The 72089-nt window shown below is 38.7% G+C and overlaps 1 protein-coding gene across 1 annotated transcript; it reads right to left on the reverse strand.

The window, feature by feature from the left end:
• Positions 1–9476: 9476 nt before the first annotated feature.
• On the reverse strand, positions 9477–60373 carry LOC131687569 (uncharacterized). The gene is made up of 2 exons (XM_058971658.1): positions 56408–60373; positions 9477–9716 (listed from the first exon to the last, which is right to left on the reverse strand). The coding sequence occupies exons 1-2, from the start codon at positions 60371–60373 to the stop codon at positions 9477–9479; spliced, it is 4206 nt and encodes a 1401-aa protein (XP_058827641.1).
• Between the last annotated feature and the right edge of the window lie 11716 nt (positions 60374–72089).

The following is a 72089-nucleotide window of genomic DNA, read 5'->3' on the forward strand; positions in this document are numbered from 1 at the left end:
AATGTCTGTGTGTGTGTGTATGTATGTGTGTATGTATGTATGTGTGTGTGTATGTGTGTGTGTATGTGACCAAAAATGTCACTCATTTTTCTCAGAGATGGCTGAACCGATTTTGACAAACTTAGTCTCAAATGAAAGGTGCAACGTTCCCATAGGCTGCTTTTGAATTTCTAATGGATCCGACTTCCGGTTCCGGAATTACAGGGTGATAAGTACGAACACGCAGAAAATGTCGATTTTAATAAATTCTGCAATGAATGTATAAAGGTGAAAAATTTTCCAAAATATGTCCACTACTGCTTCGATTTGTAGTATTAGGTCACTAACATCCATTCAAAGTCTATTTGGCCACATTGGCCACCATCCTCGGTTCCGGAAGCCCCGGCGGAAGTATCTAAATTCAGAATAACAGTCACATCGGTTTCTCGGAGATGGCTAGACCGATTCGACTAAACTTGGCCTCAAATGAAAGGTACTGCGTCCCCGTAAATGGCTATTTAATTTCATCCCGATCCGACTTCCGGTTCCGGAGTTACAGGTTGTGGCGTGCGATCACATAGCAAATTGTGATTCAAACCGATACTCCGATGAAAGCAAAAAAGGTAAAAATTTCGCTAAAATGTCTCTCAAACAACTTAAATTTGCTGTTCTAGGTCACCGACGGCCAACCAAACTTTCGTTGACTACATTGACCACCATAGACGGTTCCGGAAGTGCCCGGGAAAAGCGGCCATCTTTCAAAATTTACGAACTCGCATCAGTTTCCCGGAAATGGTTAGGCCGATTTTCACAAACTTAGTCCCAAATGATAGCTATAATATCCCCACAGATGTCTATAAAATTTCGTACGGATCGCTTATATGGGTCTGGAAATATAGACTAAATCGTCCGGTCACATATGAAATTCCCATATAAGCCGGAACTCAAATTTTTTTTCAAAGGGGGGACCTCATGAAATTTCAGAAATCGAATTCGTATTTTTGATGGCAAACATCTTTAAAATGCATGAAACGTCGAGATTTTATGTTATCTCGAAAATTTTTTTTTTATAAAAATCGACTTTTTGGGACTTTGCCGATTTTGCACCTTTTTGCCTTTCTCAATAGAAAGGTATTGCAATTGCTCTGAAAACCGACTTTTTAACGGAGGCCCGGAGGGCCGAGTGACATATACCATTCGATTCAGTTCGTCGAGTTCGGCAAATGTCTGTGTGTGTATGTATGTGTGTATGTATGTATGTGTGTGTGTATGTGTGTGTGTATGTGACCAAAAATGTCACTCATTTTTCTCAGAGATGGCTGAACCGATTTTGACAAACTTAGTCTCAAATGAAAGATGCAACGTTCCCATAGGCTGCTATTGAATTTCTAATGGATCCGACTTCCGGTTCCGGAATTACAGGGTGATAAGTACGAACACGCAGAAAATGTCGATTTTAATAAATTCTGCAATGAATGTATAAAGGTGAAAAATTTTCCAAAATATGTCCACTACTGCTTCGATTTGTAGTATTAGGTCACTAACATCCATTCAAAGTCTATTTGGCCACATTGGCCACCATCCTCGGTTCCGGAAGCCCCGGCGGAAGTATCTAAATTCAGAATAACAGTCACATCGGTTTCTCGGAGATGGCTAGACCGATTCGACTAAACTTGGCCTCAAATGAAAGGTATTGCGTCCCCGTAAATGGCTATTTAATTTCATCCCGATCCGACTTCCGGTTCCGGAGTTACAGGTTGTGGCGTGCGATCACATAGCAAATTGTGATTCAAACCGATACTCCGATGAAAGCAAAAAAGGTAAAAATTTCGCTAAAATGTCTCTCAAACAACTTAAATTTGCTGTTCTAGGTCACCGACGGCCAACCAAACTTTCGTTGACTACATTAACCACCATAGACGGTTCCGGAAGTGCCCGGGAAAAGCGGCCATCTTTCAAAATTTACGAACTCACATCAGTTTTCCGGAAATGGCTGGGCCAATTTTCACAAACTTAGTCCCAAATGATAGCTATAATATCCCCATAGATATCTATAAAATTTCGTACGGATCGCTTATATGGTTCCGGAAATATAGACTAAACCGTCCGGTCACATATGAAATTCCCATATAAGCCGGAACTCAATTTTTTTTTTCAAAGGGGGGACCCCATGAAATTTCAGAAATCGAATTCGTATTTTTGATGCCAAACATCTTTAAAATGCATGAAACGTCGAGATTTTATGTTATCTCGAAAAATTTTTTTTTATAAAAATCGACTTTTTGGGACTTTGCCGATTTTGCACCTTTTTGCCTTTCTCAATAGAAAGGTATTGCAATTGCTCTGAAAACCGACTTTTTAACGGAGGCCCGGAGGGCCGAGTGACATATACCATTCGATTCAGTTCGTCGAGTTCGGCAAATGTCTGTGTGTGTGTATGTATGTGTGTATGTATGTATGTGTGTGTGTATGTGTGTGTGTATGTGACCAAAAATGTCACTCATTTTTCTCAGAGATGGCTGAACCGATTTTGACAAACTTAGTCTCAAATGAAAGATGCAACGTTCCCATAGGCTGCTATTGAATTTCTAATGGATCCGACTTCCGGTTCCGGAATTACAGGGTGATAAGTACGAACACGCAGAAAATGTTGATTTTAATAAATTCTGCAATGAATGTATAAAGGTGAAAAATTTTCCAAAATATGTCCACTACTGCTTCGATTTGTAGTATTAGGTCACTAACATCCATTCAAAGTCTATTTGGCCACATTGGCCACCATCCTCGGTTCCGGAAGCCCCGGCGGAAGTATCTAAATTCAGAATAACAGTCACATCGGTTTCTCGGAGATGGCTAGACCGATTCGACTAAACTTGGCCTCAAATGAAAGGTATTGCGTCCCCGTAAATGGCTATTTAATTTCATCCCGATCCGACTTCCGGTTCCGGAGTTACAGGTTGTGGCGTGCGATCACATAGCAAATTGTGATTCAAACCGATACTCCGATGAAAGCAAAAAAGGTAAAAATTTCGCTAAAATGTCTCTCAAACAACTTAAATTTGCTGTTCTAGGTCACCGACGGCCAACCAAACTTTCGTTGACTACATTAACCACCATAGACGGTTCCGGAAGTGCCCGGGAAAAGCGGCCATCTTTCAAAATTTACGAACTCACATCAGTTTTCCGGAAATGGCTGGGCCAATTTTCACAAACTTAGTCCCAAATGATAGCTATAATATCCCCATAGATATCTATAAAATTTCGTACGGATCGCTTATATGGTTCCGGAAATATAGACTAAACCGTCCGGTCACATATGAAATTCCCATATAAGCCGGAACTCAATTTTTTTTTCAAGGGGGGGACCCCATGAAATTTCAGAAATCGAATTCGTATTTTTGATGCCAAACATCTTGAAAAGATCATTCTTTTCATTTCTTTTTATCTGGGACTGTTGTGATATATCATACTTATATCACACGGAGGTTCGCTCTAGAATGAATTTTATTTTCCTTAAACCTAAGCTATGGGCTGGATTGCTCCAGTGGCTACGTGACCTTTTTTGCTTTCCTAAGCAATATGCGTTCACCGCCCGGGTGGAGTGCTCGCGCATATTGCTGATCCTATGTTTTTCTAAACGATATGCATTCGTCGCCGGAGTGGCGTGATGGCGCATATCGCTGATCTTTCACTTTACGGTTTATATTACCGTCTATGCTCCTATTTTGGGTCCGTTGCCACTACACGCCCTTTCTTATTGAATTTTAAAAATTAATCTACAGTTTTAATTTTTAAAATTATAATTGAAATGTTCTTTTTTTTATAACTTTTACATTTTAGTTAACTTTGAAAAAATAACACTTTATAATAATGAATATTGAAAAATATATTTTTTTTTTGAAAAAAGTAAAATCATTTGTTTCTTTTTAAAATAATAGCTTGATTCTTTTTCATTATGTACTTCGTACGTCTCACTTTACAGGTGCATAGGTGTGTTGAAAATTAAACTATATTGTGGTGAATTAATAATACCTTATAAAAATGTAACTAAAAATTTCGTATTGTATGTTTTTAATGTCATTCCATTCCTCTTTATCTCTCTCTCTCTCTCTCTCTCTCTTTTTTTTTTTTTTAGGTAATATACTCTTTAATTCTACTCTTGTGTACCGTACTAGTGGTACCTTCAATATTTTCTTCATTAAGGTTATCAATTATTTTCACATTTGGCCCTAGGTCTTCTAAGACTCTGTAGGGACCTTCGAATTTTTGTTCCAATTTGGAACCTTCTTCTTTCCTTACTAGAACCAGTTGCCCTTGTTCAAAATTTTTCGCCTCTATATTACTATTATATTTTAATACTCTGTCTTGCTTTCCTTTAAGTAATTTGGCTCTCGCCTCTTTTTGTGAAATTTGAAGTTTGTATTTCAGAATGCTGGCATAATCGTCTATATTGTAGACCGGATCTGCCTTATCGCTTTGCCTTAAACTTGTTGGAAGTGTGCAAATTCTTCCGAAAACCAATTCAAATGGCGTCATGTTTGTTGCACTATGTACTGTCGTATTATAAGCAAATTTATAATACGGTACCCAAGCAGACCAGTTACCATATGAATTATTTGTTTGGATACGCAGAAAGTTCCCCAAACTTTTGTGGGAGTTTTCTAGTGCTCCAATAGTTTGGTGGTGGTAAGCTGTTGAATTCAGCTTTTCCACCTGCAGTAAATTACAAATATCTTTGAATAGGGTGGACATGAATTCTGTTCCTCTATCCGTTAAAATTTGTTGCGGTACACCATAATTCAGTATAACATTTTCAACGAATGCTTTGGCCACAGTATTCGTTGCTTTGTCCCTGATAGGTGTAGCAGTTACAAATTTCGTGAGATCACATTGGGTCGTCAGTATATACTGGTTTCCCACTGCATCTGGTAATAATGGTCCAACCAGATCTAGGAAAATTTTTTCGAATGCATGACTAGCAGTAGTAGTCAGCTGCATCGGTTGTTTTGTATTATAACTTTTGTTCCTCTGGCATTTTGGACATTTCTTAATAAAATTGATGATATCACGGTCCATTGTCTTCCAGTGATATCTTTGTTTGATTGAATTACTTGTGCGTTTGATTCCCGCATGCCCTGCAGTTGGCAATACGTGGAAATCATTTAGAATTAATTTCTTTTCTTTTTCATCTTCAACGACTTTTATCCTTTTACCTATTACAACAATAGGCGGCATGCCTTTCATATTAAATTCCTCTATTTTGCTTTTTAGTTTTCTATAATTGGTTGTGTTTTCCACAACAAGGCCTTTTATTTTATGGACTTTCGCGTATTCCACTAACTGTTTCAGTACTCCCCGTAGGCGAGTCAATGTCATGTTAGGGTCCACGAAAACCATAGCATTTTTCTCATTGATTATTTCGTCGTTATTTTCCAATTTTATCGTCATGTAATCAATATTCGAATTTTCTGCGCGCTTATGTTCATTCGCTCCGCTTTCTTTGTTACTTCTACTTTGTGCTCTTGTACACACGAAACTTTCTCGTGGTGTCAAGGCTTTTAGATCAGCAATCGAAATACGTGATAACGCGTCCGCCACCACATTTTCCGATCCCTTTTTATATATGACATCAAATTTATACTCCTCTAGAGCCAGACGAAACTTTGTCAACCGGCTCGAGGGATCTGTTAAAGTAAATAGGTAGACTAAAGGACGGTGGTCTGTGAACACCTCGAACCTTCTACCATATAAATACGGCCGAAAATGTCGAATTGCCCACACCAGACCTAATAGCTCCTTCTCAATAGTACTATAATTTGATTCAGCACTGTTCAATGCCTTACTTGCGAATGCAATGGGTCTGGCATTTTGGTTGCTTAATACAGCTCCCAACGCTTTTCCTGATGCATCCGTATGTAAGGTAAAAATATTATCTTTTGAAAAATCGGGATAGTCAAGGACTGGTGGATTCATGAAACATTTTTTCAGATACTGAAAAGAATGTTCGCACTTATCCGTCCAATTGAATTCCACATTTTTCCTTGTTAACCTATTCAGTGGACTGCATAGCTTTGCAAAGTCTCTTATGTGCTTTCTATAGTAGTTCGCAAACGCGACAAATCTTTTCACTTCGTCAGCTGTTTGTGGACTACTCCACTTTTTAATAATTTCCAATTTAGAAGGGTCAGGTTTAACACCTTCGATTGACACTAAGTGTCCCAAGTATAACAACCCGGTTTTGAGAAAATTGCATTTCTGCGGATTCAACTTCAAATTTGTTTTCCGTAATCGTTCAAAAATTTGTGCAAGATTTCTGTTATGCTCATCTAATGTTTTACCGAATACGATAATATCATCTAAATAAACGAGACATGTCTCCATGTTAAGACCTGACATTGCTACGGTCATTAACCTTGAAAATGTAGACGGGCTTACTTTTAATCCCATAGGGAGACGTGTCATTTGGTATTGTCCCCTATTGGTACTAAAAGCAGTTATATGCCTATCTTCTTTCCTTAATTCACATTGGTAATATCCTTGAGAAAGGTCCAAATGTGAAAAGTATTTAGCTCCTGCCAATGACTCAATCACTTCCTCAATATTTGGAAGTGGAAATTTGTCATCTTGGAGGGCATTGTTCAATTTGCGATAGTCGATTACTAATCGCCATTTCTTTGTATCATCTGCCGACTTCTTAGGAACTAATAGCAAAGGGCTATTCCATTCAGATACGGCATTTTCGATGACATTTTCCTTGATCATTTTATCTACTTGCTTCTGGACTTCCTCCTTCTGAGCATGTGGTAATTTGTACGGCCTGGTATACACTGGATGTGTATCAGGTTTAATAGTAAGCGAGGGTTGATAAATCCTCGTTACTGTCAACTTATCATTTTTTAAACAAAAAATATCGTTGTACTTCATGCACAACTTTTCAATGGTTGGTCGGTCTTCCTCATTGATTCCGGCTAAATTCAATTCTGATAGAACTTCCTGTGCTCTGCTAGAATTATATCTGCATGCACTCTGGATTTCAATAATATCGTAATTTTCTAAAGGTTTCGTCTGTGGTTTCAAGGTCTTGATTTTAACATTTTTATTTTTTATATTTAGCAATCTAACAGGAACCTTTCCATTTCTTGGTTCTACAATCGCTCCTGCAATAAAGACTTTTGATTGTAATTCTTGATTTAGTATTACCATCGGTCTACTGCAATCAACTTCTACAAAAGTGATTACTTCTGTCCGTGGGGGGATTATAAAATTTTCTTCAAATAACGGTTTTCTAAGTGATAATGTGGACGTTTCGAAATTAATCTGCGCCCCAAATTTTTTCAAAAAGTTTGTTCCAATCAAACCTGTTATGTTTGACGGTAATTTCTCTATAACATGGAAAGTAATGGGATATTCATATCCATTGTATTCTATAAAAGTACTCACAGTACCCAGGGTGGTGGTGATTCCACTTACACCACGCACATGTATAGTCTGTGATACATTGAGACAAGCGTATAATTTTTCCGTTAGGTGGCGTCTGTCTAATATACAGCACGACGCACCACTATCAACTACTAAATTAAAACTTTTACCATCTATTATGAAATTTGTTCGTAGCGCTCGTTCGCTATTTAAATTAGTCACGAAAAAATTCGCCAACATTCGCTTCCTCTTGCGGGGCTGCTGCTCTTTGCTGCTCCTCCGCTACATTTGCGATTCGCCTTTGGCCATTTTGAATACGATTGTTATCATTATTGTTATGATTATTATCTCGCTGGTTCTGGCCATTGCTATAATACTGCCTGTTTGGGACATTGTTATGGTAACCTCTACCGTTACCTCGCTGAGAATTTCCTCGATTTCCAGAGAAACCTGGCGGATTATTTCTGCCTCTATTTCTTTGGGAATATTGTGTATAATGGTGGCTACTAGACTGATAACCACCCCTGCCAGGGTAATATCCACGGCCTCCACGCCCACGGAAATTACCTTGGTATTGATACCCTTGCGTCCACAAGGCAGTTTCTGTCGAGGCCTGGGGCTGTACCTCCAGTGCATCGGAAATCGCCTTGTTCAGCGTAGTCGGGTTCCTTGCTTTCAGAAAGAAAACGGTTTGTGGATTTTTCAATCCTTCTATAAATGCCTGTACAGCTATTGGCTGTACAATATTGGCTGCGGCAGCTTCTGTGCAGAATGTCTTGTTAGACACATGCGCTGCTGCTAGTTTTGTGCTGAGCTTCTCGATTTCAGCTCCAAATTCGCTGATTGTTTTGTTTTGCTGTTTAATGCTCCTTATCTCGTTCTCAACCGCTCGAGGGGTGAGACGGACCATAAATTTAAGTTGCAATACTTCTTTAAGCTGCTGTAAATTTCCAACCTCATCAATGGAACCATGTGCGGCTCCTACCAATCTTGTTTTGATAAACTTTATAATTGCTGCTTCAGGAACATTCGGAGAATATTCCTTCAGCAGTTCTACGGTTTCTAAGAACAGAGGTAACCCTGCGGGTTCCCCATCATATTTTTCAATCATTTTCATCGCTAGTGCGATGTCAAGGGTAGCCATGGTGGCTTCCTCTTCTTCCTCACCTGTTTCGTCTATCTGAGGAAGGCTTTCAATAGAAATGTCACCCACTGGGGGTGTTCCCCTAAGCAGTACAACAGCTTCGTAAATATTATCTCTCAATTTAAGGTATCGCTTACTTAGTGAACATCTGACACTTTCACTAAGTGTGTCATTTTGTAATAACTTTTTCAAATCCTCTTTTAGTTTTAGTAATTTAGCAATTTTTTCATTCCTTGTCTTGCTTTTAAAGGTACTAAATTTTCTTATGTTGGAGTATAGTTTATTTAACTCGTCCTCTAATTCGAAAAATGTATCCATAACCAATTTAGGAATGCCATTTATATATACACTTTTTATTATCTAACATAGACTCTTATCCTGCATGCGAAAATAATCCTATCACTGCTACTTACGATTTTTTTTCTTTTTCCTTACACTTTTTGTTTTATTCTTCGCATTGCCTTCGTCGGTTGAAATATTTTATGTTTATCCTCTGCATGTTCTGTGCATCGCTTTCTATAATATATTCTGTGATACCTAAAATAATATTTGGTGCCAATAGTTTTTCGCTAATTCAAAATATTGTTAATATACTTCCCCTTTTATCCTTTCCTTTTTTGAGGGTTTCTCGTATTATGTTGCTCCTATTGTGTTCCATGTTAGTAATTCTTCGATCTCTTCCATCAATGCAACGCCTTCAGCTACCATTCTGCCATCCATATTCTGCTTCACGGCCGCTGCACTAGACATTCCAAACAGCATCTCCGCTATTTCTTTGTAAGCTTCCGCCTGTGCACTTGAAAAAAGACGGTTTGACCGTTCCTGTATCTCCTCGTGCATCTCTTTTAGTTTAATAATGCACATTGAGTACACTAAGTAGTCCTTTACGCAATACTCCATTGTATATTGCCTTTTTCTGGTTGTTATTTAATTTTCACACATCCAACTTTGCTACTGAAAGAGCTGCCTTCATGGCACGTTTCTTCGTTGATCTCTGGTGTTCTCTATAAATGATCACGAAGAGTTGCGCTAACACCGCAACAAGAATGATCCACAGCTTCAGTTCATGTGCATCATGTGCATCGGTGTGGCTGTCCAACGTATTCACTACATTTACCTGGGCGTTTTCTGCGTTTTGCACACCTCTTGACTGCGTTTTCCCCATATTTTTACACTGTTTTTAAGTTACTCAATTCAATTCCCATTCAATTTTCCAGGCTTACCCTGCACCAACACAAGTTTGCTCCGTCCATTCGGTATTATTTTCCCGTTTTGTGGTTGCTAATATTCTTCACACTTCAACTCAAAAAATCAACTCGCACCGGCCCGTGGTTTCGTTTTGTTCGCACTGAGGCACTTTTAATGTTCACACTTTTCGACGTAACTTTTCACTCATTTTTAAAGCGTTTTTTACTGGTATTTCAGCAGTATTTTACTGGTATATCTGCTGTATTTCACTGGTAGTTTCTTCTCGTACTGGCGAGGATCGCCATGAAAAGATCATTCTTTTCATTTCTTTTTATCTGGGACTGTTGTGATATATCATACTTATATCACACGGAGGTTCGCTCTAGAATGAATTTTATTTTCCTTAAACCTAAGCTATGGGCTGGATTGCTCCAGTGGCTACGTGACCTTTTTTGCTTTCCTAAGCAATATGCGTTCACCGCCCGGGTGGAGTGCTCGCGCATATTGCTGATCCTATGTTTTTCTAAACGATATGCATTCGTCGCCGGAGTGGCGTGATGGCGCATATCGCTGATCTTTCACTTTACGGTTTATATTACCGTCTATGCTCCTATTTTGGGTCCGTTGCCACTACAATCTTTAAAATGCATGAAACGTCGAGATTTTATGTTATCTCGAAAAAATTTTTTTTATAAAAATCGACTTTTTGGGACTTTGCCGATTTTGCACCTTTTTGCCTTTCTCAATAGAAAGGTATTGCAATTGCTCTGAAAACCGACTTTTTAACGGAGGCCCGGAGGGCCGAGTGACATATACCATTCGATTCAGTTCGTCGAGTTCGGCAAATGTCTGTGTGTGTGTATGTATGTGTGTATGTATGTATGTGTGTGTGTATGTGTGTGTGTATGTGACCAAAAATGTCACTCATTTTTCTCAGAGATGGCTGAACCGATTTTGACAAACTTAGTCTCAAATGAAAGATGCAACGTTCCCATAGGCTGCTATTGAATTTCTAATGGATCCGACTTCCGGTTCCGGAATTACAGGGTGATAAGTACGAACACGCAGAAAATGTCGATTTTAATAAATTCTGCAATGAATGTATAAAGGTGAAAAATTTTCCAAAATATGACCACTACTGCTTCGATTTGTATTATTAGGTCACTAACATCCATTCAAAGTCTATTTGGCCACATTGGCCACCATCCTCGGTTCCGGAAGCCCCGGCGGAAGTATCTAAATTCAGAATAACAGTCACATCGGTTTCTCGGAGATGGCTAGACCGATTCGACTAAACTTGGCCTCAAATGAAAGGTATTGCGTCCCCGTAAATGGCTATTTAATTTCATCCCGATCCGACTTCCGGTTCCGGAGTTACAGGTTGTGGCGTGCGATCACATAGCAAATTGTGATTCAAACCGATACTCCGATGAAAGCAAAAAAGGTAAAAATTTCGCTAAAATGTCTCTCAAACAACTTAAATTTGCTGTTCTAGGTCACCGACGGCCAACCAAACTTTCGTTGACTACATTGACCACCATAGACGGTTCCGGAAGTGCCCGGGAAAAGCGGCCATCTTTCAAAATTTACGAACTCGCATCAGTTTCCCGGAAATGGTTAGGCCGATTTTCACAAACTTAGTCCCAAATGATAGCTATAATATCCCCATAGATATCTATAAAATTTCGTACGGATCGCTTATATGGTTCCGGAAATATAGACTAAACCGTCCGGTCACATATGAAATTCCCATATAAGCCGGAACTCAATTTTTTTTTCAAAGGGGGGACCCCATGAAATTTCAGAAATCGAATTCGTATTTTTGATGCCAAACATCTTTAAAATGCATGAAACGTCGAGATTTTATGTTATCTCGAAAAATTTTTTTTTTATAAAAATCGACTTTTTGAGACTTTGCCGATTTTGCACCTTTTTGCCTTTCTCAATAGAAAGGTATTGCAATTGCTCTGAAAACCGACTTTTTAACGGAGGCCCGGAGGGCCGAGTGACATATACCATTCGATTCAGTTCGTCGAGTTCGGCAAATGTCTGTGTGTGTGTATGTATGTATGTATGTATGTATGTGTGTGTGTATGTGTGTGTGTATGTGACCAAAAATGTCACTCATTTTTCTCAGAGATGGCTGAACCGATTTTGACAAACTTAGTCTCAAATGAAAGATGCAACGTTCCCATAGGCTGCTATTGAATTTCTAATGGATCCGACTTCCGGTTCCGGAATTACAGGGTGATAAGTACGAACACGCAGAAAATGTCGATTTTAATAAATTCTGCAATGAATGTATAAAGGTGAAAAATTTTCCAAAATATGTCCACTACTGCTTCGATTTGTAGTATTAGGTCACTAACATCCATTCAAAGTCTATTTGGCCACATTGGCCACCATCCTCGGTTCCGGAAGCCCCGGCGGAAGTATCTAAATTCAGAATAACAGTCACATCGGTTTCTCGGAGATGGCTAGACCGATTCGACTAAACTTGGCCTCAAATGAAAGGTATTGCGTCCCCGTAAATGGCTATTTAATTTCATCCCGATCCGACTTCCGGTTCCGGAGTTACAGGTTGTGGCGTGCGATCACATAGCAAATTGTGATTCAAACCGATACTCCGATGAAAGCAAAAAAGGTAAAAATTTCGCTAAAATGTCTCTCAAACAACTTAAATTTGCTGTTCTAGGTCACCGACGGCCAACCAAACTTTCGTTGACTACATTGACCACCATAGACGGTTCCGGAAGTGCCCGGGAAAAGCGGCCATCTTTCAAAATTTACGAACTCGCATCAGTTTCCCGGAAATGGTTAGGCCGATTTTCACAAACTTAGTCCCAAATGATAGCTATAATATCCCCACAGATGTCTATAAAATTTCGTACGGATCGCTTATATGGGTCTGGAAATATAGACTAAATCGTCCGGTCACATATGAAATTCCCATATAAGCCGGAACTCAAATTTTTTTTCAAAGGGGGGACCTCATGAAATTTCAGAAATCGAATTCGTATTTTTGATGCCAAACATCTTTAAAATGCATGAAACGTCGAGATTTTATGTTATCTCGAAAATTTTTTTTTTATAAAAATCGACTTTTTGGGACTGCCGATTTTGCACCTTTTTGCCTTTCTCAATAGAAAGGTATTGCAATTGCTCTGAAAACCGACTTTTTAACGGAGGCCCGGAGGGCCGAGTGACATATACCATTCGATTCAGTTCGTCGAGTTCGGCAAATGTCTGTGTGTGTGTATGTATGTGTGTATGTATGTATGTGTGTGTGTATGTGTGTGTGTATGTGACCAAAAATGTCACTCATTTTTCTCAGAGATGGCTGAACCGATTTTGACAAACTTAGTCTCAAATGAAAGATGCAACGTTCCCATAGGCTGCTATTGAATTTCTAATGGATCCGACTTCCGGTTCCGGAATTACAGGGTGATAAGTACGAACACGCAGAAAATGTCGATTTTAATAAATTCTGCAATGAATGTATAAAGGTGAAAAATTTTCCAAAATATGTCCACTACTGCTTCGATTTGTAGTATTAGGTCACTAACATCCATTCAAAGTCTATTTGGCCACATTGGCCACCATCCTCGGTTCCGGAAGCCCCGGCGGAAGTATCTAAATTCAGAATAACAGTCACATCGGTTTCTCGGAGATGGCTAGACCGATTCGACTAAACTTGGCCTCAAATGAAAGGTATTGCGTCCCCGTAAATGGCTATTTAATTTCATCCCGATCCGACTTCCGGTTCCGGAGTTACAGGTTGTGGCGTGCGATCACATAGCAAATTGTGATTCAAACCGATACTCCGATGAAAGCAAAAAAGGTAAAAATTTCGCTAAAATGTCTCTCAAACAACTTAAATTTGCTGTTCTAGGTCACCGACGGCCAACCAAACTTTCGTTGACTACATTAACCACCATAGACGGTTCCGGAAGTGCCCGGGAAAAGCGGCCATCTTTCAAAATTTACGAACTCACATCAGTTTTCCGGAAATGGCTGGGCCAATTTTCACAAACTTAGTCCCAAATGATAGCTATAATATCCCCATAGATATCTATAAAATTTCGTACGGATCGATTGTATGGTTCCGGAAATATAGACTAAACCGTCCGGTCACATATGAAATTCCCATATAAGCCGGAACTCAATTTTTTTTTTTCAAAGGGGGGACCCCATGAAATTTCAGAAATCGAATTCGTATTTTTGATGCCAAACATCTTTAAAATGCATGAAACGTCGAGATTTTATGTTATCTCGAAAAATTTTTTTTTATAAAAATCGACTTTTTGGGACTTTGCCGATTTTGCACCTTTTTGCCTTTCAATAGAAAAGTATTGCAATTGCTCTGAAAACCGACTTTTTAACGGAGGCCCGGAGGGCCGAGTGACATATACCATTCGATTCAGTTCGTCGAGTTCGGCAAATGTCTGTGTGTGTGTATGTATGTGTGTATGTATGTATGTGTGTGTGTATGTGTGTGTGTATGTGACCAAAAATGTCACTCATTTTTCTCAGAGATGGCTGAACCGATTTTGACAAACTTAGTCTCAAATGAAAGGTGCAACGTTCCCATAGGCTGCTATTGAATTTCTAATGGATCCGACTTCCGGTTCCGGAATTACAGGGTGATAAGTACGAACACGCAGAAAATGTCGATTTTAATAAATTCTGCAATGAATGTATAAAGGTGAAAAATTTTCCAAAATATGTCCACTACTGCTTCGATTTGTAGTATTAGGTCACTAGCATCCATTCAAAGTCTATTTGGCCACATTGGCCACCATCCTCGGTTCCGGAAGCCCCGGCGGAAGTATCTAAATTCAGAATAACAGTCACATCGGTTTCTCGGAGATGGCTAGACCGATTCGACTAAACTTGGCCTCAAATGAAAGGTATTGCGTCCCCGTAAATGGCTATTTAATTTCATCCCGATCCGACTTCCGGTTCCGGAGTTACAGGTTGTGGCGTGCGATCACATAGCAAATTGTGATTCAAACCGATACTCCGATGAAAGCAAAAAAGGTAAAAATTTCGCTAAAATGTCTCTCAAACAACTTAAATTTGCTGTTCTAGGTCACCGACGGCCAACCAAACTTTCGTTGACTACATTAACCACCATAGACGGTTCCGGAAGTGCCCGGGAAAAGCGGCCATCTTTCAAAATTTACGAACTCACATCAGTTTTCCGGAAATGGCTGGGCCAATTTTCACAAACTTAGTCCCAAATGATAGCTATAATATCCCCATAGATATCTATAAAATTTCGTACGGATCGCTTATATGGTTCCGGAAATATAGACTAAACCGTCCGGTCACATATGAAATTCCCATATAAGCCAGAACTCAATTTTTTTTTTCAAAGGGGGGACCCCATGAAATTTCAGAAATCGAATTCGTATTTTTGATGCCAAACATCTTTAAAATGCATGAAACGTCGAGATTTTATGTTATCTCGAAAAATTTTTTTTTATAAAAATCGACTTTTTGGGACTGCCGATTTTGCACCTTTTTGCCTTTCTCAATAGAAAGGTATTGCAATTGCTCTGAAAACCGACTTTTTAACGGAGGCCCGGAGGGCCGAGTGACATATACCATTCGATTCAGTTCGTCGAGTTCGGCAAATGTCTGTGTGTGTGTGTATGTATGTGTGTATGTATGTATGTGTGTGTGTATGTGTGTGTGTATGTGACCAAAAATGTCACTCATTTTTCTCAGAGATGGCTGAACCGATTTTGACAAACTTAGTCTCAAATGAAAGATGCAACGTTCCCATAGGCTGCTATTGAATTTCTAATGGATCCGACTTCCGGTTCCGGAATTACAGGGTGATAAGTACGAACACGCAGAAAATGTCGATTTTAATAAATTCTGCAATGAATGTATAAAGGTGAAAATTTTTCCAAAATATGTTCACTACTGCTTCGATTTGTAGTATTAGGTCACTAACATCCATTCAAAGTCTATTTGGCCACATTGGCCACCATCCTCGGTTCCGGAAGCCCCGGCGGAAGTATCTAAATTCAGAATAACAGTCACATCGGTTTCTCGGAGATGGCTAGACCGATTCGACTAAACTTGGCCTCAAATGAAAGGTATTGCGTCCCCGTAAATGGCTATTTAATTTCATCCCGATCCGACTTCCGGTTCCGGAGTTACAGGTTGTGGCGTGCGATCACATAGCAAATTGTGATTCAAACCGATACTCCGATGAAAGCAAAAAAGGTAAAAATTTCGCTAAAATGTCTCTCAAACAACTTAAATTTGCTGTTCTAGGTCACCGACGGCCAACCAAACTTTCGTTGACTACATTAACCACCATAGACGGTTCCGGAAGTGCCCGGGAAAAGCGGCCATCTTTCAAAATTTACGAACTCACATCAGTTTTCCGGAAATGGCTGGGCCAATTTTCACAAACTTAGTCCCAAATGATAGCTATAATATCCCCATAGATATCTATAAAATTTCGTACGGATCGCTTATATGGGTCCGGAAATATAGACTAAATCGTCCGGTCACATATGAAATTCCCATATAAGCCGGAACTCAAATTTTTTTTCAAAGGGGGGACCTCATGAAATTTCAGAAATCGAATTCGTATTTTTGATGGCAAACATCTTTAAAATGCATGAAACGTCGAGATTTTATGTTATCTCGAAAATTTTTTTTTTATAAAAATCGACTTTTTGGGACTGCCGATTTTGCACCTTTTTGCCTTTCTCAATAGAAAGGTATTGCAATTGCTCTGAAAACCGACTTTTTAACGGAGGCCCGGAGGGCCGAGTGACATATACCATTCGATTCAGTTCGTCGAGTTCGGCAAATGTCTGTGTGTGTATGTATGTGTGTATGTATGTATGTGTGTGTGTATGTGTGTGTGTATGTGACCAAAAATGTCACTCATTTTTCTCAGAGATGGCTGAACCGATTTTGACAAACTTAGTCTCAAATGAAAGATGCAACGTTCCCATAGGCTGCTATTGAATTTCTAATGGATCCGACTTCCGGTTCCGGAATTACAGGGTGATAAGTACGAACACGCAGAAAATGTCGATTTTAATAAATTCTGCAATGAATGTATAAAGGTGAAAAAATTTCCAAAATATGTCCACTACTGCTTCGATTTGTAGTATTAGGTCACTAACATCCATTCAAAGTCTATTTGGCCACATTGGCCACCATCCTCGGTTCCGGAAGCCCCGGCGGAAGTATCTAAATTCAGAATAACAGTCACATCGGTTTCTCGGAGATGGCTAGACCGATTCGACTAAACTTGGCCTCAAATGAAAGGTATTGCGTCCCCGTAAATGGCTATTTAATTTCATCCCGATCCGACTTCCGGTTCCGGAGTTACAGGTTGTGGCGTGCGATCACATAGCAAATTGTGATTCAAACCGATACTCCGATGAAAGCAAAAAAGGTAAAAATTTCGCTAAAATGTCTCTCAAACAACTTAAATTTGCTGTTCTAGGTCACCGACGGCCAACCAAACTTTCGTTGACTACATTAACCACCATAGACGGTTCCGGAAGTGCCCGGGAAAAGCGGCCATCTTTCAAAATTTACGAACTCACATCAGTTTTCCGGAAATGGCTGGGCCAATTTTCACAAACTTAGTCCCAAATGATAGCTATAATATCCCCACAGATGTCTATAAAATTTCGTACGGATCGCTTATATGGGTCCGGAAATATAGACTAAATCGTCCGGTCACATATGAAATTCCCATATAAGCCGGAACTCAAATTTTTTTTCAAAGGGGGGACCTCATGAAATTTCAGAAATCGAATTCGTATTTTTGATGGCAAACATCTTTAAAATGCATGAAACGTCGAGATTTTATGTTATCTCGAAAAATTTTTTTTTATAAAAATCGACTCTTTGGGACTGCCGATTTTGCACCTTTTTGCCTTTCTCAATAGAAAGGTATTGCAATTGCTCTGAAAACCGACTTTTTAACGGAGGCCCGGAGGGCCGAGTGACATATACCATTCGATTCAGTTCGTCGAGTTCGGCAAATGTCTGTGTGTGTGTATGTATGTGTGTATGTATGTATGTGTGTGTGTATGTGTGTGTGTATGTGACCAAAAATGTCACTCATTTTTCTCAGAGATGGCTGAACCGATTTTGACAAACTTAGTCTCAAATGAAAGATGCAACGTTCCCATAGGCTGCTATTGAATTTCTAATGGATCCGACTTCCGGTTCCGGAATTACAGGGTGATAAGTACGAACACGCAGAAAATGTCGATTTTAATAAATTCTGCAATGAATGCATAAAGGTGAAAAATTTTCCAAAATATGTCCACTACTGCTTCGATTTGTAGTATTAGGTCACTAACATCCATTCAAAGTCTATTTGGCCACATTGGCCACCATCCTCGGTTCCGGAAGCCCCGGCGGAAGTATCTAAATTCAGAATAACAGTCACATCGGTTTCTCGGAGATGGCTAGACCGATTCGACTAAACTTGGCCTCAAATGAAAGGTATTGCGTCCCCGTAAATGGCTATTTAATTTCATCCCGATCCGACTTCCGGTTCCGGAGTTACAGGTTGTGGCGTGCGATCACATAGCAAATTGTGATTCAAACCGATACTCCGATGAAAGCAAAAAAGGTAAAAATTTCGCTAAAATGTCTCTCAAACAACTTAAATTTGCTGTTCTAGGTCACCGACGGCCAACCAAACTTTCGTTGACTACATTAACCACCATAGACGGTTCCGGAAGTGCCCGGGAAAAGCGGCCATCTTTCAAAATTTACGAACTCACATCAGTTTTCCGGAAATGGCTGGGCCAATTTTCACAAACTTAGTCCCAAATGATAGCTATAATATCCCCATAGATATCTATAAAATTTCGTACGGATCGCTTATATGGTTCCGGAAATATAGACTAAACCGTCCGGTCACATATGAAATTCCCATATAAGCCAGAACTCAATTTTTTTTTTCAAAGGGGGGACCCCATGAAATTTCAGAAATCGAATTCGTATTTTTGATGCCAAACATCTTTAAAATGCATGAAACGTCGAGATTTTATGTTATCTCGAAAATTTTTTTTTTATAAAAATCGACTTTTTGGGACTGCCGATTTTGCACCTTTTTGCCTTTCTCAATAGAAAGGTATTGCAATTGCTCTGAAAACCGACTTTTTAACGGAGGCCCGGAGGGCCGAGTGACATATACCATTCGATTCAGTTCGTCGAGTTCGGCAAATGTCTGTGTGTGTGTGTATGTATGTGTGTATGTATGTATGTGTGTGTGTATGTGTGTGTGTATGTGACCAAAAATGTCACTCATTTTTCTCAGAGATGGCTGAACCGATTTTGACAAACTTAGTCTCAAATGAAAGATGCAACGTTCCCATAGGCTGCTATTGAATTTCTAATGGATCCGACTTCCGGTTCCGGAATTACAGGGTGATAAGTACGAACACGCAGAAAATGTCGATTTTAATAAATTCTGCAATGAATGTATAAAGGTGAAAAATTTTCCAAAATATGTCCACTACTGCTTCGATTTGTAGTATTAGGTCACTAACATCCATTCAAAGTCTATTTGGCCACATTGGCCACCATCCTCGGTTCCGGAAGCCCCGGCGGAAGTATCTAAATTCAGAATAACAGTCACATCGGTTTCTCGGAGATGGCTAGACCGATTCGACTAAACTTGGCCTCAAATGAAAGGTATTGCGTCCCCGTAAATGGCTATTTAATTTCATCCCGATCCGACTTCCGGTTCCGGAGTTACAGGTTGTGGCGTGCGATCACATAGCAAATTGTGATTCAAACCGATACTCCGATGAAAGCAAAAAAGGTAAAAATTTCGCTAAAATGTCTCTCAAACAACTTAAATTTGCTGTTCTAGGTCACCGACGGCCAACCAAACTTTCGTTGACTACATTAACCACCATAGACGGTTCCGGAAGTGCCCGGGAAAAGCGGCCATCTTTCAAAATTTACGAACTCACATCAGTTTTCCGGAAATGGCTGGGCCAATTTTCACAAACTTAGTCCCAAATGATAGCTATAATATCCCCATAGATATCTATAAAATTTCGTACGGATCGCTTATATGGGTCCGGAAATATAGACTAAATCGTCCGGTCACATATGAAATTCCCATATAAGCCGGAACTCAAATTTTTTTTCAAAGGGGGGACCTCATGAAATTTCAGAAATCGAATTCGTATTTTTGATGGCAAACATCTTTAAAATGCATGAAACGTCGAGATTTTATGTTATCTCGAAAAATTTTTTTTTATAAAAATCGACTTTTTGGGACTGCCGATTTTGCACCTTTTTGCCTTTCTCAATAGAAAGGTATTGCAATTGCTCTGAAAACCGACTTTTTAACGGAGGCCCGGAGGGCCGAGTGACATATACCATTCGATTCAGTTCGTCGAGTTCGGCAAATGTCTGTGTGTGTGTATGTATGTGTGTATGTATGTATGTGTGTGTGTATGTGTGTGTGTATGTGACCAAAAATGTCACTCATTTTTCTCAGAGATGGCTGAACCGATTTTGACAAACTTAGTCTCAAATGAAAGATGCAACGTTCCCATAGGCTGCTATTGAATTTCTAATGGATCCGACTTCCGGTTCCGGAATTACAGGGTGATAAGTACGAACACGCAGAAAATGTCGATTTTAATAAATTCTGCAATGAATGTATAAAGGTGAAAAATTTTCCAAAATATGTCCACTACTGCTTCGATTTGTAGTATTAGGTCACTAACATCCATTCAAAGTCTATTTGGCCACATTGGCCACCATCCTCGGTTCCGGAAGCCCCGGCGGAAGTATCTAAATTCAGAATAACAGTCACATCGGTTTCTCGGAGATGGCTAGACCGATTCGACTAAACTTGGCCTCAAATGAAAGGTATTGCGTCCCCGTAAATGGCTATTTAATTTCATCCCGATCCGACTTCCGGTTCCGGAGTTACAGGTTGTGGCGTGCGATCACATAGCAAATTGTGATTCAAACCGATACTCCGATGAAAGCAAAAAAGGTAAAAATTTCGCTAAAATGTCTCTCAAACAACTTAAATTTGCTGTTCTAGGTCACCGACGGCCAACCAAACTTTCGTTGACTACATTGACCACCATAGACGGTTCCGGAAGTGCCCGGGAAAAGCGGCCATCTTTCAAAATTTGCGAACTCGCATCAGTTTCCCGGAAATGGTTAGGCCGATTTTCACAAACTTAGTCCCAAATGATAGCTATAATATCCCCACAGATGTCTATAAAATTTCGTACGGATCGCTTATATGGGTCCGGAAATATAGACTAAATCGTCCGGTCACATATGAAATTCCCATATAAGCCGGAACTCAAATTTTTTTTCAAAGGGGGGACCTCATGAAATTTCAGAAATCGAATTCGTATTTTTGATGGCAAACATCTTTAAATTGCATGAAACGTCGAGATTTTATGTTATCTCGAAAAATTTTTTTTTATAAAAATCGACTTTTTGGGACTGCCGATTTTGCACCTTTTTGCCTTTCTCAATAGAAAGGTATTGCAATTGCTCTGAAAACCGACTTTTTAACGGAGGCCCGGAGGGCCGAGTGACATATACCATTCGATTCAGTTCGTCGAGTTCGGCAAATGTCTGTGTGTGTGTGTGTATGTATGTGTGTATGTATGTATGTGTGTGTGTATGTGTGTGTGTATGTGACCAAAAATGTCACTCATTTTTCTCAGAGATGGCTGAACCGATTTTGACAAACTTAGTCTCAAATGAAAGATGCAACGTTCCCATGGTTCCAGAATTACAGGGTGATAAGTACGAACACGCAGAAAATGTCGATTTTAATAAATTCTGCAATGAATGTATAAAGGTGAAAAATTTTCCAAAATATGTCCACTACTGCTTCGATTTGTAGTATTAGGTCACTAACATCCATTCAAAGTCTATTTGGCCACATTGGCCACCATCCTCGGTTCCGGAAGCCCCGGCGGAAGTATCTAAATTCAGAATAACAGTCACATCGGTTTCTCGGAGATGGCTAGACCGATTCGACTAAACTTGGCCTCAAATGAAAGGTATTGCGTCCCCGTAAATGGCTATTTAATTTCATCCCGATCCGACTTCCGGTTCCGGAGTTACAGGTTGTGGCGTGCGATCACATAGCAAATTGTGATTCAAACCGATACTCCGATGAAAGCAAAAAAGGTAAAAATTTCGCTAAAATGTCTCTCAAACAACTTAAATTTGCTGTTCTAGGTCACCGACGGCCAACCAAACTTTCGTTGACTACATTAACCACCATAGACGGTTCCGGAAGTGCCCGGGAAAAGCGGCCATCTTTCAAAATTTACGAACTCACATCAGTTTTCCGGAAATGGCTGGGCCAATTTTCACAAACTTAGTCCCAAATGATAGCTATAATATCCCCATAGATATCAATAAAATTTCGTACGGATCGCTTATATGGTTCCGGAAATATAGACTAAACCGTCCGGTCACATATGAAATTCCCATATAAGCCGGAACTCAATTTTTTTTTTCAAAGGGGGGACCCCATGAAATTTCAGAAATCGAATTCGTATTTTTGATGGCAAACATCTTTAAAATGCATGAAACGTCGAGATTTTATGTTATCTCGAAAAAAATTTTTTTATAAAAATCGACTTTTTGGGACTGCCGATTTTGCACCTTTTTGCCTTTCTCAATAGAAAGGTATTGCAATTGCTCTGAAAACCGACTTTTTAACGGAGGCCCGGAGGGCCGAGTGACATATACCATTCGATTCAGTTCGTCGAGTTCGGCAAATGTCTGTGTGTGTATGTATGTGTGTATGTATGTATGTGTGTGTGTATGTGTGTGTGTGTATGTGACCAAAAATGTCACTCATTTTTCTCAGAGATGGCTGAACCGATTTTGACAAACTTAGTCTCAAATGAAAGATGCAACGTTCCCATAGGCTGCTATTGAATTTCTAATGGATCCGACTTCCGGTTCCGGAATTACAGGGTGATAAGTACGAACACGCAGAAAATGTCGATTTTAATAAATTCTGCAATGAATGTATAAAGGTGAAATTTTTTCCAAAATATGACCACTACTGCTTCGATTTGTAGTATTAGGTCACTAACATCCATTCAAAGTCTATTTGGCCACATTGGCCACCATCCTCGGTTCCGGAAGCCCCGGCGGAAGTATCTAAATTCAGAATAACAGTCACATCGGTTTCTCGGAGATGGCTAGACCGATTCGACTAAACTTGGCCTCAAATGAAAGGTATTGCGTCTCCGTAAATGGCTATTTAATTTCATCCCGATCCGACTTCCGGTTCCGGAGTTACAGGTTGTGGCGTGCGATCACATAGCAAATTGTGATTCAAACCGATACTCCGATGAAAGCAAAAAAGGTAAAAATTTCGCTAAAATGTCTCTCAAACAACTTAAATTTGCTGTTCTAGGTCACCGACGGCCAACCAAACTTTCGTTGACTACATTGACCACCATAGACGGTTCCGGAAGTGCCCGGGAAAAGCGGCCATCTTTCAAAATTTACGAACTCGCATCAGTTTCCCGGAAATGGTTAGGCCGATTTTCACAAACTTAGTCCCAAATGATAGCTATAATATCCCCACAGATGTCTATAAAATTTCGTACGGATCGCTTATATGGGTCTGGAAATATAGACTAAATCGTCCGGTCACATATGAAATTCCCATATAAACCGGAATTCAAATTTTTTTTCAAAGGGGGGACCTCATGAAATTTCAGAAATCGAATTCGTATTTTTGATGGCAAACATCTTTAAAATGCATGAAACGTCGAGATTTTATGTTATCTCGAAAAAATTTTTTTTATAAAAATCGACTTTTTGGGACTTTGCCGATTTTGCACCTTTTTGCCTTTCTCAATAGAAAGGTATTGCAATTGCTCTGAAAACCGACTTTTTAACGGAGGCCCGGAGAGCCGAGTGACATATACCATTCGATTCAGTTCGTCGAGTTCGGCAAATGTCTGTGTGTGTGTATGTATGTGTGTATGTATGTATGTGTGTGTATGTGACCAAAAATGTCACTCATTTTTCTCAGAGATGGCTGAACCGATTTTGACAAACTTAGTCTCAAATGAAAGATGCAACGTTCCCATAGGCTGCTATTGAATTTCTAATGGATCCGACTTCCGGTTCCGGAATTACAGGGTGATAAGTACGAACACGCAGAAAATGTCGATTTTAATAAATTCTGCAATGAATGTATAAAGGTGAAAAATTTTCCAAAATATGTCCACTACTGCTTCGATTTGTAGTATTAGGTCACTAACATCCATTCAAAGTCTATTTGGCCACATTGGCCACCATCCTCGGTTCCGGAAGCCCCGGCGGAAGTATCTAAATTCAGAATAACAGTCACATCGGTTTCTCGGAGATGGCTAGACCGATTCGACTAAACTTGGCCTCAAATGAAAGGTATTGCGTCCCCGTAAATGGCTATTTAATTTCATCCCGATCCGACTTCCGGTTCCGGAGTTACAGGTTGTGGCGTGCGATCACATAGCAAATTGTGATTCAAACCGATACTCCGATGAAAGCAAAAAAGGTAAAAATTTCGCTAAAATGTCTCTCAAACAACTTAAATTTGCTGTTCTAGGTCACCGACGGCCAACCAAACTTTCGTTGACTACATTAACCACCATAGACGGTTCCGGAAGTGCCCGGGAAAAGCGGCCATCTTTCAAAATTTACGAACTCACATCAGTTTTCCGGAAATGGCTGGGCCAATTTTCACAAACTTAGTCCCAAATGATAGCTATAATATCCCCATACATATCTGTAAAATTTCGTACGGATCGCTTATATGGTTCCGGAAATATAGACTAAACCGTCCGGTCACATATGAAATTCCCATATAAGCCGGAACTCAATTTTTTTTTTCAAAGGGGGGACCCCATGAAATTTCAGAAATCGAATTCGTATTTTTGATGCCAAACATCTTTAAAATGCATGAAACGTCGAGATTTTATGTTATCTCGAAAAAATTTTTTTTATAAAAATCGACTTTTTGGGACTTTGCCGATTTTGCACCTTTTTGCCTTTCTCAATAGAAAGGTATTGCAATTGCTCTGAAAACCGACTTTTTAACGGAGGCCCGGAGGGCCGAGTGACATATACCATTCGATTCAGTTCGTCGAGTTCGGCAAATGTCTGTGTGTGTGTATGTATGTGTGTATGTATGTATGTGTGTGTGTATGTGTGTGTGTGTATGTGACCAAAAATGTCACTCATTTTTCTCAGAGATGGCTGAACCGATTTTGACAAACTTAGTCTCAAATGAAAGATGCAACGTTCCCATAGGCTGCTATTGAATTTCTAATGGATCCGACTTCCGGTTCCGGAATTACAGGGTGATAAGTACGAACACGCAGAAAATGTCGATTTTAATAAATTCTGCAATGAATGTATAAAGGTGAAAAATTTTCCAAAATATGACCACTACTGCTTCGATTTGTAGTATTAGGTCACTAACATCCATTCAAAGTCTATTTGGCCACATTGGCCACCATCCTCGGTTCCGGAAGCCCCGGCGGAAGTATCTAAATTCAGAATAACAGTCACATCGGTTTCTCGGAGATGGCTAGACCGATTCGACTAAACTTGGCCTCAAATGAAAGGTATTGCGTCCCCGTAAATGGCTATTTAATTTCATCCCGATCCGACTTCCGGTTCCGGAGTTACAGGTTGTGGCGTGCGATCACATAGCAAATTGTGATTCAAACCGATACTCCGATGAAAGCAAAAGAGGTAAAAATTTCGCTAAAATGTCTCTCAAACAACTTAAATTTGCTGTTCTAGGTCACCGACGGCCAACCAAACTTTCGTTGACTACATTGACCACCATAGACGGTTCCGGAAGTGCCCGGGAAAAGCGGCCATCTTTCAAAATTTACGAACTCGCATCAGTTTCCCGGAAATGGTTAGGCCGATTTTCACAAACTTAGTCCCAAATGATAGCTATAATATCCCCACAGATGTCTATAAAATTTCGTACGGATCGCTTATATGGGTCCGGAAATATAGACTAAATCGTCCGGTCACATATGAAATTCCCATATAAGCCGGAACTCAAATTTTTTTTCAAAGGGGGGACCTCATGAAATTTCAGAAATCGAATTCGTATTTTTGATGGCAAACATCTTTAAAATGCATGAAACGTCGAGATTTTATGTTATCTCGAAAAAATTTTTTTTTATAAAAATCGACTTTTTGGGACTGCCGATTTTGCACCTTTTTGCCTTTCTCAATAGAAAGGTATTGCAATTGCTCTGAAAACCGACTTTTTAACGGAGGCCCGGAGGGCCGAGTGACATATACCATTCGATTCAGTTCGTCGAGTTCGGCAAATGTCTGTGTGTGTGTATGTATGTGTGTATGTATGTATGTGTGTGTGTATGTGTGTGTGTATGTGACCAAAAATGTCACTCATTTTTCTCAGAGATGGCTGAACCGATTTTGACAAACTTAGTCTCAAATGAAAGATGCAACGTTCCCATAGGCTGCTATTGAATTTCTAATGGATCCGACTTCCGGTTCCGGAATTACAGGGTGATAAGTACGAACACGCAGAAAATGTCGATTTTAATAAATTCTGCAATGAATGTATAAAGGTGAAAAATTTTCCAAAATATGTCCACTACTGCTTCGATTTGTAGTATTAGGTCACTAGCATCCATTCAAAGTCTATTTGGCCACATTGGCCACCATCCTCGGTTCCGGAAGCCCCGGCGGAAGTATCTAAATTCAGAATAACAGTCACATCGGTTTCTCGGAGATGGCTAGACCGATTCGACTAAACTTGGCCTCAAATGAAAGGTATTGCGTCCCCGTAAATGGCTATTTAATTTCATCCCGATCCGACTTCCGGTTCCGGAGTTACAGGTTGTGGCGTGCGATCACATAGCAAATTGTGATTCAAACCGATACTCCGATGAAAGCAAAAAAGGTAAAAATTTCGCTAAAATGTCTCTCAAACAACTTAAATTTGCTGTTCTAGGTCACCGACGGCCAACCAAACTTTCGTTGACTACATTAACCACCATAGACGGTTCCGGAAGTGCCCGGGAAAAGCGGCCATCTTTCAAAATTTACGAACTCACATCAGTTTTCCGGAAATGGCTGGGCCAATTTTCACAAACTTAGTCCCAAATGATAGCTATAATATCCCCATAGATATCTATAAAATTTCGTACGGATCGCTTATATGGTTCCGGAAATATAGACTAAACCGTCCGGTCACATATGAAATTCCCATATAAGCCGGAACTCAATTTTTTTTTCAAAGGGGGGACCCCATGAAATTTCAGAAATCGAATTCGTATTTTTGATGCCAAACATCTTTAAAATGCATGAAACGTCGAGATTTTATGTTATCTCGAAAAAATTTTTTTTATAAAGATCGACTTTTTGGGACTTTGCCGATTTTGCACCTTTTTGCCTTTCTCAATAGAAAGGTATTGCAATTGCTCTGAAAACCGACTTTTTAACGGAGGCCCGGAGGGCCGAGTGACATATACCATTCGATTCAGTTCGTCGAGTTCGGCAAATGTCTGTGTGTGTGTATGTATGTGTGTATGTATGTGTGTGTGTGTATGTGACCAAAAATGTCACTCATTTTTCTCAGAGATGGCTGAACCGATTTTGACAAACTTAGTCTCAAATGAAAGATGCAACGTTCCCATAGGCTGCTATTGAATTTCTAATGGATCCGACTTCCGGTTCCGGAATTACAGGGTGATAAGTACGAACACGCAGAAAATGTCGATTTTAATAAATTCTGCAATGAATGTATAAAGGTGAAAAATTTTCCAAAATATGACCACTACTGCTTCGATTTGTAGTATTAGGTCACTAACATCCATTCAAAGTCTATTTGGCCACATTGGCCACCATCCTCGGTTCCGGAAGCCCCGGCGCAAGTATCTAAATTCAGAATAACAGTCACATCGGTTTCTCGGAGATGGCTAGACCGATTCGACTAAACTTGGCCTCAAATGAAAGGTATTGCGTCCCCGTAAATGGCTATTTAATTTCATCCCGATCCGACTTCCGGTTCCGGAGTTACAGGTTGTGGCGTGCGATCACATAGCAAATTGTGATTCAAACCGATACTCCGATGAAAGCAAAAGAGGTAAAAATTTCGCTAAAATGTCTCTCAAACAACTTAAATTTGCTGTTCTAGGTCACCGACGGCCAACCAAACTTTCGTTGACTACATTGACCACCATAGACGGTTCCGGAAGTGCCCGGGAAAAGCGGCCATCTTTCAAAATTTACGAACTCGCATCAGTTTCCCGGAAATGGTTAGGCCGATTTTCACAAACTTAGTCCCAAATGATAGCTATAATATCCCCACAGATGTCTATAAAATTTCGTACGGATCGCTTATATGGGTCCGGAAATATAGACTAAATCGTCCGGTCACATATGAAATTCCCATATAAGCCGGAACTCAAATTTTTTTTCAAAGGGGGGACCTCATGAAATTTCAGAAATCGAATTCGTATTTTTGATGGCAAACATCTTTAAAATGCATGAAACGTCGAGATTTTATGTTATCTCGAAAAATTTTTTTTTATAAAAATCGAATTTTTGGGACTGCCGATTTTGCACCTTTTTGCCTTTCTCAATAGAAAGGTATTGCAATTGCTCTGAAAACCGACATTTTAACGGAGGCCCGGAGGGCCGAGTGACATATACCATTCGATTCAGTTCGTCGAGTTCGGCAAATGTCTGTGTGTGTGTATGTATGTGTGTATGTATGTATGTGTGTGTGTATGTGTGTGTGTATGTGACCAAAAATGTCACTCATTTTTCTCAGAGATGGCTGAACCGATTTTGACAAACTTAGTCTCAAATGAAAGATGCAACGTTCCCATAGGCTGCTATTGAATTTCTAATGGATCCGACTTCCGGTTCCGGAATTACAGGGTGATAAGTACGAACACGCAGAAAATGTCGATTTTAATAAATTCTGCAATGAATGTATAAAGGTGAAAAATTTTCCAAAATATGTCCACTACTGCTTCGATTTGTAGTATTAGGTCACTAACATCCATTCAAAGTCTATTTGGCCACATTGGCCACCATCCTCGGTTCCGGAAGCCCCGGCGGAAGTATCTAAATTCAGAATAACAGTCACATCGGTTTCTCGGAGATGGCTAGACCGATTCGACTAAACTTGGCCTCAAATGAAAGGTATTGCGTCCCCGTAAATGGCTATTTAATTTCATCCCGATCCGTCTTCCGGTTCCGGAGTTACAGGTTGTGGCGTGCGATCACATAGCAAATTGTGATTCAAACCGATACTCCGATGAAAGCAAATAAGGTAAAAATTTCGCTAAAATGTCTCTCAAACAACTTAAATTTGCTGTTCTAGGTCACCGACGGTCAACCAAACTTTCGTTGACTACATTAACCACCATAGACGGTTCCGGAAGTGCCCGGGAAAAGCGGCCATCTTTCAAAATTTACGAACTCACATCAGTTTTCCGGAAATGGCTGGGCCAATTTTCACAAACTTAGTCCCAAATGATAGCTATAATATCCCCATAGATATCTATAAAATTTCGTACGGATCGCTTATATGGTTCCGGAAATATAGACTAAACCGTCCGGTCACATATGAAATTCCCATATAAGCCGGAACTCAATTTTTTTTTCAAAGGGGGGACCCCATGAAATTTCAGAAATCGAATTCGTATTTTTGATGCCAAACATCTTTAAAATGCATGAAACGTCGAGATTTTATGTTATCTCGAAAATTTTTTTTTTATAAAAATCGACTTTTTGGGACTTTGCCGATTTTGCACCTTTTTTCAGTTCAATATTACCGTGGCTGTTTTTTTCTTTTTCAAAATTTTAGAACTCGAATAATGATTTATTTTCCTGTATATAGTTGTCATGTGATGTATAATAATAAAATGTAATATATGCATTTAAAAGCTTTCAATGAATATAAACAACGCACACATTCTCGTGATTCATGATTGAGAAAGGCACAATTGCACCGCTAGGTGGATTAAAATAGGTTTTTCAGTTCAATATTACCGTGGCTGTTTTTTTCTTTTTCAAAATTTTAGAACTCGAATAATGATTTATTTTCCTGTATATAGTTGTCATGTGATGTATAATAATAAAATGTAATATATGCATTTAAAAGCTTTCAATGAATATAAACAACGCACACATTCTCGTGATTCATGATTGAGAAAGGCACAATTGCACCGCTAGGTGGATTAAAATAGGTTTTTCAGTTCAATATTACCGTGGCTGTTTTTTTCTTTTTCAAAATTTTAGAACTCGAATAATGATTTATTTTCCTGTATATAGTTGTCATGTGATGTATAATAATAAAATGTAATATATGCATTTAAAAGCTTTCAATGAATATAAACAACGCACACATTCTCGTGATTCATGATTGAGAAAGGCACAATTGCACCGCTAGGTGGATTAAAATAGGTTTTTCAGTTCAATGTTACCGTGGCTGTTTTTTTCTTTTTCAAAATTTTAGAACTCGAATAATGATTTATTTTCCTGTATATAGTTGTCATGTGATGTATAATAATAAAATGTAATATATGCATTTAAAAGCTTTCAATGAATATAAACAACGCACAAATTCTCGTGATTCATGATTGAGAAAGGCACAATTGCACCGCTAGGTGGATTAAAATAGGTTTTTCAGTTCAATATTACCGTGGCTGTTTTTTTCTTTTTCAAAATTTTAGAACTCGAATAATGATTTATTTTCCTGTATATAGTTGTCATGTGATGTATAATAATAAAATGTAATATATGCATTTAAAAGCTTTCAATGAATATAAACAACGCACACATTCTCGTGATTCATGATTGAGAAAGGCACAATTGCACCGCTAGGTGGATTAAAATAGGTTTTTCAGTTCAATATTACCGTGGCTGTTTTTTTCTTTTTCAAAATTTTAGAACTCGAATAATGATTTATTTTCCTGTATATAGTTGTCATGTGATGTATAATAATAAAATGTAATATATGCATTTAAAAGCTTTCAATGAATATAAACAACGCACACATTCTCGTGATTCATGATTGAGAAAGGCACAATTGCACCGCTAGGTGGATTAAAATAGGTTTTTTTGTCTTTCGTTTGCAATTATGAACCATCGTACAAAAACATAATAAAAGTATATTACCATTGCGCTAAAAATAATAAAAATACGTTTCAATTTGATAAATAAACATTTTCGTTGTTCGTTTGGCTATAACTGGAATGATTAAAAAGTATTTTTTTATCTTGGTAAAATTAGAACCACCCTAACTGTTGTTTTAACAAAAAAGGGGCTCACAAACTACGAAAACTGATAAAGACTTAATGAGGCTAAGTTGTTTAGTTTTAGTAAAATTGCAAAATTTGCATTCTGGACTATTGTGGAATGGGGATGACATGCTACGTTTAATTGAGCAACCTGTTTTGATTTCTCTTCACATTTACGCTAAAATCACAATTATTAACAGTACATATTAATCGATATTTTAAAACAAATCGCTTTAACGTGGTGCAATTAGTACAATTGACATGATTCGCCACGTCAAGCTCATAACAAAATTGTGAATGCTTACACGAGAAATGCATTTACTTTATGCGGACGAAACGGTTATGTGACATTGGTCGTTTTGTTCTGTTGACGAAAGCTGATGAATTGTATGTAACATACTATACAATAACCAGATTGAAAAGAGTCAATCTGTTTTATACAGGAAAACGGCTAGCATAACTTAGTTCCCTTTTTACTGAAAAGAGTAAACAAACTATGAACATCGTGTAGAAAGGAGACAGATATGTATTCAACAGCTTTACCGTCTGTGCATGTTGCTGAAAAACAAACCTTCGTGTTTCTTCAAGCTTCATGGTTTGCAACGTGTCTTACAAAAGACATCTGGCAGTATTTTTTTGTTTTGTTGCTCCTCAGAATACATCTGCCATACGACAGCTTATCATTTTTTATGCTTTTGCTGGTGGCTTCCAACAGCCTAGCCTATAGCCGATATGCACTATTTTCGGCTCCGAAATTTTTGATGCCATTCAAGATTCTCATTTTTCGTGATTATGTTATCGTTAATACATTTGGATAGTGTAAAACTCAAGAAACCTTTTTTGAGCATGTGTAAGAATTGGACGCTTAGTCATCATCACCAGTTGTCTGAAACTGACGTACAAAAAAACAAAAAATAAAACAACCTACAGAATAAGTTCTTGTAACGTAAATTTAGGTACTTTTGAGTTGTGCGTCGCTTTCGCACTTATTAGTGTTGTCAAAAACAAAACGAGAGATTCGACTCAGTCGAGGTCTTCCGTGCAGTAAGGTACTTTTGAGTTGTTTGTGGTATACTCAAAATTAGGTAAATTCATCTTAAATTTAAGTAAATTAAACTCAAGGTTGAGTTATGATTTTTGCCGTAGTTAAATGGAAACTACCTTCAACACGGTTTACCAAATTTCACCTTCCTGCACGGTACCCCGAGTTTGAATCAGAAGTACTGAATTTTAGGTAGTTTCTCGGAGGCGTGTAGGTTTTTGCGCTGCTCAAAATTTTCACGACTTTTCGTTCCTTGTAATACATTTTTAATGTGAGAAGCCATAGAAATAGTTCTTACCCAGTATGTTCAAGACTATGCGTGTGTGAAAGGAACGAATTATGTTCTGTATATCATGAACATACATTGAGTGAAATAACCAGAAAGAAAAAAAATCCACTATAGTTTTCGCAGTATCCCGTTTTAGTTGAGTTCTTGTAAGGGGCCGTACACAAATGACGTAGCTTTTTTTCGGCGATTTTTGACCCCTCCCTCCCCCCACGTAGCATTTGGTCACAAAATTCTGACCTCCCCCTCGCAAATAACGTAGCATTTACCTACCCCCTCCCCCTCGTCCCATGCAAAGCGCCCGGGAGATGAAAAAAAAATTGCATATGTTTTTCAATTATTTTAAATACATGTCCTTTCAAAATGTTTTACGACTTTTATCAACATTTTCATTATAACAGCAAATTGCGTGCAAAATAAGCCCATTTCATAACAAATATAGTGTTGATAGTTTTGTTTTGAATTTTATAAGTCAAAGGGAGCATGAAGAGAAGTTCTCTCAGTTCACAATCGTGCAGCCGCCAATGATTGTAAGAAGCATACGTTCATCTAAATTACTAAATTTTGTTTGGGTGAATCCGAAGTGAAAATTTAATTCAGCTTTCAAACTAAGTCTACTAATTAGCAACATTAGCTAACTAATGTAGCAAGTTAAACCCGCTTACAAAATCTGTTTGTATTTTCGCGAACTTGCAATTCCGCGAATCGTAAAATTTACCTCATGACAAAACTGCATCAAAAGTAACTTGTTTGAATTTAAATTTATTTCTCTTGGGAATGGATGATCATTAAATTGTTTTCTCTGAACAATGGGTTTTAAACTTAATGCTACGTCGCACAACTTCTGACCCTACCCTCCCCCTCGTCACACTTCGTCACAAATTTGGTATACCCTCCCTACCCCCCAAAATGCTACGTCATTTATGCATGGCCCCTAAGTGAATCGCTTGAAGCCAGGTCTTTTTATCTACCTAAACTTATCTGATCAAAATCTCAAACATCATATTGGTTTCTGGTTAGTTTTTGTTTTATACTTCTCTACATGATTTCTTAAATACTCACGTCGCATTATGTGAACCTCTATTTTGATGGCTTTAAAATAAAATCTTTAGTTCAAGAGGGTGTGAATGAACTATGAACAAATTTAAGTAGGGGAGACCGAGGAGGGTTGAAACAGTCTTTTGTTTTTGTTAGATAAATTGACAAAAACATTGCTTATTTTCAAATTTCTTACTGCTGTTTATGCTTTATCAAATTACATCATAATAACTGGTAAAAAGGAATTACAAAGCATCAATATATTGATTTTTGTAACACTGTTCTCTTTGCTTTAACCCTCCTCATACCGAGGTAAGCTGAAACAACAATGAATGTGAGTTGAAACAAGTTACCAATTACTTTATCCCTAGAACGTTGCACTGGGGTACAAATGTACCCGACGCCTTCTTTGGAGCCGTGTGAAAACGAGAATTCGGCATTTACTGACCTGAGATCCTAACCATAATTCAATTTAGAGTTCCTTGTAAGAGTAGGAAAAGGTGATATAGCCAGTTTGCTTGTAGCCTTCGTGGAAGCAAGTGTCAAAGATGGCGTGGGGTACATTTGTACCCCAGTGTACGGTTGCCGTTAGCCGTCAGGTTTCGTGCTGTCAGTAAAAATGTGATTCGTGACAATACCAGTTTAAACACTGGTTGTTTTACTACGTAAGTAACAATTAGTATTATATAATCGTTCTTAATCATTTATTCAATTAATTTAACTTAATTTTGAAGCAGAAAAAAATCATTCTTATTTTTGCTGTTATTTTTTTATCTATTGTTTATTTTTAATAGTTTTTTTAAATCATTAACTTGCAAGTATAATTTGCGCACAGTAACTGCTATAACAGAAACGTTACGTATTATTAATGTATTACTGCTCAGACATATTTTTTCATTTCAATTTCCACCCCATTTCGTGGTATTTTTCAAAAACTTTTTAATCTTTCACTATGCCAAATAATTGCATTTTTTCAAAAATATCGAAATTACATTTTATGCCGTTTCTACCCAAGTAACCAATAAGCATTATAACTTAGCCTAATATTTGCTTTAGATCTACATATAAAGCTGTACTAAAGAGCCGTGAAGCCCTAAATACTGATATAATGCTGATATTATGCCAGAAAAGGCAAAATATAGTGCTATTACTGTGCAGAGATTGACAGCTCGTTTCTGCAGTACTAATGCTATTATATAGCACCAGCGTACAAATGTCAAATTTAAAAGCCTTATATTGGCACTACTAATGCTATTAAAAAGCTTCAGTTGGCTGTCATTGTCCGCCACGGTTTTAAAACCATTTCTTATGTTTCCTTTCGGTATGATGAGCAAAAAGGAAAAATTTAAAAAAAAGTGTTCCGTTTAAAACCGTAATTGAATCTGTTCTAATGCATTGTAATGAATATCCTTAATGGGATTTGTTCTCACATGATATGAATGTTTACGAAAATTTCCTTTAGTATGTCTCTAACTGAGGTACCTTGCTTCGTCTTTCACGGTAAGTGCGCTGCGTTTGCTCCCTGGACTATACTGCATAGGGTAAATGTACTATTATTCGCCACCCTAAAGCATTTGTTTGCGGAAAAACTTTAAATTTCAACAATTTTGAATTGCTCTAACTAATTTTATTTTATCATTCTCATCACGTATCATATAGTATCCAATAATCCTGAATAAAAGAGATTTAAAACATTAAATTAACGAAAAAATAACAATATTCTAAATCAAGATGTGATTCAATTTTCGTCCCCCTAAATTTAATCTTCGCCCCCCTCTTGCTCTATTTTTCGCCCCCGTGCGCCAACGTACAATTTCACGACTTCTATCATGCTACAATATCACAGAATAGGTAATAGAGAAAAGATTAGACAAATTCAGATTATATATTTTCAAAAACTAACTATCAAACAAATAATACGTTAACTACAAGCTCTTATATTTGTAGTCTTGTTATGTTGTGTTGTGTTGCGAAACGAGCGAGAAGCACTCCAATTGTCTTTCTTATCGTTATACGTAAAACTACTCTGTGTGCAATGGAATACCCAATACACATGAGACAATTATACGTAGAGTGGCAGCATAAGTTCTTAAGAATGTTTTTCCAAATTAATATAAATATCCAAGTAGTAGAACCGTTATAGCGTATTTCACTATTCCCTAATGAGGTCCCGGGTATATACTAGAAACTTTGCACGTGATTATCTCGAAATCATGTTTTTCCAAAAACGTCTTAGCTGTGACTACGATTGCCGAAAATGTTTTCAACCGATGTCAAATTTCTTTTTCTTAAATTGTTTGTAATTTAACTGTCGTGTCCTAGAATGATTCCATTTTTTCGTCAAAATTTTCATATCAATGTTATGAATTTCTTAAAAAAAATCTCAGTGATAATAGAAAAATAGTGGATTTTTTGGAAAAATCCTTGTTCACAAAAATAAAAAAAATTACAATGCATAGTTCAAGGACACCACAAGTGCCTGTACTTATGATTTTTTTTGTTTTTATGTTTTCAATTGAGCTGTTATACAGCAATCGTAGTCACGGCAAATCTCTTAGAGAAAACACGCTTTTGCGGAACTGGTTATAACTTCGACAATTAGGGTGGATGTACCAATAGTCGCATACTCAAGGAAAATTTTTGCTAAAAATCGATGAATAGACCTATGGGCAATGTTAATGCATTAAACGAAAGCTAACAATCCCTACTTCATAGGAAAATATTAAGATTGTTTAATAACCAATTTATGTATTCAAAACCGCTTGTACCACTGTAGGAACACATGTACCAATAGTAATTTCTGGTCCTATTGTTGCAAATCCCATTGATTTCTTATGGGACTTGCAACTATAGGTACACTATGTCAACTATAGGTGCAAGGGAGCACCTATTCAAAATTCAAAGAACATCAATTTTTTAAAAGTTTTTTGAGCCAATTTCAAGGATACCAGTTTTGTTGTCGCATAATTTTAGTGCGATGAATCGATAAAAAAAATATTTGTTGATAGTTGGTACCTTAGTTAGGCGTATAACCCACTACTGAAACTATTGGTGCACCTCAACTATAGGAGCACCCACCCTATTAATATTTTTCATGCTCACAAGTGGGTTTTGCAAAATAGACATTGTACTACGCTAGACGTATAATAAGTATTTGATATAAATATGGCTACATACCTTTATAAAATTTCAAATTTTTCCCTTTTGTCCTGCACCTCTATATATAAAACCCCTTAATCACAGACAGAAACTCCGTTGTATTTGTTTTTTGATTAAGGCTTTCCAAACGATTTATTTTTGGCTTGTTTCTTTGATAAAATGATTCTATTTTGATAGGTTTTGTCTTCCTTACAGAGAAAGCCTAGAAACCTGCTCGGTGCTGTTTAGAATCCGCATATCATGAATATACATTCGTAAAACATCAAACATTACGTTTGTAAAATGTAATTGATATACTTTAATTGAATTGTTAATAACATATTATAGAAATCGAACACAACTGCGCTGGATTCAAAGGTAGATTGCAGAATCTGATTATCTTCACTGCAATTGAATAGGTAGAGAGCAGTCTTGGGACGCTCTTATTTTTCCAGTATATAAAAAAGGTAGTTTATCCGTTTTAACTCGGTTTGGAGATGTTGACCTTAGAAAGAGTTAATAGCTCTGTAAATAGCGAAAAGCGAAGCGAAAACAGGTTATGATATTTTAGAAAATTGTCTATGGGGCCATGCATAAATGACGTAGCATTTTGGGGGGTAGGGAGGGTATACCAAATTTGTGACGAAGTTTGACGAGGGGGAGGGTAGGGTCAGAAGTTGTGCGACGTACCATTAAGTTTAAAACCCATTGTTTAGAGAAAACAATTTAATGATCATCCATTCCCAAGAGAAATAAATTTAAATTCAATCAAGTTACTTTTGATGCGGTTTTGTCATGAGGTAAATTTTACGATTCGCGGAATTGCAAGTTCGCGAAAATACAAAAAGATTTTGTATGCGGGTTTAACTTGCTACATTAGTTAGCTAATGTTGCTAATTAGTAGACTTAGTTTGAAAGCTGAATTAAATTTTCACTTCGGATTCACCCAAACAAAATATAGTAATTTAGATGAACGTATGCTTCTTACAATCATTGGCGGCTGCACGATTGTGAACTGAGAGAACTTCTCTTCATGCTCCCTTTGACTTATAAAATTCAAAACAAAACTATCAACACTATATTTGTCATGAAATGGGCTTATTTTGCACGCAATTTGCTGTTATAATGAAAATGTTGATAAAAGTCGTCAAACATTTTGAAAGGACATGTATTTAAAATAATTGAAAAACATATGCAATTTTTTTCATCTCCCGGGCGCTTTGCATGGGACGAGGGGGAGGGGGTAGGTAAATGCTACGTTATTTACGAGGGGGAGGTTAGAATTTTGTGACCAAATGCTACGTGGGGGGAGGGAGGGGTCAAAAATCGCCGAAAAAAAGCTACGTCATTTGTGTACCGTACATAGTTTATAAGAGGATTTGAACAGAAAAATCAAGTTAGTTTTAAGCGTGAGTTGTAACCTAACGATTATAAGTCAATAAATGTTTTGCCTTTCTCAATAGAAAGGTATTGCAATTGCTCTGAAAACCGACTTTTTAACGGAGGCCCGGATGGCCGAGTGACATATACCATTCGATTCAGTTCGTCGAGTTCGGCAAATGTCTGTGTGTGTGTATGTATGTGTGTATGTATGTATGTGTGTGTGTGTGTGTGTATGTGACCAAAAATGTCACTCATTTTTCTCAGAGATGGCTGAACCGATTTTGACAAACTTAGTCTCAAATGAAAGATGCAACGTTCCCATAGGCTGCTATTGAATTTCTAATGGATCCGACTTCCGGTTCCGGAATTACAGGGTGATAAGTACGAACACGCAGAAAATGTCGATTTTAATAAATTCTGCAATGAATGTATAAAGGTGAAAATTTTTCCAAAATATGTCCACTACTGCTTCGATTTGTAGTATTAGGTCACTAACATCCATTCAAAGTCTATTTGGCCACATTGGCCACCATCCTCGGTTCCGGAAGCCCCGGCGGAAGTATCTAAATTCAGAATAACAGTCACATCGGTTTCTCGGAGATGGCTAGACCGATTCGACTAAACTTGGCCTCAAATGAAAGGTATTGCGTCCCCGTAAATGGCTATTTAATTTCATCCCGATCCGACTTCCGGTTCCGGAGTTACAGGTTGTGGCGTGCGATCACATAGCAAATTGTGATTCAAACCGATACTCCGATGAAAGCAAAAAAGGTAAAAATTTCGCTAAAATGTCTCTCAAACAACTTAAATTTGCTGTTCTAGGTCACCGACGGCCAACCAAACTTTCGTTGACTACATTGACCACCATAGACGGTTCCGGAAGTGCCCGGGAAAAGCGGCCATCTTTCAAAATTTACGAACTCGCATCAGTTTCCCGGAAATGGTTAGGCCGATTTTCACAAACTTAGTCCCAAATGATAGCTATAATATCCCCACAGATGTCTATAAAATTTCGTACGGATCGCTTATATGGGTCTGGAAATATAGACTAAATCGTCCGGTCACATATGAAATTCCCATATAAGCCGGAACTCAAATTTTTTTTCAAAGGGGGGACCTCATGAAATTTCAGAAATCGAATTCGTATTTTTGATGGCAAACATCTTTAAAATGCATGAAACGTCGAGATTTTATGTTATCTCGAAAATTTTTTTTTTATAAAAATCGACTTTTTGGGACTTTGCCGATTTTGCACCTTTTTGCCTTTCTCAATAGAAAGGTATTGCAATTGCTCTGAAAACCGACATTTTAACGGAGGCCCGGAGGGCCGAGTGACATATACCATTCGATTCAGTTCGTCGAGTTCGGCAAATGTCTGTGTGTGTGTATGTATGTGTGTATGTATGTATGTGTGTGTGTATGTGTGTGTGTATGTGACCAAAAATGTCACTCATTTTTCTCAGAGATGGCTGAACCGATTTTGACAAGCTTAGTCTCAAATGAAAGATGCAACGTTCCCATAGGCTGCTATTGAATTTCTAATGGATCCGACTTCCGGTTCCGGAATTACAGGGTGATAAGTACGAACACGCAGAAAATGTCGATTTTAATAAATTCTGCAATGAATGTATAAAGGTGAAAAAATTTCCAAAATATGTCCACTACTGCTTCGATTTGTAGTATTAGGTCACTAACATCCATTCAAAGTCTATTTGGCCACATTGGCCACCATCCTCGGTTCCGGAAGCCCCGGCGGAAGTATCTAAATTCAGAATAACAGTCACATCGGTTTCTCGGAGATGGCTAGACCGATTCGACTAAACTTGGCCTCAAATGAAAGGTATTGCGTCCCCGTAAATGGCTATTTAATTTCATCCCGATCCGACTTCCGGTTCCGGAGTTACAGGTTGTGGCGTGCGATCACATAGCAAATTGTGATTCAAACCGATACTCCGATGAAAGCAAAAAAGGTAAAAATTTCGCTAAAATGTCTCTCAAACAACTTAAATTTGCTGTTCTAGGTCACCGACGGCCAACCAAACTTTCGTTGACTACATTAACCACCATAGACGGTTCCGGAAGTGCCCGGGAAAAGCGGCCATCTTTCAAAATTTACGAACTCACATCAGTTTTCCGGAAATGGCTGGGCCAATTTTCACAAACTTAGTCCCAAATGATAGCTATAATATCCCCATAGATATCTATAAAATTTCGTACGGATCGCTTATATGGTTCCGGAAATATAGACTAAACCGTCCGGTCACATATGAAATTCCCATATAAGCCGGAACTCAATTTTTTTTTCAAAGGGGGGACCCCATGAAATTTCAGAAATCGAATTCGTATTTTTGATGCCAAACATCTTTAAAATGCATGAAACGTCGAGATTTTATGTTATCTCGAAAAATTTTTTTTTATAAAAATCGACTTTTTGGGACTTTGCCGATTTTGCACCTTTTTGCCTTTCTCAATAGAAAGGTATTGCAATTGCTCTGAAAACCGACTTTTTAACGGAGGCCCGGAGGGCCGAGTGACATATACCATTCGATTCAGTTCGTCGAGTTCGGCAAATGTCTGTGTGTGTGTATGTATGTGTGTATGTATGTATGTGTGTGTGTACGTGTGTGTGTATGTGACCAAAAATGTCACTCATTTTTCTCAGAGATGGCTGAACCGATTTTGACAAACTTAGTCTCAAATGAAAGGTGCAACGTTCCCATAGGCTGCTATTGAATTTCTAATGGATCCGACTTCCGGTTCCGGAATTACAGGGTGATAAGTACGAACACGCAGAAAATGTCGATTTTAATAAATTCTGCAATGAATGTATAAAGGTGAAAAATTTTCCAAAATATGACCACTACTGCTTCGATTTGTAGTATTAGGTCACTAACATCCATTCAAAGTCTATTTGGCCACATTGGCCACCATCCTCGGTTCCGGAAGCCCCGGCGGAAGTATCTAAATTAAGAATAACAGTCACATCGGTTTCTCGGAGATGGTTAGACCGATTCGACTAAACTTGGCCTCAAATGAAAGGTATTGCGTCCCCGTAAATGGCTATTTAATTTCATCCCGATCCGACTTCCGGTTCCGGAGTTACAGGTTGTGGCGTGCGATCACATAGCAAATTGTGATTCAAACCGATACTCCGATGAAAGCAAAAAAGGTAAAAATTTCGCTAAAATGTCTCTCAAACAACTTAAATTTGCTGTTCTAGGTCACCGACGGCCAACCAAACTTTCGTTGACTACATTGACCACCATAGACGGTTCCGGAAGTGCCCGGGAAAAGCGGCCATCTTTCAAAATTTACGAACTCACATCAGTTTTCCGGAAATGGCTGGGCCAATTTTCACAAACTTAGTCCCAAATGATAGCTATAATATCCCCATAGATATCTATAAAATTTCGTACGGATCGCTTATATGGTTCCGGAAATATAGACTAAACCGTCCGGTCACATATGAAATTCCCATATAAGCCGGAACTCAATTTTTTTTTTCAAAGGGGGGACCCCATGAAATTTCAGAAATCGAATTCGTATTTTTGATGCCAAACATCTTTAAAATGCATGAAACGTCGAGATTTTATGTTATCTCGAAAATTTTTTTTTTATAAAAATCGACTTTTTGGGACTGCCGATTTTGCACCTTTTTGCCTTTCTCAATAGAAAGGTATTGCAATTGCTCTGAAAACCGACTTTTTAACGGAGGCCCGGAGGGCCGAGTGACATATACCATTCGATTCAGTTCGTCGAGTTCGGCAAATGTCTGTGTGTGTATGTATGTGTGTATGTATGTATGTGTGTGTGTATGTGTGTGTGTATGTGACCAAAAATGTCACTCATTTTTCTCAGAGATGGCTGAACCGATTTTGACAAACTTAGTCTCAAATGAAAGGTGCAACGTTCCCATAGGCTGCTTTTGAATTTCTAATGGATCCGACTTCCGGTTCCGGAATTACAGGGTGATAAGTACGAACACGCAGAAAATGTCGATTTTAATAAATTCTGCAATGAATGTATAAAGGTGAAAAATTTTCCAAAATAAAATAAAAAACCACTACTGCTTCGATTTGTAGTATTAGGTCACTAACATCCATTCAAAGTCTATTTGGCCACATTGGCCACCATCCTCGGTTCCGGAAGCCCCGGCGGAAGTATCTAAATTCAGAATAACAGTCACATCGGTTTCTCGGAGATGGCTAGACCGATTCGACTAAACTTGGCCTCAAATGAAAGGTATTGCGTCCCCGTAAATGGCTATTTAATTTCATCCCGATCCGACTTCCGGTTCCGGAGTTACAGGTTGTGGCGTGCGATCACATAGCAAATTGTGATTCAAACCGATACTCCGATGAAAGCAAAAAAGGTAAAAATTTCGCTAAAATGTCTCTCAAATAACTTAAATTTGCTGTTCTAGGTCACCGACGGCCAACCAAACTTTCGTTGACTACATTGACCACCATAGACGGTTCCGGAAGTGCCCGGGAAAAGCGGCCATCTTTCAAAATTTACGAACTCGCATCAGTTTCCCGGAAATGGTTAGGCCGATTTTCACAAACTTAGTCCCAAATGATAGCTATAATATCCCCACAGATGTCTATAAAATTTCGTACGGATCGCTTATATGGGTCCGGAAATATAGACTAAATCGTCCGGTCACATATGAAATTCCCATATAAGCCGGAACTCAAATTTTTTTTCAAAGGGGGGACCTCATGAAATTTCAGAAATCGAATTCGTATTTTTGATGGCAAACATCTTTAAAATGCATGAAACGTCGAGATTTTATGTTATCTCGAAAATTTTTTTTTATAAAAATCGACTTTTTGGGACTGCCGATTTTGCACCTTTTTGCCTTTCTCAATAGAAAGGTATTGCAATTGCTCTGAAAACCGACATTTTAACGGAGGCCCGGAGGGCCGAGTGACATATACCATTCGATTCAGTTCGTCGAGTTCGGCAAATGTCTGTGTGTGTATGTATGTGTGTATGTATGTATGTGTGTGTGTATGTGTGTGTGTATGTGACCAAAAATGTCACTCATTTTTCTCAGAGATGGCTGAACCGATTTTGACAAACTTAGTCTCAAATGAAAGGTGCAACGTTCCCATAGGCTGCTATTGAATTTCTAATGGATCCGACTTCCGGTTCCGGAATTACAGGGTGATAAGTACGAACACGCAGAAAATGTCGATTTTAATAAATTCTGCAATGAATGTATAAAGGTGAAAAATTTTCCAAAATATGTCCACTACTGCTTCGATTTGTAGTATTAGGTCACTAACATCCATTCATAGTCTATTTGGCCACATTGGCCACCATCCTCGGTTCCGGAAGCCCCGGCGGTAGTATCTAAATTCAGAATAACAGTCACATCGGTTTCTCGGAGATGGCTAGACCGATTCGACTAAACTTGGCCTCAAATGAAAGGTATTGCGTCCCCGTAAATGGCTATTTAATTTCATCCCGATCCGACTTCCGGTTCCGGAGTTACAGGTTGTGGCGTGCGATCACATAGCAAATTGTGATTCAAACCGATACTCCGATGAAAGCAAAAAAGGTAAAAATTTCGCTAAAATGTCTCTCAAACAACTTAAATTTGCTGTTCTAGGTCACCGACGGCCAACCAAACTTTCGTTGACTACATTAACCACCATAGACGGTTCCGGAAGTGCCCGGGAAAAGCGGCCATCTTTCAAAATTTACGAACTCACATCAGTTTTCCGGAAATGGCTGGGCCAATTTTCACAAACTTAGTCCCAAATGATAGCTATAATATCCCCATAGATATCTATAAAATTTCGTACGGATCGCTTATATGGTTCCGGAAATATAGACTAAACCGTCCGGTCACATATGAAATTCCCATATAAGCCGGAACTCAATTTTTTTTTTCAAAGGGGGGACCCCATGAAATTTCAGAAATCGAATTCGTATTTTTGATGCCAAACATCTTTAAAATGCATGAAACGTCGAGATTTTATGTTATCTCGAAAATTTTTTTTTTATAAAAATCGACTTTTTGGGACTTTGCCGATTTTGCACCTTTTTTCAGTTCAATATTACCGTGGCTGTTTTTTTCTTTTTCAAAATTTTAGAACTCGAATAATGATTTATTTTCCTGTATATAGTTGTCATGTGATGTATAATAATAAAATGTAATATATGCATTTAAAAGCTTTCAATGAATATAAACAACGCACACATTCTCGTGATTCATGATTGAGAAAGGCACAATTGCACCGCTAGGTGGATTAAAATAGGTTTTTTGTATAAAACTCGGACACATCAGAGCATTACTTATATATATATATATATATATATATATATATATATATATATATATATATATATATATATATATATATATATATATATATATATATATATATATATATATATATATATATATATATATATATATATATATATATATATATATATATATATATATATATATATATATATATATATATATATATATATATATATATATATATATATATATATATATATATATATATATAAGTAATGCTCTGATGTGTCAGAGTTTTATAAAAAAACATTTATTGACTTATAATCGTTAGGTTACAATTCACGCCTAAGACTAACTTGATTTTTCTGTTCAAATCCTCTTATAAACTATGTTTAACTTAGTCAGCAATACGAAGTCTGCTTCAGTATCGTCCGATGTCCACTAGGGTTCGCAGTACCGACCCTTTTTTGGCGAGAACCGGTACTACGGTACTGAAACCCTCAGTACCGGTAGTACTGGTAAAGTACTGGTATCCGAATATTTTTTTAAAAATTCGAAAAAAGCTTCAAACTGAAATATAATGCTCAAACTGATGATCTTATTCTCAGAGGATTGTTTTTGCTGATCAAAAAACATGTTTATTGTTTTTAATTGCTTCGGAATGGCAAGACTCATTTCACAGAAGATATTTTTCGTATAGGACACCTTCTTTTATTTCGAAATCTAGGCCACTTTGAAATCAATAATTGCTAAGTGGTGCGACTTTCGTCGACTTGAACAGATGGTAAATGTATGAAACCCTATTAACAACAGTAAATCAAAGCGAGAATGGCAGTAAATTCGAGCAGGTTAATCGCATTTCCTCGTTTGATTTTCTGAAACTTGGTTTCGAACTTTATGTCGTTTGCCTACTATTCTCTAACGCATATCCAGGCTCTTTGCTTTCCTGTTAAGTTATGGAGTTTTGCTGAATTTTCCGATCACTAATAATTACAAATCTCCCTATTTGAAGCAGTTCACCAAGTCTAAAACTGTTAGCTACTAAATCGCTGTTCGTTCTATTATAGATAAAGGTTTAAGAGCAAATCAAATACAGACGTGACTTAGACCATAGCAGAGTGGTTTTTTTTTGCCAAAAACACGCGATTAATTATTTACACAAAAACGGTCAAGTTTAGATCAATAATGTCTTATGAAAGTTTTATCAGTATTTCAAGACCTTTCTTCTGGTTTAGTACATTGAGTGATTAATCCTCCTAAAAGTGAGATATTTTTCTCATTTTTTTAAAATGTATAGATAATGAGATCATATGTTCTACAATGTTGTAGAGCTACTTTTTGCGAACAACTTTGCTTAAGAGTCCAAAATTGTATATTCAATACTTGTGAAGTTATAGTGCCTTGTTTGTGGATGACCCCATAAAATCATTTTTTTAATATAACTTTTTTGCTATCGTACCTATGAATTTAGAATTTTCTACAAAGTTATTTGCGTCAATGTCATCCGCAACTCTTTAGAAGAACGTTTTGTTCTAGCTCTTCTATCTTCGAAGTTATTTAGCAATTTTTGAAAAAAATAGTGCTATTTCCAATAGCAATAACTTTTGAACGGGAAAAACGGGCAACCAGCTATAGTTATAAACCTTAGTACAACAAATGAACTACAAAATCCAATGTATTCCATTTGTCTACTGTTGTCTCCGGTGCTGTTATGGACGGTTTAGGAAGTGCTTTCCGCTGCTTAGTATGCATTTTTCATTAAGTGGAATTGTCATCTGTTCCTCGCTGGATTCTCTTTTTACGTATGCGTGTGCAGGAAAGAAATTAAGAGAGATAAAAAGAAAAAGAGAGAGAGAGAACAAGATAGAGAAAGAAAGAGAGAGAGAAAAAGAGAGAGATTGGAGAGGACCGCTAAGCGCATAACTTCTACGAAATCGCCTTTAAGAAAATCAGTGTTACACAGCTCCGAGATGTAGCAATCACGAAAGGAGTTCGATTCTGGCGACCTGTCAACTGTATGTTTTCCCGAATGTGGTTTTCTTCTATAGAGATAAGTGGAGAAACAAAGAATTGTTAGTACCAGAAGGATAGAGCCTCCTAATGTTACCCTGTTTTGTGTTTGGTGCAGTGATAGGTAGATTTCGCTGACTTCTTCCAAGTTGTGGATTCTGGTCATAACGTTTTCCTCTTCGCTGGTTATATTGCTTGCAATCTGAAGGTTTTTGCTGTATATTGGTATGAGGTAATTGTCTTTATGGATTAGTTCCGGCTTCCCGTAGAATGTTAAATTGCTTATTTTGATTGTGCAATTTTCTATTTCGATTAGCGTTGTTCCTGCAATTACTTTAGGTCCTCCGCATGAGTCAGACACTTCAATGTCGATGTTGGTGTCTATTAGAATGATACCTTTTAAGATTTCTTTGATTTATGTGGTCTCTCTGACTCGAGAGACTGTACATTTTGGGGCTTGGTGTACAAGAAGGTTGAAGATGCATTTGTCTTCTAATGGAGAATTGTTACTGCAAATATCGCATTTTGTTGCTTGCGAGTATATGTGGTTTCTGTGTTTGGCTACCAGCTGAATGTGCGCATTGATGCGTGTTTGAGATTGAGCGTATGAAGTTCCAGTAGATCGTAGTGTTTGTCGTCCAGTACGGGGATTTTTGTAAGGATGGCTACTTGGTTGTTGCTAATTCCTATGCTAGCTGTACAGTAACGGAAGATTTCGTCTACGTAATTTATCTTGATTCCTTGACTCCTAAGTTTGCTATAAATGAAATTCTTTTCTTCTAAAGACAGTATGTTTTTGTTGATAAGATTGAGTTTAGAGAGTTCTATTTGATCTTCTATGTCGCCAATCAACTGGATTATCTCCTCTGTTTTCCAAATAAGATTTGTGAATCCTAAATCTGCATTAATTCCTTGTGATGAATTAAATTCTCTGGACATCTTTATATTAATTCTTTTCAGAATAGTTGTAATATTGTTTATTCTGTTTTGAAAAATCTCATTAATTTTAATTTGCATCATTTGATTTTTAGCGAGTTTGTTTTCTTGTTCTCCTAATATACCTAGGCTTTGGTTTATAATATCCAAATCGTTGTTGTCTGGGTTTCCAGAGATAAATTTTATTGCTGTTCCTAGAGCGTCTACTAGTCCTCTCCTCCGTCTTCGTGGTAGAAGGCTATGAAGTTTATCTTTAGCTAACTGGATTTTGGCTTCACGTGTGTTTTCTAAATAATCAATAATTTTGACGGATTTTCCTATATTTTCAATATAATCGAGATTATTTTCGAGTGTTTTCAGGTCTATCTTGTGTACTATCCTATTATATCCTATTTTAATTCTGACTGAATCGATTTTTACTGCCAGTAGCCCATTACTGTTTGTTATTTATTTATAGGTGGTAGCGATAATCAGGTTGAGTGTAATTATTCTGTAAGATAAAAATAGATTTAATTTGTTTATTTTCTTAGTCGATTTTTATGGATCTTAACCTCGTTATTATCTTCGAAAGTTAGTTCATTGTCTTGTTTTACTTTTGATATTTTATACAGGTTTTTGTGTTTTGTTAGTCGTTGGGTTATTTTAACATATTTTTCATCGCCTGGATTTAATGTTTTAGATATTTGTTTGTTCGCGTATTTTTCCTCGTATCTAGCTTTTCGTTTATCTAGTTCGATTTTGGCTTTGGACTGGAGTTTATGGAAATTTTCAGTTATTTCTCCGGTGTTTGTTGTATTTAGAGTGTTAAAGATTAATTCTCGCGGTTTAGCCTTGGTTGATTCGTGAAAACTATTGTTATAGATATCGATCGCGACGTTTACGTGTTCTTTAAGTGTGAGATGGGTGAATTTAGTTTTTGTCGTTCTAAAAATCTCAATGAGCGTAGAATGAAATCGTTCTACTATCCCGTTAGCGTTTGAGTTGCTAGCGAAAAATCCAATGAAATCGATTGACCGGAAAGGTTTTTTTTTCCAATTCGTTTATTTGATAAGGCAGGTTTGCGTTAGCTTAAAGGTGCCAATTTTGTTTTGTTTTACATTTTAAATTACTTAAAACTAGGGGATTACATATTGATTAGCTATACATATACACAAGGGGGTAATATAATTTTCGTAAGATTAGGGGGTCATTTAGTTTTTATGGCAATATGGTTTGACATTTTTAGCAATGAGATTATTGGAGCAAATAATGTTTAACTAAGGGGGAAACTTTATACGGCTATCTTAAAAGTAGAAATAATGAGAGGGCGTGATTAAATTTTGTAAAGATTCGGAGACATTAATTAGAGTTATTTTATGTGGTAGTAGAGTTGGGCATTTTCAACGAGATCATATAATATAATAGTTGAAACTAGAAAAGGCAAGAAGAGCTAAATGCTTCATGAAGATATTTGGGGGGGGGGGGGGAAGGGGTGTTACTTCTGTGTATAAGAGTCAGGGGAAGTAGGGTGGACAAACATGGCAGGGGGAGAACATTATTTCAGTTTCAGACTTCGGGAGATCAACGGATGGATTAAAGAATCAGGGTGGCCTTCATCAGGAAGAACCATGTACTGGGACGCCGGGTGGTCGTTCTTAAGATGGCAGGGGTTTCTCCAGACGATTTCGTAGTGCGGCTCAGATGTTGATCGGCTACATTTCGAGTTGTGCGTGTGATGTTCGTGCTTTAGGTCCCGTGTTTGTTGGCTCATTTGACAGGGATGTTTTGTGTCGCCTTGGAGTCGCATCAAACCATCGTGGGTGTATGGTACAGGTGGAAGAGAGCGTTTCTGAGAATGATAAGGAAAAAGGGGCAGTTAAAGTTGGATATTGATGGTTTTTATGAAGGTGTATATAAGGGACATATAGAGGACATCGCGGCTTACCAGCACATCTCGAACCGGGACGTTGGGTGGTCTTCCTCGGGCCCGGAGGGTGTCCATAAGCCGAGACCTGGCGAAACTGTACTCGGTGCACGCCCAGACTATGTGCTCTATATCGTGATAACCGTCGCCACAAGCGCAGATACCACTCTCCACGAGCCCAATACGTCGGAGATGTGCATCCAGCGTGTAATGGTTCGCCATGAGTCGGGACATCACACGAATGAAGTCACGACCCACATCCATCCCCTTGAACCAAGGTTTCGTCGATACCTTAGGGACTATCGAATGTAGCCACCTTCCTAGCTCCCCATTGCTCCACGAGGTTTGCCAACTTTCGAGGGTTCTCTGATGAGTAATACTGAAAAATTCGTGGAAGCAAATTGGTCTTTCAAAAACGTCACCTTCAATGGCACCCACCTTAGCTAAGGAGTCCGCCTTCTCATTGCCCGGAATGGAGCAATGAGAAGGGACCCACACTAAGGTAATCTAGAAAGATTTGTCAGATAAAGCACTCAGTAGCTCCCGTATTTTCCCCAAAAAATACGAGGAATGCTTTCCATGTTTCATCGAGCGAATAGCGTCAATAGAACTCAGACTATCCGAGACGATGAAGTAATGGTCTGCGGGTAATGTGTCAATGACTCCAAGGGTATACTGAATAGCAGCTAGTTCTGCGGCGTAAACTGAAGCAGGGTCACTGAGTTTGTAGGAGGCGGTGAACTTTTGATTGAAAATACCGAAGCCAGTGGACCCTTCGAGGTTTGATCCGTCAGTATAAAACATCTTAGAACAGTCGACTTCTCGGAATTTATTATAAAAAATATTTGGAACCACTTGTGGGCGTATGTGGTCCGGAATTCCACTAATCTCATCTTTCATGGATGTGTCGAAGAAAACAGTAGATTCAGAAGTATTTATGAAATGCACACGGTTGGGATTGTAAGAAGAAGGATTAATATTTTGCGCCATGTAGTCAAAGTACAGGGACATAAAACGGGTCTGAGAATTGAGCTCAACAAGCCTTTCGAAATTTTCAATCACCAACGGGTTCAAGATATCGCATCGAATGAGCAATCGATATGAGAGTTCCCAAAATCGATTTTTCAACGGGAGAACGCCCGACAGGACTTCGAGACTCATCGTATGGGTCGACTGCATGCACCCTAAGGCGATACGCAAACAACGATACTGAATTCTTTCGAGTTTGATGAAATGTATGTTCGCGGCAGATCGAAAGCAGAAGCATCCGTATTCCAGTACCGACAGTATCGTTGTTTGATACAACCTAATTAGGTCTCCTGGGTGGGCACCCCACCACGTTCCGGTTATTGTACGAAGAAAGTTGATCCTTTGTTGGCATTTCTGTTTCAGATACCGAATATGGCATCCCCAAGTACCTTTCGAGTCGAACCAGACCCCTAGATATTTTACTGTGAAGACCTGAGCGATAGTTTGACCCATTAATAGAAGCTGTAGTTGTGCTGGTTCACGCTTCCTAGAAAATACAACTAGCTCAGTTTTCTCCGTGGAGAATTCGATACCCAGCTTAATAGCCCATGCAGACAAATTGTCCAAGGTATTTTGTAATGGTCCTTGTAGATCGACAGCTTTGGGTCCCGTAACAGACACCACGCCATCGTCTGCAAGTTGTCTTAACGTGCAGGAATTGTCAAGACATTCATCAATGTCGTTGACGTAGAAATTGTATAACAGGGGGCTTAGACATGAGCCCTGGGGAAGGCCCATGTAGCTAAATCGTGATGTCGATAAGTCACCATGCGAAAAATGCATGTGCTTTTCCGACAACAAGTTTAGTAAAAAGTTGTTTAAAGTCGCTGAAAGACCATGCTGGTGCAGCTTCTCTGCAAGAATGTTGATAGAAACTGAATCAAAAGCCCCCTTTATATCTAGGAACACTGATCCCATCTGCTCTTTACTAGCATAGGCCATTTGAATTTCGGTTGAGAGCAACGCAAGACAATCGTCCGTCCCTTTGCCTTTGCGAAAGCCAAACTGTGTATCTGACAGTAAGCCATTTGCTTCGACCCAATTGTCGAGGCGGGATAGGATCATTTTCTCGAACAACTTCCGGATACAAGATAGCATTGCGATTGGTCGATACGAATTGTGGTCGGAGGCTGGTTTTCCTGGTTTTTGGATGGCGATGACCTTCACTTGCCTCCAATCGTGTGGGACAATGTTAGCCTCAAGAAACTTATTAAATAAGTTCAACAAGCGTCTCTTGGCAGAGCCTGGCAGATTCTTCAACAAGTTGAATTTGATTCTGTCTGGCCCTGGAGCTTTATTGTTACACGACAAGAGAGCAAGTGAGAACTCCACCATCGAAAAAGGTGTTTCGTTCGCGTTATCGTGACGGGACGCGGCGCGGTAGATCTTCTGTGCCGGGGCGGAATCCGGACAAACCTTCTTGGCGAAATCGAATATCCAACGGTTTGAATATTCCACGCTCTCATTAGTACTGTTTCGATTTCGCATACGTCGGGCTGTTCCCCAAAGAGTGCTCATCGATGTTTCTCTCGTTAATCCGTCGACGAACCGGCGCCAATAACCGCGTTTTTTGGCTTTCATCAAACTCTTCATTCGCTTGTCTAACGTCGCGTACTGTCGAAAACTAGCGGGTAACCCGTCGTTCCGGAATGTCTTAAACGCGGCGGCCTTCTCTGCGTACACGTCTGAGCACTCTTTGTCCCACCAGGGATTGGGAGAACGTTTTTGTATGTTCGCGCCGGGTACTGGCTTAGTCTGAGCTTGATTCGCGCTGTCGAGAATCAAGCCAGCCAAAAAGCTGTACTCTTCCTCCGGAGGAAGTTCTTGAGTAGATTCGATGTTGTCGGTTATCGCGGCAGCATAGCTCTTCCAATCGATATTTCGTGTGAGGTCATACGAAATATTGATTGTTTCCAATGGCCTTGAGCCGTTATTGATTGAGACTACGATCGGCAGATGGTCGCTACCGTGGGGATCAGGGATTACCTTCCACGCGCATTCTAACTTTAGCGAGGTCGAGCATAGGGATAAATCTAATGCGCTTGGGCGCGCAGGTGGGGGAGGAATCCGTGTCATTTCACCCGTGTTTAGAATTGTCATGTTGAAGTTGTCGCAAATATTGTGAATTAAAGAGGAACGGTTATCATCATAAAGGCAACCCCATTCCGTACCGTGAGAGTTAAAGTCGCCTAAAACTAGTCGCGGTGCAGGCAGGGATTCTATGGTGTCATGTAGCCGGCGATGCCCAATCGCGGTGTTGGGGGGAATATATATGGAAGCTATGCAAAGATCTTTGCCTTTGGTTGTTACTTGACAAGCGACAACTTCAATACCTGTTATCGAGGGAAGGTTAATTCTGTAGAAGGAATAGCGCTTTTTGATCCCCAAAAGCACTCCTCCATAGGGGGTGTCTCGATCCAGGCGAATAATATTAAAGTGGTGGAAGTTGAGATCTATGTCGGAAGTTAACCAAGTTTCACATAATGCAAATGCATCGCAACTCAAATTATTTATTAAAATTTTGAAGGAATCGATTTTCGGGATGATACTTCTGCAATTCCACTGTAGAACAGTGATCAAATCCGTGACCTCGTTCGATGAGTTAGCCATCGAAAGATACAATCGCTGAAAGGAGAGGCCATTTAGCAGTCAACTGCTTCAAAAATATTCTTACTGTAGGGAGAAAAGCTAACATAAGACTTTTAATTGGATCAGTTATATTGAAAGTTTTTATTATCCAGTCCACAATGTCCGAGAGTTTGATAATTCCAGTGCCGCGATTATTCTCGAACTGAAACAGAGGAACACTTGGGATTTTTGATGTTCCTGGAAGTGCTGGGAACTCCTTCTCTGAGTTTAATCCTCCGAGACCAGGAGCTAATTGCTTCGGTTTGGTTGCAACACTTCCAATAGATGTGACTTTCGGAGTCCCGTCAAGGGATACCTTCTGGCCTTTACAACGAACTTTAGGAGAGGAAATGTTCCTCCTCTTCCTATAACTTCTAGGCGCCCTAGTAGATGTTCCCTCTTGTGGGTCATCAGCCTCGCCCTCGTTAGGAGGCAAGTGAGCATAGATGTTTGTTGAGGTTGGTGGTGTAGCTTTCTTTAGCATTTCTGCGAAAGAACGTTCGGATCGTCCCGCAAGGGAACGTTTTAGTTTATCCCCGCGTAGTTTGTACGCGGGACATGCCGAGATATCATGCAGATTCTCTGCACAGTAAGGACACTTCTCAGCATTCTTACTGCACGAATCATCTAGATGATTCTCCCCGCATTTTCCACAGCGGGCCTTATTGCTACAATGGGTGGCTGTGTGACCCAATTGTTTACACTTTGTGCAATTCATGACCCGCGGCACAAACAGACGCACAGGCAGACCTTGTGCAAGAGGACGTAATTTGGCAAAGCGGTACCAGCGAAGGTCAACCGATAAGAGTTTGATTGGCGGTACGTTTTTGAACCATCCCCCGCAACTACTACTGAGTGCAAACGCTTGCACTCGAGTATTTTCACTGGCTGAAGTATGCGGTCTCTAAAACGGCCAACCCTGTACTGCAGCAGATCCTCGCATGTCAAACTGTCATCGGTGACAACGCCTTCAGACTGTACTTTTACAGCTGGAATATACACGTGATAGTCCTTCGTAAAGTGCTCGCAGCAAGCAATATCGTTTGCCTGCTTTGAGTTAGTCAGCACGACCCTCAGCCTGTCTGAGCGGACCTTTTTTATTTCGGTCACAGCCGAGAACCGTTCCGTCAGGTCTTTTGAAATCTGTAATAGATTCAGCGATTTTGTTTTGGGCCGAAAGAAGACCACAAAGGGACCGGTCGAGAGCTCTGGATATTGTTTGGGTCGGGGGAGAGCCTTAGGAGTCGACTCGATCTCCATTTGGCCATCCGGGGAGGAAGCCATCGACACCGTCAATGCACGGGGTCAGCACCCGCGCAGACGGGAAAAATCCGTAAATGTATCAAAAAGGTAGATTTCACTTATCTGTATACTCGTTTCCCACGACGCACCAGTCCAGCTTAAATAGCTGGTTATTGTTCAATCCTCGCTTTACGAACAAAAGGTTGAGGAATGTGGCCTAACGGTTAACACACGCACAAAAGAATAAAAGTCCAAACCTCGAAGAGGCAGAGAATGGCAAAATAACCTTGAACGCGGATTACTGCACTGTTCTTTTTCCAACAGACCGAAAACAAAACACTTCTATCTCGATCGAGCGATGCGTAGAGACTGTTGAGGAAAGAAGGTTCTTGGTCGCTGACTATAGTATTCGGTCTTCCAAATTGGCGTATATGATCAGTTATGGCGTTTTTCATGTCGATTATTGTTCTTGCTTGCAAATGAATTGCGTTTGCAAATTTAGAGAAGGAATCTACTATAGTTAACCACTTTTGACCTTGTAAGAAAAAGACGTCGATGTGGACTCTATCAAACGGGGTTTTGCCGAAAGTACTTTTTCTAATTAATTTTGGCGGTGATCTGTCATATTTTGCTTTTTTGCAAATATCACAGGTGCTTACGAAAATTTTAAGTTTTCTGTCGAGCTGTGGAAAAAAGAATTTTTGTAATATTTGGTTTTTATTTTCCTTTGTGCCTCTATGGCCATAGTTATGGGTTTCTCGGATAATTTCGTCTTTCTGGTCTTCCATCCTTATGCCTTCTAGGAGTAATTCTGAAATGAGAATCTTATATGTTTTATTAATTGAAAAGTATTTTCTGTATGTTTTTTGAACCATTTGGATGAGTGAAATTGGCATTTTCAGACAGTTTGAACCTTTGGTGTTAAGAAATTTGTTTGAAGATGTCAATTATATCTTTTTCTGTATAATCTTATTTTGTTATTATGTGACGATGATACTTAGGAAATATTTGCTCCTAGGATGTTATCTCTTTGGGACCAATTTTTAAAATTATTTGGTTCCTAAAAGAATTAATGGATTTTTCAGTGCATGGTATAAAATAGTCGTCGCTCGTGTCTGCCGAATGAATTGTTCCCAGGTCGTCGCTTTCGCTTGAGGATGGTTCTACCTCTATGCTATCTTGAGAGTTTGCGTTTATTATCTGGTTTTCTATTGTAGGATTTATTCTTGAAAGAGCGTCGGCAACGACATTTTGCTTACCGGGTTTGTACATAATTTCGTAGTCAAACTCGCCTATATCAAGTTTCCAACGAACGATCTTACTGTTAGGGAATTGGTCAATGGTTGGTGATCCGTTACTAATTTAAATTTTCTCCCATACAAGTATGGTCGAAAATGTTTCACGGCTCACACGATTGCCAATAGCTCTTTTTCTATAGTGCAATAGTTCTCTTCTGTTTTGCTTAGAGTACGTGAGGCGTATGCAATCGGTCTATCTTTGCCGATTGGTCCCTGGGAGAGAACGGCTCCTATAGCATAGTCGCTCGCATCTTTTGTTAATGTAAATTCTTTAGTAAAGTCTGGGTACATTAACACAAGGTCCATGGCAAGAATCTTTTTGCATTTATGAAAATATTCTTCGATTTCGTTCGTTATTCTGAACTCAGTATCTTTCCTCAATAGTTTAGTCATTGGTTTTACCACCTTGGCAAAATCTTTTATAAACCTCCGGTAGTAGCCTAGTGTTCGCTCAGTGGACTGTATACACGCAAGGGACAATTTCCGTAGAATTCTGGGCGGACACTTGAACCGAAAGGAGCACTAGCACTTAATAAAACTTTCAGGGTACTTTTCACATTTACTTAACCTTTGATCTGTACATGTTGAAAGCTAGAATTAGACTGATGATTTCTGCTCTTACTCTGCTCTATTTAACACAAAAAAAACGCCATCGGTCGCGCGCGTAAAATTCGCGCGCTTGTTTTTGCCCACCAAGGGGTTGTCGCGTTGCTGTCATCATTACGGTAGACACGCAAGGGGTGCATCAATTTTTATTACACCGTTCATTCGAGATGTCGGCTCGAACATCCTCCCCCCGAGATGATTTGAAAAACCTGCCTGAAGAACTTGAAGATTCAGCGTTGTCAAGAATCGGGAGCAAAGCTAGTTTGTGAATTGGACGTCGTAGGATTCCTGTTTTTGTACGCAAATCCACTACTCGTACCAGACCGTCTTCAGCAGGGAAAGTTTGCTCAACTCTTCCAACTTTCCAAGATTGTGGTGGTAAATTATCTTCTTTAATTATTACCACCATGCCTGGTGCAATATTGCATGTCCTCTTTGTCCATTTGGTTCTGGTCTGCAATTCCATAAGGTACTCTCGGGACCATCGTTTCCAAAAGTTTTGTCGAAGTTGCTGGACATATTGCCAACGAGAAAGTCTATTCACTGGAATCTCTTCATATGTTGGCTCCGGTATGGACGTTAATGGACGGTCGATCATAAAATGTCCCGGAGTAAGCGGTTCAGGATCAGCTGGATCATCGGAATGAGCATAAAGAGGCCGAGAGTTTAGAACAGCTTCAATTTGACAGAGAAGTGTAGAGAACTCTACCATGTTAAGGGTAGTAGTATGGCATATTCTTTTAAGTACGGATTTGGCACTCTTTACACCTGCCTCCCATATTCCCCCCATGTGAGGAGCACTTGGTGGAATCATTTTCCAGTTAATTTTTCTAGGTTGACAAAATTCAAACAGCTTCCTTTCCGTTAACTGCTGTTTAAACATTTGGTACAATTCATGCAGTTGGTTCTTTGCACCAACGAAGTTGGTCCCATTGTCAGAGAACATGTCCTCTGGTACTCCTCGTCGGGATACGAACCGGTGTAACGCTGCGATGAATGAATCGGTTGATAGGCTTTCGACTGCCTCCAGATGAATACCCTTGGTCACCATACACACAAAGATACAAATGTACCCCTTAACAGCAACTGCCTTTCGTCCAGGTTGCTTCAAAAGAATAGGACCAGCATAATCGAGTCCAACCTTTTGAAAAGCTGGTGCTCGTTCACAACGACTGGCTGGCAGGTCACCCATGAACTGACCTACCGTTGTCGGTTTGGTCTTAAAGCACTGGACACAGCTACGAGTGATCTTACGCACAGCAGAACGACCATTCGGAACCCAAAACTGACGCCGAAGAGTCGCTAGAAGAGCGGTAGGACCTATATGCAGATTCTCACGGTGAAGTGCATTAATTAGACTGTCAACTACATTATTGCGATTTGGTAAAATCCACTGGTGTTTGCTGGAAAATGGTAGTTGGGAATGTCGAAGTCGACCGCCAACTCTTAGCATCTCTTCGTCGATAACAGGATTCAAATTGTACAATCTCTTGCATTGCACACCTGATTTCAAACGGGCTATCTCATCTGCAAATTCTTGATACTGAATCACTCTAACAATCACCTTCATGGATTCGTTCATCTCGGTCATAGTAGGGTATTTTTTCAGGATACGGGTTTCCGCTGATTTCTCCTTCGCGTTCTTGCAGAATCGTAGAACATATGCAATAACTCTTTGTAATTTACGAAAAGATTCAAATTTTTGGAAAACTGGTAATTTTTCATAACGCGCAACCGTATGCACCACGGCAACACACTTCATTTCTGGAATATCATCATCGCATAGTTGGGTAGGAGTTTCAATCTCGTAAGGATCACTTTTCAAGAACAATGAACCACTCCACCATAAATTGTTCGTTGCTAACTTAATGGCTGATTGACCCCGAGAAACCACATCGGCTGGATTCTCGGAAGTTTTTACGTATCTCCATTCAAATTGATTCTCAGTAGAGATAATTTCACATACTCTGTTTCGCACGAAAATTTCTAGTAGGCTGGGATTTTTCTTCAACCATGCGAGAACCACTTGGCTGTCAGACCACAACACGATTGCACTGAAAAGCAAATTCGAGGAAGAAATAATTTTTTGCACGAGACGATGCAGCAGTAACGCAGCCGCTAGTTCCTTGCGAGGAATTGTGAGAGCTGCCTTTGGAACTACTTTCGATTTCCCACAAAGTAGTTTAACTACGGCATCCAGACCAGGGATCACGGATCGAATGTAGAAACAGGCTCCTAATGCACCTTGAGAAGCATCCGCAAAGCCATGCAGCTCAAAGTGAGCAGCATTGGTCACCAGTACTTGACGTGGTATGTGCCGTTGATTGATTCCGGCGATAGCGACAAGGAAGTATTTCCAATTTTTCAACAACTCTCCTGTAATTTGTTCATCCCAATCAATGTTTTCCTTCCAGGTTTGCTGCATAAGAAGTTTGCCAATGATAACTACTGGAGACACCAACCCCAAAGGATCAAACATTCTGGCTATCAAGGATAAAACTTGTCGTTTGGTTGGCGTTTCTATATCACAGGTGGGCATTGATACGAACAGCAGCTCGTCCGTTGAAGGATTCCACATTAATCCAAGCATTTTAATGACTTCGTTGGCTCCGGATTCTTCAAAACTTACTAGCTGCTCTCGATCCGCTTCAGGAATGGTCTCCAACAGCTCTAAACTATTCGATGACCATTTGTGCAAATGGAATCCACCGGCCTTCAGCAAGTGAATCAATTGGTTTTGCGCATCGCGTGCTTGTGATAAGTCGTCGTATCCAAACAAGCCATTATCGACGTAGAAATTTTTGTCGACTATATCCGCTACCATAGGAAACTTATCTCGTTCGTCGATGGACAGCTGCTTAAGGGCCCTTGTGACCAAAAAGGGTGCAGATGCCGTGCCGTATGTAACCGTTGTTAATTCCAATACACGCACGACGCTCGATGAATCTTTCCGCCAGAATATTCTTTGCAACGGAGTGTGGCAGTCGTCAACAACAATCTGCCTATACATTTTCGCTATGTCTGTAGTCAAAACATAGCGAGGTTCACGGAAGCGTAGGATGATTGATTGCAAGTCGCTCTGAATAATAGTACCTATCTTCATGACATCATTCAGGGAGAGGCCGAACACCTTTGCAGAAGCGTCGAATACGACACGACACTTAGTGGTTGTATTTGACGGTCGAATAATAGCATGATGAGGTAGGTACCATTTGCTTATATGTGGTGGATCGTTGAATTCATTGATCTCTTTGCAGTGTCCAAGATCTTCGTACTCACTCATGAACTCTGAGTATTGCTGCTTCAAATCAGGATGCTGATTCAACCTTCTCTCCAATGCGTAGAATCTTCGTAGCGCCATGGCTCTGGAGTTGCCAAGCTCATTAAAACAATCCTTGAGAGGCAACTGAACAATGTATCTGCCAGAAGCATCTCGTCGATGAGTGTTTAGGAAATGCTGCTCGCATTCTTCTTCTTCATTGGAACCATGTGCATCGTTGGAAACTTCTTCGACCTCCCAAAACCGACGGATAAGCTGATCCAAATCATCAAACGTTGCAGCATGTGAATGTACTATGTAGTTAGATGTTGTCTCGCCTCCATAGCTGCCACCCAGGACCCAACCGAATTGAGTCTCTTTAAGTACGGGAAGATTTTCGGCTAATGTTATCTCTCCTGGCAATAGCAATTTCAGGAACCACTGGCTTCCAATCAACATATCTATTTTGCCAGTTTGATGGAACGTCGGATCGGCGAGTTGAACACCTGTTGGAAGCACCCAGTTACTAACATCGAAGCTTGAAGTGGGCAAGTCTGCCGTCACGTTGTCCGTCACCAAACATTGAAGACTCGCTCTGAAGTCTGAATATTTAGATCGGATTTGGACTATGCTGCTCATTGACGAATGGCTCTTCGTGCTATTTACTCCCTTTACGGTTACCTTTAATGGAAACTGCTGCAATCCTAATGCATTTATCATGGACCGCGAAATCAGATTGGCTTGGGATCCACTATCCAATAAAATTCTGCACGGGTGGGGTTTGTAGTTTTTGTCCATCACCTCTACAACGGCTGTGAGAAGAAGTATATGCTGTATTGGAAGTACACTCGAACAGGTGGCAGCAGTAAGTTGTGTTTGTTCCTGATGATTTGCTTCTTGCGTCGGTTTCTTAACTGTTTGAGTATCAGCTTCTCTGGATGAACTTCTCTCCTTTGTTACTGGAGAACTTGTTTTTTCTTCCGCGTGGAGTAGACTGTGATGCTTCCTATTGCATTTGAAGCATGTTTTATCGGAAGGGCAATCTCTACTGCGATGGCCTTTCCTGAGGCAATTAAAACAAGTGTTTCGTTCTCGAACCTTAGACAATCGTTGCTGTAAGGGAAGCGCTTTGAATTCTGGACAAGTGTAGTTTAGGTGGCCCTTGCCACAGAAGTCGCATTTGTACTCGGATTCAGCGGATGCAGTAGATGCATGTGATTTGGCGAAAGATGCCTTACTCTGAACATTCATAGGTTTGACTTGAGTTGCGGATCATTCAGCATCATGTCATATCCAGGAAGTTCCCCATGCTTCACAGTGGATTCCCAGCGTCTTCGAGTTTCTTTATCCAATGCTACTGCAAGCAAGTGGACCACTATTTGTTCCGACACTCCGGTGAAAGGTTGCTCTAAAAACTTCAGACTCTCGACGTGCCTTGTGCACTCATCTATCAGTTTCCTGAGCTCGCCATTTGTTTCCTTAGACATTTTGGTTAGATTCAAAAGGCCGTGAATATGACAGTCGATGGCGTGTCGTTTGTTCTCGTACCTCTCCTCGAGAATTTCCCAAGCGTGTGCATAATTGCCTTCATTAATCGTTTTCGCATCTATTAAACCAGCAGATACCAGCTCCAAGATTTTCTCTTGCAGAGCTTCATACTCCTTTTGAGCAGATTCCAATTTCTTGGTGTACACTTTAATTTGTGCCTGACTAAGCACTAGATTGTCTTCGTATTGGGGTTGAATGGTACTTAAAATTTTGGTTACCTTACCTTTGGCCATACCGCGGCGATGGACGAGAACACCACTGGATTGGAATGGGTGGATAAACCTGGCTTAGACTCTGGCATCACACCAGAACCGGAGTATTATGTCAAGCCTTATGCTTGAACAGGAACAAAAGCACCAAGTTGCTTTTTTCCAACCAACGGCTGCATCACTCACTCACAAAATGGCGCGACCCACGCTTGCGCTAATGGCGTCTTCCCGCGGAAACACTTCACAAAATGGCGGCGACCAACGCGGCGTTTAATGGCGTTTACCCGCGAACACACATCACAAATGGCGGCGACTCACAGCTTGCACTAATGGCGTCGTCCCACGAGTTCACTTCATAAAATTTGTGGTATTTTTTGTGGTAAGATTTTTAATTGGGTCGGGAGTCCGGAAATTTAAGAATGGATCTTCCGCCCTATCGCGCATGGCATTAATTGTGTGCACTAACGCGTTTTGATTTTCCTTGAGCTCGCGGATTTGGTCCAACAGCTCTTGGGCGTTAACTTCTTGTGTCATGTTTCTATTCTTGTCAAACTTATTAGCACGTCTCATACAATGTATCTAATTTTAATATACCATAGTTTTTCAAATGTTCACTTTGAACCACTCATTAGTATTTGCTTAGTCACAATGTTAATTAATAAAAGGTTTTTGTTACTTGCAGAAGAGCACTGTTGAGCTTCATCTGGAGTCCTAGTGTGCATTGAGGGTTGAGGTCCGGTGGCGATCTTCAATTTGCAATCAGCGCGAATCGCTTGATATTCACTCAATGATGGCTTATTGCGGGCTGATTGGTTGTTCTGTACACGAACATAAATCTCTGATCTTTACGTTGATTCCGAGAAGTCTGTTCAATTTATTTTCACAAAATTTTAACTTCACTCCACTCCATGAACATTGCCTTAAACTTCGGCCAGCTTTCGTACCTTCCATCGAAAGTGGGAATGGGCATTCTGAGAGGTTGATGGATCACCAGTGAAGTGGCAGCATTCGGTGGAATGGAGTTTGCTGCGATAGGCACACCAGATTCACCCTGTTCCTCCAGGATGATTCCTACCATGTCACACAAATCGTCGAAGGCTTCGAAGTGTTGGTCATGAGCATCCATGTCCTCAGCAGATACCAGCTCCAAGATTTTCTCTTGCAGGGCTTCATACTCCTTTTGAGCAGATTCCAATTTCTTGGTGTACACTTTAATTTGTGCCTGACTAAGCACTAGATTGGCTTCGTGTTGGGGTTGAATGGTACTTAAAATTTTGGTTACCTTACCTTTGGCCATACCGCGGCGATGGACGAGAACACCGAGTTGCTCCATTGCTCGAAGCTTCTCTTTTAGCTTCCGTTTCTTCTTCTGCTTCTTGTTGACGGGAGTGGAAAGATTTGATGCTGACTGCCCAAGTGCAGTACTAGCACCAGTATTTTCCACTGGATTGGAATGGGTGGATAAACCTGGCTTAGACTCTGGCATCACACCAGAACCGGAGTATTATGTCAAGCCTTATGCTTGAACAGGAACAAAGCACCAAGTTGCTTTTTTCCAACCAACGGCTGCATCACTCACTCACAAAATGGCGCGACCCACGCTTGCGCTAATGGCGTCTTCCCGCGGAAACACTTCACAAAATGGCGGCGACCAACGCGGCGTTTAATGGCGTTTACCCGCGAACACACATCACAAATGGCGGCGACTCACAGCTTGCACTAATGGCGTCGTCCCACGAGTTCACTTCATAAAATTTGTGGTATTTGGTTTTAAACAGCGGCGACCCACAGCTTGCACTGATGGCGTCTACCAGCGAGTTCACTTTTACAAACGGCTCCACACAGAACTTTCCGGAACTACTATCCACCACTTCACTTCACTAACATCCGGATCGGTAGGACCATTTTATGTTCGCTCAGTGGACTGTATACACGCAAGGGACAATTTCCGTAGAATTCTGGGCGGACACTTGAACCGAAAGGAGCACTAGCACTTAATAAAACTTTCAGGGTACTTTTCACATTTACTTAACCTTTGATCTGTACATGTTGAAAGCTAGAATTAGACTGATGATTTCTGCTCTTACTCTGCTCTATTTAACACAAAAAAAACGCCATCGGTCGCGCGCGTAAAATTCGCGCGCTTGTTTTTGCCCACCAAGGGGTTGTCGCGTTGCTGTCATCATTACGGTAGACACGCAAGGGGTGCATCAATTTTTATTACACCGTTCATTCGAGATGTCGGCTCGAACACCTAGTGTACCGAGAAATTGTCTAACTTCTCTTTCACATTTTGGCATTGGCCAGATTTTTATGCTTTCGATTTTATCAGCGTTGGGTTTTACTCCGTCTTCTGATACGGTGTGCCCGAGAAATTGAACCTCTTTTCTGAAGAATTCGCATTTGTCTAATTGAATCTTCAGACCAGCATCTTTCAGCTTTTTCATTACTCGAATCAGATCGTTTTGGTGCTCCTGCAGTGAATTGATAATGTCGTCCATGTAGACGAAACGACACATTAGCTATTAGCTCGCGCAGTATGCAGTCCATTACTCGCTGAAAGGTGGCGGGTGCGTTTTTTAAACCAAAAGGAATTCTGGTAAATTCTTATTTCCCTGAATTTTAAGAAAACGCAGTTTTTTCGATATCGATTCTTTAATAATGCCGTCATTTAGCATCTTACGCACTTGCGTTTGGATTTCTTTTTCAAAAATTTGTGGATATTTATAAGATTTCGTGTATATTGGGATGTTTATGTTTGATTTTATGGGTAAATGTGAGCTTTTCAGAATCTGTGTAGAGTATTTCCTTGTTCTGGTTAATGATGTATTTCAATGCCTTCTTTTCTTCTTCATTCATGTGATCCTCTCGAAAATGATATTTCTGATTGTCTTCCTGGCTGAGTGGTTCTTGTAGCACTTGGTATTGGTCTGTCTTGATTTTTATTTCGTTTAGGTTACTTTCCAATGGTGTTTCCGAGTGGTTGTTCATTGCTAATATCGCTACTTTATTTGTGCTTCGATATAGCCCGGGTAGTATTGAAAATTTGATTAGATGCAATTCGTTTTGAATGCAAAAGTCTCCATCTTTTATTGTCTGTACCTGAATATATTGAAAATTCTGCTCGGTCAGATTAATTTTATTTTGAAGTGGGAATTTTTTCTGCATAGTAAATTGTTTTCGAGCGTGTTTTCAGTATCCTCAAGCCACGCTTGAGTTTCTTTTTTATTTCCACTGAATGTGGCAAGATTTTTAATTGGGTCGGGAGTCCGGAAATTTAAGAATGGATCTTCCGCCCTATCGCGCATGGCATTAATTGTGTGCACTAACGCGTTTTGATTTTCCTTGAGCTCGCGGATTTGGTCCAACAGCTCTTGGGCGTTAACTTCTTGTGTCATGTTTCTATTCTTGTCAAACTTATTAGCACGTCTCATACAATGTATCTAATTTTAATATACCGTAGTTTTTCAAATGTTCACTTTGAACCACTCATTAGTATTTGCTTAGTCACAATGTTAATTAATAAAAGGTTTTTGTTACTTGCAGAAGAGCACTGTTGAGCTTCATCTGGAGTCCTAGTGTGCATTGAGGGTTGAGGTCCGGTGGCGATCTTCAATTTGCAATCAGCGCGAATCGCTTGATATTCACTCAATGATGGCTTATTGCGGGCTGATTGGTTGTTCTGTACACGAACATAAATCTCTGATCTTTACGTTGATTCCGAGAAGTCTGTTCAATTTATTTTCACAAAATTTTAACTTCACTCGCGAACTAACACCACTTTTTCCGAGACTGCGCCAGTAATGCTCTGATGTGTCAGAGTTTTATAAAAAACATTTATTCACTTATAATCGTTAGGTTACAACTCACGCCTAAGACTAACTTGATTTTTCTGTTCAATGCCTCTTATAAACTATGTTTAACTTAGTCAGCAATACGAAGTCTGCTCCAGTATCGTCCGATGTCCACGTTGTCCATGTTGGCCGCTTCCACGTTGGCATCGCGCGTGGCATTCAGCTGGCTCAGCATATCTGCGTTGCATCGATCGTTTGGATCGATTATGATGGGTCAGCGGATATGGTTGCGATGTCTGCTGTAGCTTCGGAAGGTCTCCTCGAAACGTATATATATATATATATATATATATATATATATATATATATATATATATATATATATATATATATATATATATATATATATATATATATATATATATATATATATATATATATATATATATATATATATATATATATATATATATATATATATATATATATATATATATATATATATATATATATATATATATATATATATATATATATATATATATATATATATATATATATCTCGGTTGTTAATACGATACATTTTTCACGATAATTTATCGGCGTTACTCGTTAACCATAATGTATCGTCGCCTTCATCGTCATCGTCGATAATTGTATCGTCGTTTTTATCGTCATCGTCGGTTCATCGGTTATCGCGATACATTTTGCGTTACTTTCCCGTTTATTGGAGTTGAAGTCTATCGGGTTAACTTTCAATTGTTTAGAAATAAATACCTATTGAAGGACATGTTGTTGGCAGTTGAAAATCAATAGTTTTGGACATTTTCTATGCACAGCGAGGTCCAACGATGCGTCAAAATGAAATTATTTAAACTTTTCGGGAAAGTGTATTACATTGAAGGGAAAGTTGTTGGCAATTGAAAATCAATAATTTTGGACATTTCAATACGCAGAAGGGTCCGACGATGTGTCAAAATTGAATTTTCCAACTTTTCGAGTAAGTTTGTGCACAGAAGAGTCTTAGGTGCACAGTGTTTCCAAGCGGCAAAAAGGTGACCAAAATTGTTTTGACCATGAAAAAAACAAATTTTGAGCTATTGTGTAATTAGTAATTTATTTATTTATTTATTTATTTATTTATTTATTTAGGGAAATACTTGTAGAGTAAGGACTTCTCCTTCTTTGGTTCTACAATCGGAATTCATTTGACCACATGCTAGTTATTACTAATTCAATTTCATTCATCTTATTATAAATTAAATTTAAATTAAAAACTAATTCCTTCCACTTAACCAATCCAAACACTCCCGGTGGAACCGCTCACGAGATTCAATATTTTTAATGTCAATTGGAAGCTGATTCCACAAATTGACTGCTCGCACAAAGAACGAGTCTCTATAATGCGTTGTGTTAAGCCGTGGTAAAATAAAGTTCCTGGTCCGTGTACTACCAACCGAATTTAGTTTAGCTGATAAATAATCAGGGCCTTGGTGAACTATTTTGTGTAGTGTAAGACAGTATCGTACCTTGAGAAAAATATGGAAAGGGCATCCGAGATGAGAAACACTTGAAAACCTCGGTATATTGAATACCCAACGAATGCATCCATTGAGCGCAATTTTAAATCTATTCAAAGCGGCGGCAGAGGCATTCGCTGTTAACTCAATGCCATTGGTTAGATGCGGGAGTAGAGGGGATTTGAAAAGCTTTATTTTGACCGCAATAGGTACCATACTTGCTGTAAGTCTAAGATGACGTAAACCAGCATAGATTTTAGCACGCTGCCCATTAATATTATCATCCCATTCTAGGTTTTGTTGGAAAACAATACCTAAATTTGAAACCTTTTCGACGTAGACAAGAACTTCATTATTAAAATTGATATCCGGTAATTGCGGGCGTTGCTGACGTCTCGTAATAAACATTATTTTTGATTTAGTAGTATTGATTGGAAGTAAACTACGTGCTGTCCAACGATTTATATTATCGAGATCAGAATTTATTAACCTGGCCATTTCAATTATAGTTGTATCGTGAGAGCACAGATATAGTTGGACGTCATCCGCAAAAATATGAATCGAACAGTATTGAAGTACAGATGGCAAATCATTGATGTACATGGAGAATAGTAGGGGACCTAGAACCGATCCCTGTGGTATACCAGATACAATTTCAATGGGCCTTGAAAGTGAATTATGTATTTCAACCATTTGAGTGCGATGACCAAGGTACGATTGTATCAAGTGTACTGCATCTCTTGAAAAGCTAAACTGATTAGATAATTTTTTCATCAGTTTTGTATGCGAAACTCTATCGAACGTTTTTGAAAAGTCGAGAAGAAGCAAGAAAGCAACACCTTTTCTGTCCACGTGACGATGGATATCATCATTTATTTTCAGCAACGCTGTAGTTGTACTATGACCGGCTCTGAAACCAGATTGGTGGGGCGTTAATAAATCGAAAGCGTGGATATGGTCTTGTATTTGTTGCTTGACTATTTTTTCAAAAACTTTTGACAAGGAACATAATATACTTATCAGTCGCAGATTATTTAAATCATTGTTCCTGACTTTTTGTAATGGAAATCACTTTTGAGGCTTTCCAAGCACGTGGGAATTTGGAGGTCAAAATAATTGTGTTGATAACATAGGTAATAGGCGCAAGGACAAACGGTAAAATAAGTTTCACGAATTGTAGAGGAATACCGTCCAACCCAACAGCATTCGATTTAATTGATTGTATTGCCCTTGCAACATCCAACTCATTACAAGAAACAAATTTTAAACCATTTGTGTTGGCTGGAGGTATTGACGGTAATTCCGGATCAGACATGCAATTCCCGCTAAAATATGCATTAATTTCATCGCCAGTATTCGAAGTCTGTACTTGCTTATCTTGGGATTTGGAGATTTTAAGTTCTTTTAATTTCTTCCACAATCGCTTACTAGAATCACACGAATTCAATACTCCAGACACATAATCTGATTTGGCCTTCGAAATTAAATGATTTACCCGGTTTCGCAAACGTTTATATTGTGCATGATTCGATTCACTTCTGCTGTTAATCCATTGATTATATGCAACATCTCTGGATAGCATTATAGACACTCATAGTAATAGACCAGCGAAGGTACTTTTATCGAGCCAAACGAACTGTCAAAATCCGGAGCCAAACGAGCATGACATCATTCAATGCAAACAAGCAGAACAAGTATTGCGATTTTAGTTAAAAAAATATATTTTGTTATTCACAGTAGGCTTCACTTTTCGTGTTCGTATTAGTATTTCACATTGTTATTTAGAAAGATATTTATTGTGTTCAATATAACTACACAAAAAGCATTTTACTTATGCTATTTTTCATCAACTTTGTGTTTCTGAAGAAATTGGATTTGTTTCTTTCTTTTCTTAATTTCTTGTTGCTCAGTACCAAACATATAACTTCTCTTTTGATTCATATATTGAACCACTTGAAAAATTATTTTGATAAAAACAGATGATCGAATACAGTCGAGCACGTTCGAGCTTGCACATTTTTGGGTGATGCCAGTTTAACATGCTTGTTTTTCTAGTTGCCAGTTTTGCGATTTTTATATCCGCGAGTCTATTACTATGAGTGTTTATAGATAGCATAGCTCTACGTATTTTATCGCTGAAATAAAATTTATTGTGCAAAGGCTTTGATACACGAACTGGAACGAATGTATGAATGAATGTATAATGTCTCGCCAGAGAAAGCTATTAAATTTTTTATCGAAGTCTCCAGATTCGCACGCGACCTATTGGTTAAGAAGCTTTTTTCCAAAAACCTTTTCATTTGTAAAAAAATGGTTTGCCTTATTTTCACCGTGTGCTCAGAAGAACCTGAATGCTAGCAAAGTCTCACCTTTAAGCGGAAAAAACATAATTCCAGATTCCACCGTTTTATGTGCACCAATGATATTTAGGAGCAAGGAGATATAGAGAAGAGTAGATAAAATTTGAATGGAATTAGTACTCTTTTGAAAGATGCTGGGTAACGTAGCAAAATGAAAAAGTTTTTTCTGTCATAGATATGTTTGTTTCTTAATTTTTATTTCTTCACTCATTCTGGAGTATGCTTGATGTAATCTTGAATCAACCTTTTTGCTCCTTAGCATCTTGTGTGATATATTTGGCCTAATTTTTAACTTTATATTTGATCAAACTCGATTAGATATTCAGTCATTTGATTTGATTTCGGTTGAGAATCCTGATTGACAGTTTCATGAAGGATAGAAAAATAATTCGATGAGATTTATGTTCAAGGTTGTTAACTTTTGGGAATCGTTGTACATTGAACAGAATTCGCAATAGTAAATGAGAAATAAAGGTTTTGTCTATTGTACGAAGATAGTGATCTCAATACAAAAGTAGATATAGAAAGTATCACCTTTACCTGAAAGATGTGTTGCTGTTAATGTCTCCAGATTCTGAACTGAAATGGAAACTCTGTCTTCTTGATATCTAGTCTAGTGAAGGTTGTTCGATTTGGAAATAAAATTTGAGGACAAGCAAAATTCTGCTTCAATGAATTCTGATGAAATGAATCTACCCCAAACAATATCAAACATGGATTCAAAACTCAAAGAGCTTTTTTCTCTTTCAATCATCTTTCTTTTAATATTGATAAGGTCAAACAGGGTTCTCAACCCAAAGTTGCAATAAAATCCGTCGTTTATTACAATGGCTCGAAATGTCTACTTTAGTTCATTCAAATATAAACTTTGAATTTAAGCCAATTGTATTTTACCAAGCAGGATAGGATCAGGAAGAAGGGTCATTCTAGTTTACATTAGCTACCTTCTAGAGCGAGAAAAGAAATGAAAAAGGCATGATAAAATCCGTCACTACATTAATCAACATCTTGAAAAGGTATAAGATTATCGAATAAATTTGATGCACACCTTTCTACACCTCCTTGTTCATAAAGTGTCATTTTCGCCCAAGACCCGGAGGAATCTGAAAATATATTTTTTCTGCTGAGAATGGGACTTTGTAAACATTGAAACTTAACTAAATTTACTGTTCATTTAAACCCAAAATTTTCTTGTAAGTCCTTGTTAATCGACTTCTTAATCCATAGGTCCGGCCGCACACCTAAAAACTGATAAAATTTTAATAATTTTCTCGGTTGATTTTACATCGATTTGTAGCATTCTACGAAGTTGTAGACAATGAGATTGTTCATCAGATTCTCACTTTTAGAATTTTTTTAATGTCTATAGCACCAATTAGTAGCAAAAGTGCGAATTAATTTCATTAAAAAACTTAAGTTTTCAATCAAAAAACTTTAAAATAAAAAGTTGTTCTAGACCCCCCGGCAGAATATTTCAATTTTACTTTCAAATGAAAGGGAAAAGTCCATTCTGTCATATCCCGAAGTTTTACAGATGCCGAATTTTTTTGAATAAAGTTGTTCGACAAAGACACCGTGATCAGCCCCTTGGCGAATTTTAGGCTGATAAATCGATGACATTGGCAAAATCGGCACATATTTTTTCTGGTTCTGAAGAGACGAAGTCGAAACGCAAATACCTGGACTAACATATTTTTTCTTTCTTTTTAATAAATCGGAGCGGTTAAAATATTCTTCTTTAGTCCCTCGACAAAGCCTCTTAACCCGTTCTGATCATTTAGTAAAAATTTCCTTTAAGGAGGTCTTACAGTACAGTATTATTATTTTTGTATATTTTGCATCTCTAATAAGAAAAATATGCTAAAGAAGGAATTTACTCGAATTTGACTTGAACGTAGGTTAGAGCCCACCAAACGATTTTGATAGTGTTTGTTTTACAGATTCGTATTGGTATTCGTCTGCGGAAATTTATTTATATATATATATATATATATATATATATATATATATATATATATATATATATATATATATATATATATATATATATATATATATATATATATATATATATATATATATATATATATATATATATATATATATATATATATATATATATATATATATATATATATATATATGTATATATATATATATATATATATATATATATATATATATATATATATATATATATATATATATATATATATATATATATATATATATATATATATATATATATATATATATATATATATATATATATATATATATATATATATATATATATATATATATATATAGAAATGCATTACCTACACGTCCATCACTTGCGATCAGGGTTGTTAATACGATACATTTTTCACGATAATTTATCAGCGTTACTCGTTACCCATAATGTATCGTCGCCTTCATCGTCATCGTCGATAATTGTATCGTCGTTTTTATCGTCATCGTCGGTTCATCGGTTATCGCGATACATTTTGCATTACTTTCCCATTTATTGGAGTTGAAGTCGATCTGGTTAACTTTCAATTGTTTAGAAATAAATACCTATTGAAGGACATGTTATTGGCAGTTGAAAATCAATAGTTTTGGACATTTTCTATGCACAGCGAGGTCCAACGATGCGTCAAAATGAAATTATTTAAACTTTTCGGGAAAGTGTATTACATTGAAGGGAAAGTTGTTGGCAATTGAAAATCAATAATTTTGGACATTTCAATACGCAGAAGGGTCCGACGATGTGTCAAAATTGAATTTTCCAACTTTTCGAGTAAGTTTGTGCACAGAAGAGTCTTAGGTGTACAGTGTTTCCAAGCGGCAAAAAGGTGACCAAAATTGTTTTGACCATGAAAAAAACAAATTTTGAGCTATTGTGTAATTAGTAATTTATTTATTTATTTATTTATTTATTTATTTATTTATTTATTTATTTATTTATTTATTTATTTATTTATTTATTTATTTATTTAAGGAAATACTTGTAGAGTAAGGACTTCTCCTTCTTTGGTTCTACAATCGGAATTCATTTGACCACATACTAGTTATTACTAATTCAATTTCATTCATCTTATTATAAATTAAATTTAAATTAAAAACTAATTCCTTTCTCTTAACCAATCCAAACACTCCCGGTGGAACCGCTCACGAGATTCAATATTTTTAATGTCAATTGGAAGCTGATTCCACAAATTGACTGCTCGCACAAAGAACGAGTCTCTATAATGCGTTGTGTTAAGCCGTGGTAAAATAAAGTTCCTGGTCCGTGTACTACCAACCGAATTTAGTTTAGCTGATAAATAATCAGGGCCTTGGTGAACTATTTTGTGTAGTGTAAGACAGTATCGTACCTTGAGGAAAATATGGAAAGGGCATCCGAGCAATTGGTCATGGAGATGAGAAACACTTGAAAACCTCGGTATATTGAATACTTTTGGATATTTGATAATTTAAACGCAAATGCTGTTCCCTTGTTGGTGGTTTTTCATAATCTGGTTTATTCCATTTAAAAATCTTACGAGCTAACC

The sequence above is a fragment of the Topomyia yanbarensis genome, chromosome 3, assembly GCF_030247195.1.
Source record: "Topomyia yanbarensis strain Yona2022 chromosome 3, ASM3024719v1, whole genome shotgun sequence".
Lineage (NCBI taxonomy): Eukaryota > Metazoa > Arthropoda > Insecta > Diptera > Culicidae > Topomyia > Topomyia yanbarensis.

Coding starts and splice junctions, on each gene's coding strand:
- LOC131687569 (XM_058971658.1), bottom strand. CDS start 60,373: ATGAATGTTCAGAGTAAGGCATCTTTCGCCAAATCACATGCATCTACT. Junction 9,717..56,407: donor CAACATATGAAGAGATTCCA/GTGAATAGACTT, acceptor ACTTAAAAACAG/TGTAAAAATATGGGGAAAAC.